Genomic DNA, 72,089 nt, shown 5'->3' with positions numbered 1-72,089 from the left:
TGAGAGCCTACACCAAGACTCTTGGCTATGGAATCCAAATCCAACCAAGAGCCATGCTTCAATGCTTAAGCTTGCCATCTTCTCCATCTTCATGACTGTGCTATTATGTCTGCTAGCAAGAAGAGTGATGATAAGTGAGGACCTTCGAAGGTGGAGAGAGCTAGCAAGGAATGAGGGTAGGGAAGAGGAAGAAGAAACATTTCATAGGAGAAAGAATTAGTTGTTTGAGGTCTTGGGACTGAGGCTTGGGATTGTTAATGCTTTCCTCAAAGTTTATGTTATGCTCGTGATGCATGAAGATTTCCATCTTCATTGCATCACCTAGGTCACAAGGAACACAAAGATTGTATTGTAACAAGTCTCTCTTGATGAGAGAAATCATAATACAAATGCCTATTGGAGATCCGGTCCTCAACTGTTGTCATGTTCTCTAAATTCTCTCTCTTGCAAAAGTATTGTTCATGCCAAGTTAACTAAATGCTATGTGTATGTTGCTACCATTAATTATGTTCACCCACCATGCTTACAAAGTAATTTCACAAAAGTACTCTCTCTAATATCCGCTACTCTCAAGTTAATAGGCCAATTCCATTACATGTATAATGGCGTCCTCTCCATTGTGGATAGGGACCTAGAACCTATGATGGTCCTAAATCATCCTTCGGGGAGAGCTCTTGGAATCAAGGTCAAGTGGGCTGATTAGTTAATTACCATTATTCAACATCTATGGCCCCTGCATTGCTTAAATATTTCCCTGTTGAAGGGGAGTGGATCCTGATCGGAGATTTTAATACACCAGAGTCAGAAGAATAAAGACAGAACAGGTTCCTCTAGCATGTCAGCTGGCTTCAAAAAATCAAAATGGCTTAGTCTTTGTGAGAAGGGAGAATTGGTGGACCTGTGGGAGGATGGTCCATGGAGCAACATGCCAGGCTTCACTTACACTAGCCTTCAAATACGCGGGGACGGCTTCCGGATTGTCAGGTGCTACTACCGTCACCAAGCAGACTGGATTCCATCGCTCGTTGTGCGCTCCTTGCCGCACTGTCGAAGCAAGGGACTTGCCGATACACCGTATGCGAGCCACAAACGGCTCCAAGCACACAACAAGCCTAAACTAGCAAGCTCAAGAAAACAAAGGGTGTGTCACTCACCGCTCTACGCTCGCCTTCGTGGTGGATTCCTCGCCGCGATGAAGAAGAAGCTGCAGTCGTGCCGCGCTCAACCGCTTCGCCGCCGTCGTGCCTTCGCAATGCTCGATCGCACACACACTCTCCCTCTCTCTCTCTCTCACACACACACACACAAGGAGGTGAAGAAGAAGAAGAAGATGGAGATGGAGCAAGAGCACTCTTCAATTGCACAAATGAGAGAATGAGTAAAAATTAGGTTTAGTTGGCTTTTATAGGAGCTCACCCCATTCACACTTGGGCGCCCATGCTTAACCAACTAATCCCTTGAATGTCCAAGTTAAAGTGCGCCTCTCATCGGCGATCACTCTACCTTTCCCTATTGGTCCGACAAGCCCGGTACCTGACTCTACCAAATACATAATACGCGTCCATCGTAGGTGATCAGGTGTCCGTGTGCCGTGAGGGTTAACATGCCCCCCTTCCTGATGTAGATTCCGTCCTCGGAAGCTATTGAGTTGAAGCTGGGTCGTCGAGGTGGAAGAGCATTTGACATGAATGTCCTTAGCCTTCTTCAGCCACTGCAAAATCAAACAACATTGGCACAGTAATTGCATTCTCTTAAAAAGCATATGCAGTTTTAGGTAGAAAAATTGATTGGTAAAAGAATTTCAAACAATTTGTTAGCAATGAACATTAAATTGCAATGTAATCAAATGCATAAACAGATGTAAAGGGAAAAAATTAAACAAGTCTGGGGTCGCTAATTTGACGGTCGAAAAGCACTAGAGATCGAATATTAATACCATGGGTAAGCTTCTTAATTACTTGTGGTCAATTAAGTTGTTTAATCGCGAGAGCCAAGTATTCATGTTCAAGGGCTGACTAGAGGCTATATCTAGAAAACCTTGTAGTTAAGCTACCATAAAAGGAATTTCTCATGAAATCATCGCCTGACTGATTACTTTTTCTTTGACCCCCCAAGGTCTTTTCACACTGATTCAATTTTGAAGTGGGTGCTTATTTTGTATGCCTTGGGTTTTTTGCTTTTCAAGGAAAAGCGCCCACACTGGGAACCTCTAGGGCTCTAGTACCATAGGCGATACATGTGAGTGAAGTACCAAATCAAGCTGAGATTTCTCTTCCAGCTTAAAATTTTACATTGTGGCACTTTGACTTTTTTTGCTTGTTCATTTTCATCATTTTAATTTTGTAACTTTGGGGGGTCATATAACACTGTTACATTCCCCAGGCTCATCACATTAGTAAACTCCCTTTATAATACTTAAGCTAAAGGTCAATAGGGTCAAGCCCACTAGAAAGCCCTAGTACATTTCATACAATGCTGCCTAAATCGGATTAAGAACCTAAGTAACCATTGTTTATTAGGAAGGCATTCCCCATGGTATTAAGAGAAGATTTCTAATACCTAGCTTGGTCAAACTAGCTTAGTCGGACTGCTTGATTTTTACACCTAAACAAGTGATTATGACAAAAGATTGCATTGAATTAAATGTTGGATACTAAGCCAATGCGCTGAATAGTATGCTACCAATCACAATCAAAGCAGACAAACATGGATGCAAAAAAGATAAGGGCAATGCTAATGGACAAGAAACACCTGTTTGTGTTGATGGTCGCGCTTGATTTGAAGTGTGAACGAGAGAAAGGTTCCATGAAGGTCCAAATCCTATCAATAGCAACACGCTCCTGTACACACTAGGAAACAAAAGGAATACCTCCAGGAGGCACATCAGTGGGAAAAGAGAACTTTTCTAATCACTCAACTCTAAAACAGAAACACTCCTATCGTACTAATCTTACTTACCCTCCATCACTCAAGTGATGAGGATCAAAGGTGTTTTATGGCATAGGTTTCTGTTTCACTGTACCAGATGTGACATGTGTAGGTCTGAGTCAATGTTTTGACTTTTTAATGTGCATACTCGTTTGCTAATTGCTCTTGCTCCTTTTTTTTTTTTTTGTGAGTATAAAGCTTTATATATACATTCCCTAAGATCGGAGTTGAGAGGTCAGGGAAAAAGGTTGAGAGGGAAACAAGTGAATGATGGATGTCCACAAACACTCCCCCCTTCCTTGGGTAGATCATACCGTTTGAAATGAGCTTGTCACCCTGTGAAACCAATTGTTCCAGTTGGTAATAGGTGAGGATTTTTGCCAGTAGTTTGCTATTACCCTAGGTGCCTCGTCAAGTTGCAACGGTGGTAAGGTACTCTCCCAGGATCGAACTTGAAGTGGTTCATTAGGTGATTCTTGAACACTGGGAGGTGTGGATTCTTTTTTAGCTTCATGGAGGTCCACTACTATAGATGGAGGCTGTGTAGAAGCTTTTACCTCCATGGATGTATTACATGATGAGCTAGAATCTTCATGGGACTCCCCCCTTCCTGAGCTAGGTGGAACAAATCGTTCTTTCTTTGGTACCCAAACTAGCTCGGGAGCAGGTGTGTAGCATTCTGTGATTTTTTTCTTTCCATGATCATTGATTCGTTTTGGAACTAAGGGATTGGGTTTACATGGGTCAGGTGACAGGTAAGAGCACAATCTACGTTTTGGCACCCAGATTTGATCATTTCCTTGATAGTAGCCTTGGGCTTCCAATAGTCGTTTAGGGATCCATCGCAACATTTCTTTACATTTCTTGGAGCGAGTGGTACGTTTCTTACAAGAATTCTGTTTTTTAGCACTGGCTATGGTCACTAAAGAAGCTTTAGGGACCCACTTGTATGTTTTCTTCGTGACATTAGGTTGAGTCTTGTCGGAAGCGATATGCATTGCTTGTAGCATATTTAAGGGTATATGCATTTCATCCCCCTCAGGTGTTACCCAGGTCGTTCCTCTATTTCCCCAGGTATCTATGGTTGATGCTAGGTGGACCCAATCCACATTGTTTGATTCCGTCATACCCGGTAACACATCCATGTAAGGAGAATCTTGGCCAATGTCTGTATCCTTCTTACAAGTGTAACAATATTGTAGTGGGGCCGAGTGAACTGTGGTGTCAGAGCGATGATCAATAATGGTTTTACTCCCTAAGGGGTGTACCTTACCAGTCACCAAATCCACTCTAAGGACAGAGTCTTGGAATTGCAAATAGACATGATTTTTAGACCAATCGTGAACCATTTGTGCTTCCCTCATGAATGGTCGTCCTAAAATCATTTCATATGACATAAGGTGTTTAGAGAAATCCATTACAATGAACGTATGTCGTACCTTGTGTCCTAGAACTTTGATCTTAAGATCCTTGAGCATCCCCATAGGTTTGGCTATGGTACCATTTGCCATCTTTACCACAATGTTAGTAACACTGAGGCGGGGTTTTCCCATGGATTCCCAACAATCTTTTGTAACGATGCTAACTCCCGCACCACCATCAAGAATTCCCTTTATAGTTAATCCCTTGGTAGTGATGGGTAGGGTCGCATTAGACTCGTCGCCTTCAAAATACTGCCCTAATTCGTTAATGGGTACCTCGATCACAGACTCGTGTCCATCTAAGTCAAGTGATTGCACATGATTTTCCTCATCAATCATAATCGAGTCAGGCCTATTTGGTTGCGCAAACTGCGGTAATCCCGTTCGTAGCTCTCCGTTAAGGAATGCTCGAAGTGCAAGGAATAACTCAGGATCTCCATACAGCTTTGCTATGATCGTGGTTCGGACCTCAGAAGACATGAAGTCCACTAGTTTGGCAACATTCATTGGCGTTTTGCAGGGTGTAGGTCCTTGACTAGGAACTGGTGAGGATGGAATCTCATATTCCTCAATGGGATCAGGTATTCCTTCGTTAAACATCCTTTCCAACAAGAAGGGTGTATGCTCACTTTCTGATGTCCCGTCCTCACTCCCTTCTTGGATGATACTAGATATGGCTAACGGTCTATGGTTCATGTGGGGTGGATGAACTTGCGTGGGAAACACTGTGTCATGAATTTTGATATGCATGGGTTCTGGTTCTAGTTTCCTTTGAGTCTCCTCCACTAAACCTCTTAGATGTTTCACCTGCTCAATCTCGTCTACTGGGTTTGGGTACGTCCCAATCTTCTTTTTACGATTTTTCCCTTTTTGCCCCTGCGGTTTATCTTGGGGGTCTTGGATTGGATTTGGAAACACTTGTGGTGTTTTCAGAGGCTCTTTATGGTTTTCTCTCATTCGGTTTTCATTTGGTTCCATGTTACGGTTTTCTTTGTCGGTCTTTCCCTTTGTGGTATTGGTTCTAGTCTCCATTGTCTCGACTGAATCTGAATCATCCTCGAGGTCATTCATATACACGGGGTCATCTCCTGTTCCTATGTTTGTTTTGGAACTTGGCTTTGAATTTTCCGTATTCTGCGACTTCTTCCTTCGTGTCTTCCTTTTCTTTGCTTGGATAATTGACGCGGTATCTCTCTCTTCGAGGATATGTCCTGGCCCTTGAAGCATGGACCGTGTAATCGCATAAGCAGGTGCGACGGGTGGTATTGGTGACGTCACACTAGCAATTTCGACCAAATTTAGGGGTGTGATTTTAGGCGCATTTGGGTTATAGGGGCATTGGGCAATCAAGTGATCTATGCCACAACGATTACATGTGAGTATTGGCATTGCAGACGTGCTCCCTTGATTCATGCATCTGTGCAGCATTCTTTTGCAGCCTAATAGGGCACTCCGCTACTCGATGTGGTCCACCACACTCGTAGCATTGAAGAGGTGGCCTCCTAGCCTGGGTGTTGATATTTTGACCTCTGGATGCGAGAGCAGCAGCTTGATAAACCGGCTTGACTTGTCCCCAACAATCTTCCATGTAGTATATAGGACACTCTTCCAATGTATCAAATCCGTAGGCAATACTAGTGTCTATTTCCTCCTCACAACCATCTGCATAAGCATTTGATGGCTCGCAACCCACTTGGTTCATAGGGGCGACTCTTGGATGCGGGGGCTGCGGTCCTAGCACAGGAGGTGGTAATGGTGTAGCTTGTACAACATTTTGAGGTCTAGGGACCATGTGTTGCGGTAGTTGTTCAACAGGTGGAGTAGGCATCAATACAGGAGCTCGAGGCGCATCCGTCCAGGCTACAGGTGGTCTATTTGCCATCATACGTTTGATCATTAAACAATCCTTAGCTTGGTGACCATACCTACCACATGCGTTGCAAGTTCCATTAAATTTTACTCTAAACGTAGGGCACTCACTAGTGCTATGTGGACCTAAGCAAATGGAACACCATTGTTGCTCCCTTCTTGGATACATGTGACTATTTTGAGGGGGTCGATTATCCTTAAGAGACTCTTGGATTGCCTTGGTGAGGTCTGTCAAGAATGTCTCAAATACCTTTGGCTCATTGGCAATGGGCTTTGCAGTCATGGGTTCATACTCAATGGCTTGTGAGCTAGTGGATCTCGTGTCAGTAGACACCCTCATGCCTGCTATCATCAAGTTGTCCTCTAATTGGATTGCATTGGCAGTGACATCTTCCCAGGTTGTGATACCTCTAATCACTAGTCCATTATAGATTCCTTCATTCCTCAACCCTCGAATGAATCGATCAAGCAGTTGGTTATTGTTGAAGCGCTCATTTACAGGGCAACGAGAGTTTAAGTGCTTTAGACGACTAATGAAGTCCCTTACTGACTCTCCTTCCTTACGTTCGGCCTTCTGTAGCTGAGATGCTACACCCCAAAGCACACCTTCTCGTATGTACTCTTTTAGAAACAACCTTCGAAGGGTAGGGTAGATTGTTTTCTCGTCCACCCTTAGGGTCCTATACCAATCTCCAGCCTTCCCACTTAATGTCAAGCTTAAGGCATTGCACTTATGTAGTTCGTTGCGTTCCCCTAAGGAATCACATACTTGTTCAAACACTTCAATGTGTTTCCTAGCATCTTCGTCCCCATTGAATTTTTGCGTGAGTTTGGCAATTTGTACTGCCTTACTTCTAGGCTCTCTATCAGATGCATGACGCATATTTTCCGCGATAGATCGACCTATGGTTTGAGCAAACGCTGCCAAGTCACCTATGTGAGGAGGCAGGGTCGGTGGAGGTACTCTTGGAATCATATGTGGGAGAGGAACGGGTACCGGTCTTGGCATATGTGTGGATGATGCAGGATATGGAACATAACCGGGCATAGGTCCACTCGGATAAGAGCTAGGGAGCGGCACTCGAGGAGCATAAGCAAGTGGTACAATTGGAGGTGTGGGGGCCATGTGTGCATAAGGGGCTAGAGGCACATATGGTCGAGGCCCCATATTAGGTACTACAACACTAGGTAGTGGCACTGCGCTAACCGTAGATGTCATCGGTACATTCTCTGTCAGGCTTATCCCTGGAGTGAGCACTGTGTTTTCCTTAATAGAGGGTTGAGCCAAGTTAGGGAAGCTAAAGTTTTCGCTCGGAGGCTCAGATTGCATAGAGACCCCAGGTGAAATGACGTAAGATGGGTCCATGGGGCTCATTAGAGGAGTCTCCATTTGAGATAGAGTAGGCTGTTGAGCCTTGCTCGTATCCAGAAATCTCATGGGGCCAGTTGAGAGTATATTTACCCCTCGGTTTTGCCTTTCTGATTGAATAATGCCATGGATAACATTACAGATCATTTTCTGTTGATCTTCGATGCTCGTGGCACTAGAGGTGGATTGTACAATCTCTATCCATCCTACATGGTAGGCGTGGCCAGAGTGTAGATCCGTCAACACCTCAGTGTGGAGGTCGTATGTCCAATGATCATTAATGAACAATCCTTCTAGAGTCGACGTGTTAACGGTTTCTTGTGAGGTAGAAGCAATGTTGCTCCCCGTGGTTTTACTTGTCACCAACGGTACTTTAGAGGGAACTTCTGAAGGAGGCAGCTCAACAGGGCCTTCTTGGTAAGAAGTTGGTAGGATATCCACATGGACACTCTTTGGGGGTGTGGGGTCCACGTGCGATGTGAAAGGAGATTCCACTTCCCCACCCCCTTCGTGTGCTTCATTTGCATCAGGTTCCGAGCGAGTAGCTCTACCTAACGTTTCCATGAAACGGCTAAACATACTAGTACTAGGCTGTGGAGCTTCGGGAGGTGCATGGCCTTCTCTCTCAGTGTTTTGGGTAGGGTATGCTTCCATGATTTCTGAGTCGGAGGAGGAATCACTAGCGGCTATTTTAGGGTCTTGGGTGGTGCTACCTTGTGTCCCCGCTGAGGGTCTAGAGCTTATCGTGGATGGGTAATGGGTGTCCGTATGAACATAGGCACCCTCAATATGCTCGTGTTCTAGCACCCGCCCAGAGCGTAAGTGCATGTGCTTTTGATACCCTAAGGTGTCAAAAAGCTGCTCTAGGAGGCCTTGTGACTAGTTTTTAGCGTGTCTTTTGTTTGTTTTTTTGCTAGATTTTTTTGAGCGTGTCGTGGAATGGGCCGTGTGATAGCTCAAAACGAGCGTATCGGTCAGAGGGTCGTGCCGTGCTTTACAGCCCTCCGTTTGGTCACTCTATGCCCTCGGAATCCCTAAAACTGTCAATTTCCAGTAGGGAACTAGGCCCAAACTAGAAAGTCTAAGGGTGCAAGTGGGAAGAGAAAGGAGGAGAGTGGAGGACTTGTCCCACATGCTCTCATTCACTCTTGAGGGAGTAGGGTATATATATAAGAGTGAGTCTAGTATATATCATAGGACTGAGGCTTGGGCTTGGGCTTGGGCTTGGGCTTGGGCTTGGGCTTGGGAAAACGATCCCGATCTACCTTTTATACAAACCAACCCGTACGTTTTAAGAGTCGTGTTTTTTATTTTCGAAAAATTTCGCCACCCACTCGCTCGCGTTTTTTGATTTCCGATTTTTTTCCCTTTAGAAATTTTAAGAAATTTTTTTTTTTTTTTTTTTTTTTTGATGCAGAAACACGCAGCAATTAAAAAATGCAGAAAAACGCAAAAAAGCAGAAATTGCAGAAAACTGACAGAAAAACGCAGAAATTGCAGAAAAACCACAAAAAAAAATGCAGAAAATGCACAGAAATTGCTGAAAATGCAGAAAAAACGCAGAAAGTGCAGAAAAAACGCAGGAATTGCAGAACTTGACAGAAATGCGAAAAATTGCAGGAAGTGGAAACGCCGAACTTGAAAACGCAGAAATTGCAGAATTTGAAAAACGCAGACAATAACAGAAATTGAGACTTGACAGCAATTGCAGAAAACGCAAAAAACAGAAACCTTCCACACACTCCTTCCCTGCCTTTCCTATGATAGAAATTGCACCACAAGGAAGCGTAAAGTGCTAACCGAGCTTAGTGTAGGGCATATCCCCGGCAGCGGCGCCAAAAATGTGCGCTCCTTGCCGCACTGTCGAAGCAAGGGACTTGCCGATACACCGTATGCGAGCCACAAACGGCTCCAAGCACACAACAAGCCTAAACTAGCAAGCTCAAGAAAACAAAGGGTGTGTCACTCACCGCTCTACGCTCGCCTTCGTGGTGGATTCCTCGCCGCGATGAAGAAGAAGCTGCAGTCGTGCCGCGCTCAACCGCTTCGCCGCCGTCGTGCCTTCGCAATGCTCGATCGCACACACACTCTCCCTCTCTCTCTCTCTCACACACACACACACAAGGAGGTGAAGAAGAAGAAGAAGATGGAGATGGAGCAAGAGCACTCTTCAATTGCACAAATGAGAGAATGAGTAAAAATTAGGTTTAGTTGGCTTTTATAGGAGCTCACCCCATTCACACTTGGGCGCCCATGCTTAACCAACTAATCCCTTGAATGTCCAAGTTAAAGTGCGCCTCTCATCGGCGATCACTCTACCTTTCCCTATTGGTCCGACAAGCCCGGTACCTGACTCTACCAAATACATAATACGCGTCCATCGTAGGTGATCAGGTGTCCGTGTGCCGTGAGGGTTAACACTCGTAAACATGAAAGTGGTAACTTCTCAAAGTTTGTCAGATCACTTGCTAATCTCCATCAAACTTAGGAGAGCACGCGCGCGCGCACACATACAGAGTTCCGAATGAAGACAAAGAGATGGAGTATGCAACAACAACATTTTCTTATTGTGAACCCATCTATAATCAGTTGAGATTTTTTGCAATCAAGCCCACCCATGCTAATTACCAACCAAAATCAAATAGTCTTAAGCTTTGATCCTTCAAGCATGTTCAAAACAAGGAATCCCCCCCCCCCCCCCCCAAACTCACAATTGCAAGTTGGTGTACGTATGCATCCACTCACAATTTGTGAGTGGATAAGTTTTATACATATTGGACTGGATTGATGTAAGCCAACAATATGATTAAAATGAAAGTTGGTGTATGTATGCATCCACTCATAATTTGTGAGTGGATAAGTTTTATACATATTGGTTTGGATTGATGTAAGCCAACCTATATGATTAAAACGAAAGTCAAAGGTTGACGAGAAATATTATCTCCCTACCCTAGAGAGAATGTGACAATGCCAATGTATTCAACCCTTGCCGTGCCAAAATTGATACCTTTTTTAGTAGCCCTACAACCCCAAATTCCTTTCTTATGTTCAACCTGTAACTTGGAGAGAAAGATGAGAGACATAGACGAAAAACACTAACAAAGCCATCAACCAGCCACAATTGCTACCTCTCCTACTTTGATTTGTTCATACCCCACTTCTTTGCAAGGAGCTCAATGAGCTTCCGATAATTCTCCCCAAACTCCTGTTAGGAATATTGTAGTTGTGATAATAGTACCTCTCTCTCTCTCTCTCTCTCTCTCTCTCTCTCTCTCTCTCTCTCTCATGATCTCTATAGCTAGCAAGTACGAGAGTGGTAGTAGCAACACCGAGTGAGCATGGGAATGGGCAACGACAATATTGGCAAATGGTAGACCATGGGTTTCTCAGTAGTAGTGTGTGAGGAGCATAGAGACCTAGAAGCTTGGTGGGCTAACAATGATGCACACCACCAAGGATGCTATAGGCCGTGGGTGGTGCTAGCGGTGATGCACAACCAAGGAGGCATAACATAGTTGTAGCAAAGAGAGAGCCTCTTTCTGTTGTACATGCAAGTTGAGGGGCAATCCAAATGACTACGTGTGAATGAAAATTCTAATGTCGACAATCAGAGACTTCAAACACCTATCGCAAACGTCAAGTCGCTGGCTAGAAATCTCATCCGTGCATTCACTGGACCTTCTGCAATAGAATTCAGCTTGTCAACCCTTCGATGCATGCCACCTCAGTAGTCGAAATCTGAGGCTTGCTTGAATGAGCTAGTGAACAGCATGTGAGCAGTCATAATTTAATCAAGCATGCGACATATCAACATGGAGAATGCTATTCGTTGCCTGCAATGGTCAAGCGCCAACTCAACATAAGGAATCAATTGTGCAATCGTGCATGATCAGTCAAGACTCACTCCCACCAACACTTGACGGTCGAGAATGGTCATCCACTGACCATTCCCTTCAGAAAGTGCTCCCACCATGGCTCTCGACATCCGCCGGTTGCCATGTGGTTGCACTTTCTTTCAAGGAATGGTCATCCAACATTGCAAGAACTTATCCTCATGCGTATTGTAAAGCTCATGAATGAATCACGATACGAGAATGAGGCCCCTGTCACACATGGCCGACGGCCATGACTGAACTGGCAGCCTCTTGGCGGTAGTCCTTTCTCTTGCGTAGATGGGCAGTTCGAGATGCAAGTCACACACACGCGGCAACCATAGCCTGCACAACGAATGAGCAGTGATCTCATAAGCGATTCCAGCTTTGGGCGTGAGGAGGGCGGTGTGGGGGGGTCGCCCATCATTCTTGAGCAGCCATCATGAGTTGGCAAGCCAGCTCCGCTTTGCTGTGTGCATCCACCGGATGCATGTGACTGCAGTTCTACCATGGCGCCTATATTTATTGGTCCAACTCAGCTTTCGCATGTCCATCCGCCTATGTCTGACAGGGGCCTGATTTGGCTTCCGATGCACGATAATGAAGAGACTGCCACTTGGCACTAGATGATCATTCTTTGTGAACTTAGTCGTGTTTCTACCTAGTCTCCGACATTGGACCCAAAAATATTTTCTCCGACTATATTTTTAGTTGGACCAAAAGGGCAGCTTCGCCACCTAGGCGCAGGCAAAAGAGCGAAGATTAGCTTGCCAACGCGTTGCAGACTCAGCATAAGCAGTCTCTCTCTCTCTCTCTCTCTCTCTCTCTCTCTCTCACACACACACACACACACACACACACACACACACACACAGACAGACCATCGGCGATGTTCCGTGCTTTGGCAAGGCGTGGAGTTCGGAGTCTCTCATCGAATGTAAGTTTGTGTGTGTGTGTGTGTGTGTGTGTGTGTGAGAGAGAGAGAGAGAGAGAGAGAGAGAGAGAGAGAGTTCAGATTGGCTGGGCTTGGTAGGTACTGCAAATGAAGCCACAAATATATTTTGCTTCACTTGATGACAGCGAGCAAATGCTTGTTAGCCTTGACAGGGATCCCTTTAACAAAATATTAATGCTTTGGATGCTATTTTCATGTATTGTGGTCAGTGATGTTAATCAACATTTGTGATGCTAGTGATGGTGTCCATGATGTGGGTCTTCAGAGTGAGGATGAAGAGTGTATACATCGTGAGTGCTACGCTGTTTAGGGAATTGGTATGTAGTCCTCTGAGTGAGGAGGATATCGGTTGTGAGTGTTCAGCTGTTTCAGTAATTTGTATGCACTACCTTGTACTGATTGGAGCTTATACCCATTATGCCAACACAGACTAAACCTTGTTGTGAGTGTTTAGCTGTTTCAGTAATTTGTATGCACTACTTGTACTGATTGGAGCTTATACCCATTATGCACTACTTGTACTGATTGGAGCTTATACCCATTATGCCAACACAGACTAAAACTTGTAGGCTATCCATTTCATGAGTAATATTACTCTTACCAAATCCCTATGTAATGACCATCCCTGTATCATAGCGAGCTGTTAGTGGTCCTAGCCAATTTATCAAGAGTTTTTGTAAGAGTTTGGCCTCTTTTGTTGTAAAATCAGGGATGATCTATCGCTGAATCGATTTGTGGCCTCTTGTATAGTATGACACACAGAAAACACGCACATATATATAAATTGATCTTGCTTTGTCATTGTTGGGAACCAATGTCGGGAAGCGCTTTCTTAGAAGGAGTGATTCACCTGGCTTTGTGAATCCAATTGAATCATAAAACCTAGTAGTACCTACGAGATTAGTAAGGTTGAAATCCAAGCGACAGATTTTGACAATTGTATTTGCTTGTATATGTATTGGGTTGGTTGCGTTTCGTCTACTAGTTAGGTCAAAATGTAAAAGCGATAGTTATTTACCTTCGTTCGGTTGTGACACACGGTCAGCAAAGGACTTAACATGATTATTGAGACAAAGTGCGAAAGTCCTCTTTTAATGGTATAACGAAGGCAAAAAGTGTGATTGAGATCTTCTTGGAACTTGTAATGGGCTTGGACACTCCAAGCCAAAGATCTACAGCAACACTTGTGAGAGAAACTGGAAACAACTGAACTGAACTGAAAAATAGAGAGGGAGAGAGAAGAGGAGAGACAACACGGCACGGCGGAGTTCCTTACTCAGACACACTAACACACTGGCCCCAAAGACTGGCGCCCCTTCTCGGTATTTCTTTATTATTATGCTTCTCAAAGTACAACATCCAAGGGTCCTCCTTCTCTCAGCGCTCCTATGCAAAATTGAACAGAAGTGAGGCTTGGGCACGCTTATAAAGGCCCTTGGCCAAATTACATGAAAAGCTGCAGTTCCAAAAGCATCTGGAGCCCAAAAGCAAGCGCCCCATGGGCTGTCCGTAAAATGTGGAAATCCGTACGATGCCACGTCAGTAGTTAGCAAAAAACGTAGAGCATGGGTGATGCCACGTAAGCAGCTCTACCTAGTTTTGGTTCCTTGCTTGGTTTTAGGCCCCTTGGCCAAGTTCCATAAGTTGGGATAGGTTAGGTTTTTCCTAACCCCTTGTGGGCCACTTGGCCACCATAATCTGCAAGTTGGTAAACATGTTCTACCTCTTTCGCTAGGGATTTGGGCTCGGGCTCTGTCCTTTAGGCCATTCCACACCATCACTTTGTGACATACCCCCCCCTTGAAAGAATTGTAATCGCCCTTGATTACGCCTGCAAAACAGACAAGACAAAAACTAGTGTAGCAGACATTGACTCTTAAGTACCTGACATACTAGACCACATATATCAAGCACTTGCACAAAGATGATAGTCACTGAACATTCACATCACTATCCCCATTAAGATCTTAGATGAGGATCATGATCATTGTAACATATTTAGCAATCACATCCAAACCGCGCTGATCTTTTCACGGATGTCTTGATCTACTAAATCTTATCACTATCACATCCACATCACCCCTTAGGTGAACAAGACAAAATGCGGCAGTCATTTCACCTTTTAGACATGCACTCAAAACAATACACACATATAGAGACATGTAACAGATTTAGTTTAGGAATTCCCATTTAAAGTACTTCTTTACATAAAGTTATTCAACATAATACTGTTAGCCTATCAATATCCTTGAATTCTCGGAAGAAATCAGTGACTTTATTCCATCAAGGTAACGTGTGACAAAGGAGCCGAGTAACTCCTCTCTTGTGCAGTCTGCACCGCACCAGATTCAACTAGTTGATTCATCGGCAACTCTTGGAGTAATTGCTGCTAAACCAAAAGCTTCAAGGTAAAGCTCTGGTATTTGAGGAGTATTTGTTAAGTCCTCCTATTCCATCCGCTTGGCATCAAGAGTTGGATAATTCCTGAACTTGACCAAATACCGTCTGTCAGCTTACCTTTCACTTTCATTTCCTTGTGAGCCAGGGCGACCTGCTCGAGAATGGAATGAGGATTTCCTCGGTCTCTTCCACTTTGGGCTGCTCAATTGGCTCCCTGTCCATTGGCACTTCACCTTTGAAAGGTCTCAATAGCATAGTAACAGGGAATGGCCGTTTTTAGGTCTCCGTTCCGCGTTCCCATTCTAAGTTCCCGTTCCGAATCCCCGTTCCATGTTTCAAACATGAGTACTCGTAACAAGGAATGGCATTTTGTGACAGTTGTTGTTCCGCGTTCCCCGTTCCGGTTTCCCGTTCCTGGTAACTATGCTCAATAGACTCACACGAAATGCATTGTGTCACAAACTGCTGACGTGTCAAGCCACTGAAGACTGATTGGGTTAGGGCTCCTCGAGCCTAACCCTAGCCAACCTTCATATCTCAGCAAGTAGAAGAAGAAGGTCTTTACCGACTTACAGTTCCTTGCCGAGTGACCAAGCATTAATAGAAGGGTTAGGATTAAAATCTTAACCCCTAGCCAACTTATGGGACCGTGTCCGATGGGGCCTAAGAGTAAAGAGGACACACACCCCTACTCACACTATGGTGTAAAACTTGATGACGTGGCTGATGTACGGACATTTTGCAAATACCATGACATGTTGACGTGGCACTGTACGGATGTCCGTGTTTTATGGGCCTTTTGACGTGGCATGAAGTATGGATTCTCCGCGTGTTACGGACTGCTGACATGGCGTTGCTGTATGGACAACCCCTAAGGGCGCTAGCTTCTGGGAGACCAGATTCTTTTAGACCACATTCTTTTCATGTAAATTGCTTTTGAGGGCGAAGGGTCTTTAAATATGATAAGAGGGCTCACTCTCTGGCATCCTACTGCATGGAAGGTGTAGAGGAGTGCCGCTCGAGTTGTAACGTGCTGAAGCAATATAAAGAAATATGAAAGGGGCGCCAAGCTTTGGGGTGAGTGCTCTCTTGGGGTGGAACTCCGCCACTCCGTGCGTGCAGTGTTTCTCTTTTAGTTTAATTGTTTTGAAGCATCTAAAATCTGTTTAATCTGTTCGTTTTCGTCGGGACGTGGTGCCCTCCCTTTTCACATTGTGAAATCTTGCAAGTATTTGGTAACTTTAGTCTGAAGGATACATCATTTATCTTTTGTTGTATCTGGAAAGGTCCATAGTATCGGATACGTAACTTTGGAAAAAGCCTCTCCTTACCCTTCCGTTTTCATAAACGTGCCTTCTCAAATGGGAGTAGCGCCCAATCATCTTCCTTCAGCTGCAAGTCATGTTGATGCTTGTCTGTTGCTGTGAAGAAGCGTATATTACTTCATATGTGTTTCTTATATTTCTGCACAAGACTAGAACTAGAAAGATAACTCTGAGAAGAGACTCGCACCCATAGAGCGAAGGGGTGTGACCAGTCGTCGAAGGAGTGTGGCTTTTGGCGAAGAGGCATGTCTTTTGGGCGAAGGGTCGTGACCATCCTCCTCCTTGGCATGGCACTTCGCCTATCTGCATCCATGAGTGTATGTATATAATGTATATTAGTCACAATCGTGACAACTGCCTTCTTATGCGGTGCATATGATGTATATTAGTCACAATCGTGACAACTGCCTTCTTATGTGGTGCTTGAGACTTCTCCAAAGCCTTCCATACCTTGGCAAAATCAGTGTCCAGATCCTATGTGTACTGATCTGCTTCTCTTTGGTGGTGGAACCTTCCTATTAGGTGCAGCGGAATGAATGTTTGCGCTTTGCTCAAGATGAGTGCTCCGAACTGTGCTCAAGGTTCCTTTTAGTTCTTATGGAAGGGAGAGCCTTCTGTTCTTAATGGAAAGTGCTATGATCACAAACAAAGTGAATGGACACTGTGCGTGCAAGTGTATGAGACTGAGAGATAGAGAGAGAAGAGAGATACGACACCAGAGACGTTGTAAAACCCTCCTCCGAAGGCCCCACTCTCGTCGGCAAGAGTGGTCTACGTATGATTGCACAAAGTGGTACAATGACGATGCAATGGACTGATGTAATCTGGGACTATGCTGGTGATGACGACGACGACTTTAGGGCTGAAATCTGTGTTCTTCTATCTGCTGAATTTCGGGGCTGTTTCGGTGGCTGAAAATGACTGTTTTGGCTGCGTTTTTATGGCTGAAAATGGGGGTTCTCTGCAACCAACTAGGGCTGAATTGTCTGCTGTCCAAGAAGGCTGAAAATGTTGCTGTTCTGCTGCATTCACGGCTGAAATAAAAAATGCTGCTACTTCTCTAGCGTTAGTAGAAAACGCTGCCCTGTTTGGTACTACTGGCGATCATGGGAAAAACGCCAGGGCTGAGTATGCGATGCCAAGCAGGAAACGCTAGGCTTGACTGCGGATGGTGAGGATGCAAGGGCTGAAAAACGCCAGGGATCTGGGGGTACTGCTGGGGAGGTCCAAAAACGCTAGGTTGATGGGTTCTTGCTGAGAAGGTGCCTGTTGAGCATGTGCTCCTGCTGCCTCTTCTGCCAGAAAGTGCTAACTTGGGTTTGCTTATATATTAACTTAGCAAAATTGCCCTACCTACTTTTGTTGGAAAGTCACTCAAAAATAATAAGTGAAAAATACCAAGGGAAAACAGGCTAAATGCACTGGAAAATTTCCCTAATTGAATCTGATGGATTCTGAAGGGAATACTGATGATCATGCTGTGTGCAACCAGAGGATATGCATCTATACCAAGTGATTGGGCATGCACGGTCTACGAATAGACTCACAAAAGTGCCAGATCACTTCTAATCTAGACTTGACTGGACTGACTGAACCCTTGCTATGCTGTAGCTTGTCCACGGACACATAGGGTTGGATGTGTCACGTGACACTTTCTGACACCCTCGATAATCTCAGATGGTGCTTTCGCCGTAGACGTATGAACTGTGTTATTGTAAGCAAACTCCATCAAGGGCAAAAACTTCTTCCATTGAGTCTTCTGATCAGAGATGTCTAACTTTAACAAGTCCAGGACCATTAAATTGGCTATCTCCGTTGGCTATCTCTGACTACCCATTTGTGTGGATGAAACGAGGTCGAGAATTAAAGCCATGTGCCTATATTCTCCCAGATTTCCCTCCAAAACAAACTCGTAAAGAGGAGATCTCTATTTGAACCATAGATTCGCCTTCGAAGCATCTGAGTATCCTGAAAAGTATCAAACTTGATCGAGTGGCCACCTTCCTTAAACTCTCGGACTTTCTTGCTTTTATCTTCGAGAAAGTCATACTGGTTGGCCTTGTAAAAAATTCTTCTTGTTCGCATAAATCTTTCCGTCATCGGAATCTGAGCTGTCTGTAGACGAGTCCTCAGTAGAACTGTCAGTCTCTGGGCGAGATGTAGCCTTCTTTGCCTTTTTCTTGCCCTTTCCGAAGCTTTGTGTCTTGCTTTGCTTTTTGCTTTTTCTGTCTTCTTCGCTCTAATCTGAGGAGCTAGAAGAACTATCAGAAGAAGAAGAAGAAGAACTGGGTACTCCTTCAAATCGAACACGCTTCTTCCGTTTCTTTGCCTTGTCAAATGTCAACCGATGACCCAAATATCCCGGGAAGTCAGTGCCTTTCTTCTGCTTTTTGCCGTGCTTTTTGTCTTTCTTTTGCACGTCGAAAAGCTGAGCAATCCATGCATCAACCACGTTCTCCAGTTCCTGCTCCGTATATTTACTTGGAGGCAGAAGGTTTCTTGAGAGCGGGTTTCGGGAGTGGTGTTGTGGTTCTCTGCCACTCCATCTGTACCTCTTCCAAAGAGGTCTGGTTCATATATTTTGCCATCTTCGGGTCCTTGGCAAAATTGAGCATCATCTTTGTTGCATCGCCGATCAACTGGCGACGCTCTATCTCTCGCCGCTCCGCCTAAGTAGGCCAAGGCGGGCCATACTCTCTGCCTGAATCTTCGTTGTGATCCCAACCCGCATCTCCAGATGCAGAGGGAGTCGACTGATCATTGCCTGAAGCCATAGGTGCCGCGGAAAAAAAATTCGGGGATCGGATTTCCCGTAGAAGAGAAATTGGCCGTGCTCTGATACCACTGTAACAGACTTGGACACTCCAAGTCAAGAATCAACCGCGACAGCACCAAATAACCACTTCAAAACAATTCACAGATCACAATAGATTTGCACTGGCCCGGCGGAGTTCCGTGCCTAGAGATATTGGCCCCAAAGACTGGCGCCCCTTTCGGTATTTCTTTTTATATTAATCAATCATCAAAGTACAAGAGAGCGGTTAGGGTTTCACTCTCAGACTCTGCGTCCAGATGCTCTGAGAAGTGAGGCCCTCACCACTAATTTAAAGGTTACAAGGGATGCCCAAAAGCAGAGCCCCAAAAGCTTCAAATCAAAAGCAATTGCTCTCTCTCTCACAGAGAGTCAAAACATGAAAGCAAAAGCATTCTCTCTCTCTTTCTCATTTAAGTAGAGAAAAAGCGAAATTTGCGTCGCTCATCATTTTCCAAAAAAAAATAATAATAATAAATTTCAGCCTCCGCGATTTCCGGAAATTAGGGTTTCTGGCAGAAATTAGGATTTGCAGGAATTTTAGGGTTTCTGCTGTCCGCCACGTCATCACTTTGTGACAGCGCCAGTCTTTGGGGTCTAAGGGATGTCGCTGTCTGCTTAGGAGCGCTCTAGCTACCAAGCAATGTTTTGATTTGAAGTGTTGAATTCCAGTCACAGGTTTATTCATGAAGTTCCTTTGTGTAGTAAAGTTAACATTGTAAAGATCGGGCGAAAGCTAAAGTCTATCGTCCTACAAACCGGTTTCAATGTCAGCACGTATTTCGGCCTACGTATAGCCCGCCCTCCTTTTTAATTTCCTAGTGTCCCTTGGGGCCCTATCGGCAGGTGCGCATAAGTTGGAACAACTTATAGCATTAGGTCATGCCACGTCATAATTTTGTGACATACCCCCTTCTTGAAAGAATTGTAATCACCCTCGATTATGCCTGCAAACACAAACATAAGCCATAAACCAGTTCAGTAGACACTTGACTCTAAGTACCAACGCAAGTACCAACGCACTAGACGATGCAAATCTAGCACTTGCACAAAGACGACTCAGTCAGTGCACATTCACATCATATCCAAATCAAATCACATAAAATTCCATCCAGATCTAAGACCATGATTCCTGGCAACGTATTTAGCAATCGCATCTAGATCCACACCGGACCTCACTAATGTCAAATTAATTCGTTCTTATTGTGATCATGTGTATAGAATCTAAAGACTGAAATGTTGTAGTCGTTTCGTCAATCATTCCATCTTTCAATCCTGCACTCAAACAAAATCAAATGAGAGAGTACATATCATCAATCAGATTCAATTTCGGGAATTCCCATTTCCAATTTCCTTATTCATAAAGTCATACAACAGAATACTGGTAACACATCAGTAAACTTGAAATCCAAAGGAAAATCAGTGACTTTATTCCACTACTCACACACACACACACTGTAGTCACTTATTAAGCCAAAAATCTGCCCCCTCTCTCAAAATGGGCGCCCCCTATTGGATGAGGCTTCCGGAGAGTGTGTGGCCTGCAGGTTGCTCTCCTACTGCCATGTGTTGAGTTTCTCTCTTTTAAGTTAATTTCCTAGTACTCACCGGGCCTAAATGACTTTGAACTAAGCCTAGACACCCTTTTACTGCTCCGATTCCAGTGCCGACTGGCCTGACCATCTTGTGCAAACCTGTCCTTCCCAATTGTAGGTGAAACCCTTGGCCGTCGACCGTTTCACGCTGGCCACACAATGTCTGGCCATTTGTGACTTCAAAAAGAGGGTCCTAAAAATCAAATACAAATGAAGGGAAAGAAACCAACAACTAAGGTTAGTGGTTGCCAGAGGTTCACACTCTCCCATCCACTTTGCATCCATAGGTTGATAGTTCCTGAACTTCACCAAATACCGTTGTGCAACCTTTCCCTTAACTTTTCTTTCCTTATGTGCCAAAACTTGCTCAGGTACCAATATCTCTTCAAGTTCCTCAACTTTTGTTGATCCTCATCTAGCACATTACCCACAAAGGTTCTTAGAACACTCACATGAAGTGCATTATGAATCTTCCAAGTATCAGCAATTTCAGCCTATAAGCAACATCGCTAATCTTCTCAAGTACTTGAAAAGGCCATAGTAACGCACGCTGAGCTTTGGAAACCACCTTTCCTTGCCCTTCATCCTTTTTAACCTTGCCTTTTCAAACCGTAAAAGTACCCAATCACCAGGTGAAAACAACAATTCACGACAGTGACGATCAGCAGCCCTTTTCTGCTTTGCCCAAGTCTTCTCCAAGGCAAGCTTGATCTTCTTATACGTTTTATCCATATTCTCAACATAACGACCTGCTTCGAAAATTTTGTCCTTTGTGTGCAAAATGGGAGGAACCTTTTTGCCACCCTCAACAATCTCAAAAGGTGCCTTGCCTGTTGACGAATGCACCGTATTGTTGTATGCATACTCAAGCATAGGTAGATACTGTTCCCACTTGCCCTTATTATCAGACACATAACATTTCAACAGATCTAAGACAGTAGATTTAGCCTCTTTTGACTGCCCATCAGTTTGTGGATGAAATGAGGATAAAAAATTGAGTGTGGTTCCCATGTTTTCAAACAAGCCTCTTCAAAACAGGCTTGTCATACGAGGATCACGATCACTGACAATAGTGTGGCATACCATGGTACTTGAACACATTGTACATAATCAACCGTGCCATCTGGTCAAATTTTATCTTCTTCTTGACAGGAATAAAATGGCCCTGCTTGCTGAACTTGCAAATAATGGTCCACATACAATCATTCCTTGTCGGCGTTCTTGGAAGATCAAAGATAAAATCCATAGCAATGCTTTCCCATGACTTATCTGGAATAGGCAATGGTTGTAATAACCGTGGTGCCTTTTGCCCGTCAAACTTGGCCTTTTGGCAAATCATGCATGCTCGCACAAAGGCATCCACATCTCTTCTCAAAGTAGGCCAATAAAAGAATGTCTCGACCGCATTTACTGTCGCATCTATACCACGATGCCCTGCATACGGTGGGACATGGCTTTCTACCATAACCTTATGTCGCATTGGCCTAGTGACACGTAATCTGCCATGCATCATGATAAAACCGTCCTTGAGGAGGTAGTGCTCATGGCGTTGTCCATCTTGCAACTGTTCAAAGATCCTTGCAAAATCTTCATCAATAGCATATTGTTCCTTCATGTCATCAAGCTCATGCAAAATCTCAAAGTGGAACATAGAGAGAATGTTTGCCCATCGCATGTGCTTTTCAGATAACTTTGACTGCGTCAAGAAGTATTGCAAGGTCTGATGATCTATCTAGACAACAAAATCAGCACCTAACAGATAAGTGCTTCCAACTAGAAAGCTCATGAATCACGGCCAGTAGATCTCTCTCATAGATTTGCATCATCTTTTCTGGTCCTTGCAAGATTCTGCTCTCGTAAGCTACTACCCGACCATCTTGCATTAACACTGACCCAATACTATTGCCACACGCATCACACTGGACCACAAGTGACTTCGTGAGATCTGGAAAGACAATTACTGGATCCGAAGTCATCTTTTCCTTTAAGAGATTAAAAGCTAAATTCTCTTTTTGTGTCCACTTGAACGTGACCTCTTTCTTTTGCAAAGCATGTAGGGATGAAGCAATCTCGGCAAAGTTCCTCATAAACCTTCTGTAGTAAAAGCATAAGCCCAAGAAGCTACGCACATCATGAACAGTCTTCAAATCTGGCCATGTCCTGATTGCTTCAACCTTGGCAAGATCCATTTGGGCACCATCCTTTGACACTATGTGGCCAAGAAAGTGAATCTCTTCCGAGAAGAACTCGCTTTTCTCAGGATTGACAAGCAACCTGGGACTGCGTAGCTCTTTGAACACAACGGTCAAGTGACGCCTATTCTCCTCTTCATTCTTTGAGTAGACTATCATGTCGTCATAGTATGTGCCGACAAACTTTTGATGTGGGCGGAAAATCAGATCCATCATCCTATTGAACGTAGCAGGAGCATTTGTAAGACCGAGCGGCATCACTAAGAACTCTATCAAATGTCGTCCTAAACGCAGTCTTCTGCCATCCTCTGGCCTGATACGAATCTAATTGTACCCACTCTTAAGGTCTATCCTGCTGAAAATTGCAGCACCCTCTAGTCGGTCAAGAATATCATCAATCCTTGGGATAGGAAACGTGTTCTTGATGGTATTCTTATTCAGCACACGGTAGTCAATACATATGCGCAAAGAGCCATCCTTCTTCTGCACTGCGGAACCAAAGGGTGAAGAACTAGGTTGAATCAGCCCTTTCTCTAGCAGCTCCTCTACTTGGCCATAATCTCTTTCTGCTGAGCTGCACTAACCCTATACGGAGGCCTATTTGGTGGGCTACAACCTGGCACCAAATCTATTTCATGAACCTCAGGCCTCTCCGGCAGCAACTGAGACGGTAATGAATCAGAAAAATTGTCACAAAACTCTTGCAAAAATGCTGAATTTTCTTTATCTAACACAGATAAATTTGACTGACAATTATTTGAGACATCACGCGCAAAAATCAAGTACGCAGAAAGATGATTCTTAATTACAGAAGTGATAGCCGAAGCAGATACAGTAGGGACAGACTCCCCTTTAAGCTTTACATCAAGGATGTGACTTTTGTCCCTATGTTGAAGGGTGATCTTTTTGTTGAAGACATCCATCACTCCATGTATACAGAACATCTACAGGATTCCCAACAGCGCATCGCACCCTTCCAGTGGCATGATGTAAAATTCTTCTGTGTCCACATATGACTAAATATGCAGACGCAACTTTCCAATGATAGGCGTAACAGACTCTGAGTGGCCAGGACATGTCAATCCTGCCTCTGTTGTGTACCCCATCTCTTCAGCTTTGATGCCCAGCTTGATGGCCAACTCAAGTGAGATAAAGTTTGCTTTAGCCATAGTTACATGGGACGGGGACGGGACGGCAAAAGTCAGGAAATGGGGACGGGGGTCCGGACGGCAAAAAAAAATTTAGAGTTTTTTTGCCATTTTTTGACCTATACACATGCCACACACATAGAGCATCACTTTGACCACAAATTTACACTAAATAGACCAAAGAACATGAGTCATATAGACGCAAATGTGCTAATAAAACATCGAGAAATGAGGACCCAAAGGGTGGCTTTTATAGCCATTGGGGTGCTTCAAAGTTCAAACATATGTCTATTAGAGAGAAACTAGCCTCTAGAAATGATCAGGTTTTCAAATTTAAAAAAAAGTCCCCTCCCATCCCCTGCCGTCCCCGGGACGTTTTGCCTGCGTTCCCACTTGGCAGCCATTTTTCCGTCCGTCCCCACCTGTCCCCGTCCCGGAAATGGGCGTCCCCCGTCCCTAGGGTCCGTCCCCTGTAACTATGGCTTTAGCACCTGGATCAAAGAAGATAAGTGCTGTCAGGTCTCTGACTTTACCCCACGCTCTCCATAGCTCACTGGCATCTGAACTTGGCTTGTCGGCATGTCATATCTGGCACTAGACTTGCCGTGGATTTAGGCTTCTTGCCTTTCCTGTCCTCTTTGTCCTCTGAGACAGCTGGCCTCCTCCTCTAGGGACGATCTGCAGAAAAATGGTGAGGTTGCTTGCATATAAAGCATTAGTTCTCAACCATAACGATCTTGTGGGAGCTCCTATAAATTGTGTATGAATGCCATTGATCTTCAGTGCACACAAACTACAGAAATCAATATTTACCAGGTATTAGCAAAATAGCTTCACTATCTCTGGCCTCTTTGAGGGTTAGGCTAGAGGGTAGGTAGAGGTACCGCTGATTCTTCCTCGGTTTGTCATGAGTCGGTGAATAATTATATCTCTATCACATTTAATTAGCGACTGTTGATTTCCTTGACCTGTTCACTTTCTGATTTTTTTCTTTGAGTCCTTTTTATCAGGTTATTTCCAATGGAAAATTATGTTTATGTACAAAATCTGCTCGGTTCTCAACCAGCCTTCTTCCTGATGAAACTTTACGACAGGTACTCTCATGTTTTCTGGTTTTTAAGTTACTGATTAGCAAAATAATAGCGCCCACTCGATTTGGGACTTCCACGATTTGTTCTTTTGGGATTTATTTGATAGCAATTATTGCAGAATATTTTGGTATTCTATTATTTGGCTCTTTTCATAATATTGATGACTCAGGAAAGGTCCTCCTGAGAGGGAAAAATCATATGACTTTGTTCAGTAATCTCGCACTCCTTTTTGGTGTTTTCCAGTTCAAGGAGAGTGTGCGCCAATTTGCTCAAGAAAAAATAGCACCACATGCAGCAACAATTGACACAACAAACTCTTTCCCAAAGGTTTATTGCACTACCCTGTATTCATTTCTGTCCATGTTTAGAAAGCTACTGGGAGTGTGATGCGTTTGGCTGAGCTTCTGCTTGAAACAGTTTTGAGTACTTTTCTAACTGAATGAAGCTTGATCTCCTTACAGACTGTAAATTTATGGAAGCTCATGGGAGAGTTTAATCTACATGGCATCACAGCTCCTGGTAAATTGCTGCTAACCAGAGCGTCAAAAGTTTTGACACGTCTTCTTTAGCTTGAAACCCTTGGTTGTTGAAGAGATTGGACACTTGTAGTGATCTTTTTTTTGAGTTTGTAAATTATTTATCATTATGCTCTGCTTGAAAATGTGAAAGTCAACTGAGTGTAAAATTCGCTTTACCAGAGGAGTTTGGTGGAATGGGCCTTGGTTACCTTCACCATTGTGTTGCCATGGAGGAGATCAGTTGTGCATCAGGCTCTGTTGGCTTGTCATATGGCGCCCACTCTAATCTTTGCATCAACCAGCTGGTAGTACCGTAACTTATAGCTAGCTCATGCATGTTTTGTTGTGGGCACTAATTGTGCTATTGTTCAGGTCAGAAATGGTAATGCAGTCCAAAAGGAGAAGTATTTACCAAAGCTTATCAGCGGAGAGCATGTTGGAGCACTGGCAATGAGCGAACCAAACTGTAAGCTATTATCAACATTTTTGTGTATCCTACTAAGTTTATAAACGTAGCCAGCATTCTTTTAGGCATTGGCAAAGGGACTTAGGGGCCTTTGGTTAACGTCTCTTCTTTGGGCAAGCCATCCTGTCTTAATGAAGGCTTCTCAAATTCTGTTCTCTTGTAGTCCTTTGATGAGTCTTGAATGCCCAGAGTGCTTACAGCTTGAAATTTTGATTGGAACAGCTGGCTCAGATGTGGTGAGCATGAAATGTAAGGCCGATCGTGTGAATGGTGGTTATGTTCTAAATGGAAACAAAATGTGGTGCACAAATGGGCCCACTGCAAACACACTGGTAAGCTTCTTATTATGTACATTAAGACATGGGAATTTTTAGCAGATGTCAAATTTTTAGACAAGCATCATAAAGCTGTCAGTACTATAATTATATGAAGGTGGCATGTTTTGCTTGCAGATTGTTTATGCCAAATCTGATTTGAATGCTGGATCAAAGGGAATCACTGCATTTATTGTTGAAAAGGGCATGAAAGGGTGAGGCCTTATCTTTAGATGAAATCTCTGTAAGGATTTTTTTTTGCAACCAAACGAAGTTTAATCTTCACACCAATATCTAATCATTTATTTTTGTGTTCCTTTCACAGTTTTGATACAGCACAAAAGCTGGACAAACTTGGCATGCGAGGGAGTGACACGTAAAATCAACAAACCCTAACCCCCCCCTCCCTTTTCCCCTTTCTCCCTTGGTTGCATTTTCATTTCTCCTTCTCCCTTTTTTCCACCTCTTTTCTCACCTTTTGTGAAAGGTGCCTATACATCAATGTTTATCTCCTCTTGCTCTTTAGTGGGTTGCAGAGATGCAGTAGGCTCTGGTTCCATCAGCACAGCTCCATGGAAGCTTGCTGGCCTGTAAGCACTGATCCCCACTGACTCCCTCTTTCCCAAAGGAAGTGAGCCAACATGTAGTGGTCAGTGGCTTGCAGACTCAAGCTCACTGGCAGCCACCCTGGCCATCCAGATCTATTCTAAAGGCATCGGCTTGCAGACGTGAGCAAGATAGATAGGATGACAATCTTATTTTTTTGGGCTGTCTTTGAGTTAGATGGCCTGTTATGTTCTGGTACGAAAACCTCTTGACATTCCAGGATGGTAGATTGCATTCTAGTATTTCACCTTATCCTATAAAAGGTGTAAAGGCTTACCCTTTTTACTCTGTGTGCTGGACCTTCCCTACCATGAATCCGTACTCTATCTGGAGGTGGTCTTAAACCTTGTCCTCAATGCTCATTACATTCAGCCTCCATGGTGGCAAAGGCAGCATGTTTTCAAAGGACATCCAGCTGCTGACATTGGAGGGTGCATAGCATTGGAAGTCAGGAGCCACTAGGAATCCTCTGAGTAGTGCTGCTCTGTGGCTAGCGCAAGACTCATAGAAATACAAGGCATTGCAACTATCTCAACTTTTATTTAGATTCAAGGTCCTTTGGGATTCATGTGCTGAGACAGGCTTTTGAGTATGTGCTAATATCCTGCTTGCTGCTCTCTGGTGTCAGCATGTAGGGGAGCAGGATTTCTTTACCTGTGAGAAAAGCCCCTTGATTCCCCGCTTTTATCGTGAACCTTTCTATAACCGCTGTTTATAATTCTGCATTGAAAACGGACCTTTATGTTTTGTTCGATTGCATTTCTGTTCATGCAGACAGTGGCGCATAGTAATCATTCAGTAAAGCTTTAGTTAGATTGATTAGTGTTTGTGTTTCTGCAGTTGTGAGCTGGTATTTGAGAACTGTTTTATACCTGAAGAGAATGTTCTTGGTGAAGAAGGAAAAGGTAATCTGACTTTATTAGTTTGGAAATGATAGACAGTTGCTATCTGTTGGACAATAAAGGCTTTGTTGTTTCGGTTAGATATTTCTCATTTATAGCCAAAATGTTTCAACATGTTAAAATGCTTGGAGAAGGTAGAGCATCTTTGTCACATGAAGTAAGCTTGTTTATCACTTTATTTTGCAAACAGGAGTCTATGTAATGATGTCCGGGTTAGACCTTGAGAGGCTTGTTCTGGCAGCTGGTCCTGTTGGTTTGATGCAGACGGCAATGGATGTAGTACTTCCCTACGTTCGACAAAGAGAGCAGTTTGGCACTCCAATCGGTGAATTTCAGCTGATACAGGTTTTCCTTTATGAGATCTCACATGTGCTCTCACAAATGCGCACATGCGGGTGCACATATGCATTTCAGATGTGTGTCTTTGGTGTTACCCCATGGTATTGCTTTCTATATTCTTACTTACTGAAGCATGTTTACTCAGGGAAAGCTAGCTGATATGTATGCTGCCCTTCAGTCTTCCAGGTGCTGGGATTACAAGTATTGTAAGCTCTTGCTGTTTCTTGATGACAGCATTTTAACCGTGCCTTTTGTACAGGTCTCTTGTTTATGCTGTAGCAAGTCAATGTGATGTGGGTCACATCGACAAGAAGGTGATCCTACATACCTTGCTGTTGTTGGGGTTATCATTCCTGTGTAGAAGTTTCCAGCAATAATCTTTTAGTCAATACTAAACTTTTGGCCTGCTCTTTTGAGAGAGTGTTTTGAGTTTTTAAGTTGGGGTCCAGTTGAGTTCATGTCACCATGTTTTTATTAAGGTGTCTCTGCAGGGTGGGAATTGATTCTCTGCCCAAAATGCCATGTAAATGGGTGGCAACCCTCGCATATAAACTAGCCATATAATGCGAAGCATCAGGATGTGACACTGGTGGCAAGCCTTAAGTTTTAACTTTAAAGCTAGGAGTGTTAAGCCAAGCCTCTATTATGGCAGTCTTAGTTGATTAACTTAGGGGTCATTCGTTTGTTTTTAATGGATTTTTGACATCAATTCTGACTCATCAGCATGATGAAGCTGTTATTGTGTTTGTCTTGGAACCTATAGTGTGGTAGCATGGGAGGCTCCTCCTGTCCGGGCCAGCCTTAGCCCACCTCCTCCCCTCCCTTTGTACTCAGCCTTCAGCCCCTCTCCCCTCCATCCAGCATACCCTGCCCTCCCTTTCCCGCCACCCTCTGCCTTCCATGTTAAACCCCCCCCCCCCCCCCCCCCCCCCCCCCCCCCCTTCTCTCTCTGTTAAATTTTTTAAAAGGGAGCAGAAAAGCACATGCCTGAAGCTCTGATACCACTGTAATCACTTCCGGTGACGCATCGGACGAAAACACAGAGATAACTGCAAACTACACACTTTTAGTACTTCAAAACACTTGAATAAAAGAGAGAAAATACGACCCGGCGCGGCGGAATTCCGACCCTAGACGCTTGGTCCTAAAGGTTGGTGCCCCTTTCAGTATTTCTTTATTATTGATCTGCAAGAGTACAACTCCTGTTGGGTCTAGATCTTCCAACTTTGCGTCCAAATGCCTGAAAGAATGGCCATAGGGACACTTATAAAGAGTACAAGGGATGCCAAAAGCGGAGCCCCAAAAGCTGCTAACTTAAAAGCTTGCACACCCAAAAGCACTTGGCCTCAAAAAGCTCACGCAAATCTGCCAAAAAGCCAGCCAGCAGAACTCACGGAAATCCGTATAGTCCTGCCATGTGTCAGCACGAATCGTGAAAGCTATCCGTACAGTCAACGTAATCATTGAAAGTCTGCCACATCAGCTCTTCATTCCTACGGGGCCTTTTTAATGAGTTAGGCCCCTCGGCAAAGCTTTATAAGTTGGTAAGATTTTAGTCTCTTAGGCTTCATGGCAGGCACTAATAAGTTGGGATTTCTTCTGATTCTCATATCCTAGGTTTTAGGCCTCTCGGCTGGTTACTGCAAAACTCAATCAAGTCAGTTTAGACCCGAAGGCCTCACAGTCGTCCTAGCATCATGGAGATGATTTTAGATGCAAATACTTCACAAAGAATTCCAGCTTTGACCAAGTGATTGGCATGGACCACCTTCCTAGGGATGACCGATGCGTCTATGGCCTCGGCATAGAAACTCTAACCCTAAAACCCATCACACGCTGTATGTTTTTATGTCTTGTAACATGCATTTGTAATCATCAGTGTTGAATCATGATGTGTCAACCATTGAATATATATTCCAAAGTGGGTGAGATTTCCTGGTATGTAATATTCGTGCATCAAGACACCCCTTAAAGATCAGCGCGGTGTGGGTGTGATGGCTAACGTTGCTACGACAAAATATCAAGAGATCCAATATCGAATGAGAAAATTGAATAACTCTCGGGATTGACCCACTGATATTTTGAGCTAACTTGATTGAGTTTTGCAAATATTATCATGAACGATTACGCTTCTTTCAAGAGGGGGTATGTCACAAACTGTTGACGTGTCAACCACAAAAGACGAAGGGAGTTAGGACTCCTTGATCCTAACCCTAGCCAACCTCCAAATCCTAGCCGAGGGGCCTAGTAGAAGAAGAAGTAGAAGAAGCTTTACCAACTCACTAAAGCCGTCCGAGAGGTCTAAAAGACAGAATGGGTTAGAATTGAAAATCCTAACCCAACCAACTTGTAGAACCTTGGCGGAGGGGCCTAAACATAAAATAACGTAGGGCTCAGACACACACTCACAAAATTGCATGGAGCATGATGACGTGGCAGCAACAATTCACGAGAGTAGCAGATGACATAGGGTGCTTGCTTTTGGGACCAAATGCTTTTCATGTACTGCTTTTGGGTAAGGCCAAGGGCGTTAATGATTGTGTTGGGCTCTCTCTGGAAGTCTACCAGCTGGAGAAGTAGAGCAGAGCCATAGAGTTGTACCTTGTTGAAGCACTATAAAGAAGTACACAAAGAGGTGCCACGGTTTGGGGCAAGGCCCTGTGGGAGTGGAACTCCGCCACTCCGTGTCTCGTGTGGATTCTCTCTCTTTCAGTTCAGTTGTTTTGAAGTGCTAAACATCTGTTCCAATTTATTCGTTTCAGTTGGCACATGGTGCCCTCCTATCTCAAACTCAATTTGATAAAATACCTGGCTAAAGTATCTGCACATTGATGATCTTACCAACCTCTATAACGAAGGCCTATACCAATCCCAAGCGTCCCCTCTGTAGGGTGTGTACCAACACTCGTGCAAAATGCTGAGGTTGCCTGTAGCCGGCTGACCTCGGCTACGAGGCTCCCTTTCTCTCCAATGGAAAGAGCCAAATGGGAGACTCAATGCTAAGAGGTTATCAGAGTCTCTATGAGACGGAGATGTAGTCCTTCAACCCGTACTGCTATTGTTGCTACTATGATGAGGAACATGAGAAGGTGCTTGGAGGAAGTGGAGAAGTGTGAGTATGTAATTGCTTGAAACTGTCACAAGTTTGAACTGTGAGGGGACACACACACACACACACAGACACACGTTCGCACATACATGGAAACTTGAGAGAGAGAGAGAGAGAGAGAGAGAGAGAGAGAGAGAGAGAGAGAGAGAGAGAGAGAGAGAGAGAGAGAGAGATGAAATGAAATGAAATGTTATATTAACGTCTTCAAAAGGCCAAAGTGACCTATGGGACCAAAAACTTACAATGTGGTGGATCTGATACAAAGTCAGAGTCACAAGATGACAAAATGACAAAATAAAGTACTCTGGAATCCTAAACTACTAGGTGTGGACTAAGCAGCTAAACAGCTAGCTGGGATAGCTAGATCACAGGAGATCCAACATCGGTCGCTGGCGGATCTCATCAATCTCCTCCATGGTTAGTAGTCTGACCGGGCGTCGTGCATGTTGAGCCAAAGTGACCCGAATCCTCTGATGCAGCCTCCTTCGATGCTGTGTAGTCGTCCGCAGTCGTGGGCATCTGGATCTGCCCAGCTCAGTTGCTCGGTCGATAGTATGCCTTTGGTGTAAAGCGACGAGCTCTGCAGTGGTAGTAACTCCTCCGGGTGTCCAGTGGCAGCTCTAAAGAAGTTTGTGATCTGTCTCTGAGACTGGCTAGCCTCTCCTCTCATCAGGCTCTCTCTATGTCTGCACAGCTCGAGCAAAAACAAACCGAGGCATCTCTGATCCTCGTACCGCATGACTCTAGAGAATGGTCCAAAGCCCTCTCTGAACAAGCAATGGAAGCGGCCTCGTATCTCGTAGTAGACGGGGCAGTGGCATGTGTAGTGCAACTCTGTCTCAGGCTCGATGTCACACAGGGGGCATGTCCTGGCCTCTGTTGCTACTCCGCTGTATCTCCCAGTCTCGATCCGCAACTGGTGTGAAGATGTGCGTATCTGGCCAATAGCACATCGTATCCCATGAGACAAGTGGGTGTCCATGTATCTGGGCCTCGTCACAAAACCATCCTCTGTAAGTTGGAGGAGATGCTCTCTGTAGAAAGCCATCTTCGTGCCCAGCTCCTGTGTTGGCTGTATCCATGTCCTCTTGATGTCTAGCTGAGTCAAGTCCTGGCGAATGAGCCTGGTGATCTCGGACTGTGTAAGAGTCAGAGAGGGCGCATCCAGTGAGTACTGGAAGGGAGGCAGTCTGTCTATGCTGAACCCATGCGCCTGAAACCATGATGTCATCTCCCCATACCAGCATGCTGTATCTCCCTGCATGGCTAACTGTCGAGAGGACTCAAGTGCAAGGCGTGCATATCTGTCTCTGGGAAGTTCCCACATGCGGTGTATGAAGGAGACAGGTCTGGTGAGCGCCTCAACCACCAGTGGGGGGGCAGCTCATAGTCACAAGGGACGCATTCCGGGACGGGGAACGGGGGATGCGAGACGGGGCTCAAATGGATTTTTAGTGTAAAAAAGAGGGCGGGACGGCAAGTGGGGACGAGAAAGTGGGGACGGGTAGCCCGAAAAAGGGCGTCCCTTGTGACTATGGGGCAGCTAGCTCTGCTCGTACAATAGCATGTGGTATTGAAGCCTTGGGTCTAATGAGCCGCGAGATCATAGAGACCAGAGGCTTCTCCATGTCTCCCCATCCATTACTGCGGCTTGTCCTCCCGTGATGATCCAGTGAAGGTCCCTAAATCTCAGCTCCATAAAGCAATGCAGAAGCCACCAAAGTGTCAAAGAGCCAGAGCTTCGTCCGAGGCTCCTGAAACTGAACCTGTGAACACATCCTTTCCAATCTACCCAATGCTGCATGGGCTCTGGTCAATCTAGTCTCTGCTGCCCTCCTCAATGAAAATGCTGGCCCACTGTAGCAGGGCTACAGTGTCCTTCACGGTACAGTGTCCTTCACAGGACAGACAGTTCGAGAGTTGTTACAGTTGGTCTGGTTCACACTGACGGATCCTCTGGCTGGGGAGTGACACGTGGCAGGGTACCGACGGTGGTCTAGTGGACATCGTGAACAGGTCACCACCACCACTCAGTTTGGAGATAGACTTAGCTGACTGGACATTTATGAGCCATTGGTGGCTCTTTATGATGGTACATGTGAGTAGTAGCGGTAGGGTCAGGATCATCATCTTCTTGACCTCTGGAGCTTGTACGTAGTCATCTGGAGTGAGTGAGTCTATACACAGAGCACGTCTTCACCATCCCTGCACATTTGAGCCTCGACACCCCCATTGTACTTGTGAGTCCTGGGCTGGAGCTGAGTGTGCTGCCACGCCAGAGTCTGTATCAGTCTTTGAGATAGTCGAGTCATATGTTCCGGTCTGCTGTTGTGTCTTTGTGAGCTCTGTTGACATCTATTGTTTCCTTTCTGTTCAGTTTGTTTGAGTGAGATTGTCACGCACATTGCACTGAGGACCACCCACTGTAGAGAGCACGACACATTATCCGCGCTACACCCACTAAAAACCACTCCAAGGTAAGTGTAAGCATCTGTACACTCCACCTTCTTCCTGGCCGTATGTGAAGGCGGGCGCTGACCTCTTGATCCACTGTGGGTGGTATTAAATACCATGACCTTGGTTTTACCAAGGTTGACGGACAAACCACTTTCCTGGGCAAACCTATGCTAAGCATCCAAGTGACGTTACATCCCCTCCGGAGAGTCGGAGATCAACACAATATCATCAGCATATAACAATAGTGGAATCCATGTCCCTGCCAGCTGTGCACCTCTATCACCATCTCTCTCAATGTAGTCAGAAACCTCATCTACATACATATCAAATAGAGTAGGAGAGAGCGGGCAGCCCTGCTTCACCCCAATAGTGGAGTAAACCGGTGTGGATAGACCCTCTGGGGTGCCTACATGCCCCACTACTGACCTGTATAATGCCATGACCCCCCAAATGAGCTCTGTGGGTACTCCCATCTGCTGTAATTTGCGCATCAATCTAGCTTTGGGCACTGTATCAAATGCTTTGCGGAAATCCACAAAGCTACAATAGATCTGTCTCCCACGCGATCTGCCCTCCTCAATGATGACTCTGAGTGTCAAGATATGGTCAAGAGTAGAAAAAACCCTCCTGAAACCTGCCTGCTCGGCTACGCATATCCCCTCTGTCCATCTACTCAGCTGCTGCTCAAGAATAGATGCGTACAACCATGCCAATGTGTGTCCAATCATGATAGTGCGATAGTTGCCAAGCTCCATAGGGTCTCCCGACTTGAAGATAGGTACAATAGTAGATAGGCTCCAAGTATCAAGCAAGCCCTCACACATGGCACGGTTAAACATAACTGCTAGAAGCTCTGCTAGTAAAATCTCTGGCATGCGTGAAATGCTCAGCCACTAAGCCATCATGATCATATGCTCTCCCAGCCCTCATCCTGTCAATGGCCTGCCTTACCATTTCAACGGTGAAAAAAGCACGTGTGTGGACATGGACCGGGGGGGGGGGGGGAAAAGGGGGGGCTGCTCAGGAATTGTGTACAAAGATGATGCATACTGTAAGGTCTCTGACCCCAACCAAAAAGAGCACCCTTGTACCATGAAATGATCATAATGGAAAAAAGTTACTATTTTTAGCAGTTTTCCGAATTCTGTCAGTGCCATGATGTTTAAAATGTCATAAAGCTTCGAAATGTGAATTAAAATAATTTTTGTGAAAATCTTCCAAATATAGTAAGTTTTTGGTCACTCGATCCGTCTACTTTTGACCGTCTCGAAAATCTGCACTAGTACCCCGAATTCAGAAAAAATGCATTTTCGGACCCCAAGGGGCTGCTAAATATGGCAGGTACTCGGGCCAGTACGCCTTAGTTAGAGCTTGCTATAGCAATTTTTGGCATCAAAATCCGACTCATATGACCCGTTTTAGCCTAGAACCAATTTTCCTAAAAATTGTCCGGGGAGGTATCGGGGGCCCGGGACTGTGTGGGAACAGGTCCCAGGCCACTCCAGATCAGCTTTAGCAGCTAGGGGGCGCCCTCTTGCTTTGTGGGAGTCTTGGGAAAGCTGCCAAGCCTGCAACTCAGTCTCAGAACGAGTTAACCAAGCCAACCTGACACTTGGTGGGCAGGGAACTGGACTTGCCATGCTTAACTGGAGAAGCTCCCAGATGCATTTAGCAACCCAGATCGATTTTCAGCCTGTAGGAGCCTATTTAAAGACCTGCACACACACACACACACACACACACACACACACACACACACACACACATATGCTCACACACACACATTGCATACTTACATACCCACACACTGGGAAGGTGCTGCCGGCACACACACAGCTTTTGAAGGAGAAGCAAGGAGGGAGGTGCTACCGAAATTCCCATCTTGAGGATTCATTGCATCAGAAATTTAAGAGGATTCTCAGCCCCTAATCACGGTAATTATGGTTTAATTACTGCTCTTCTTAATATCATCATTACCCACTCATAATTCTTGTCTACTATGCCTACTTTTAGCTATAATTCTCTATAGCTGGTCTCTAAGTTTTCATAGCTATACTTCATTACATAATTATCATTCATTTAGTTAATTTATTCAGCCATTCATCATCCTTAATCAAGGATTAATACATGATTAGGAAAGATTCTCTCTCTAGGCGGTATAGTCAATAAATTGTCAGCTAGTAATAGTGTACATTTGTCAGAATTCAATCTTTCACTACTCAATAGAGTTGTAATTAAATTATACTTAATCTTCTCCCACATTTAGATGCGATTAAGGCTGAAAATTAATCCGTCATTAGTTCAATAAGAAGAAGGTTTTTTCATCACACATGCCTGCGGTCACTTTGCACCTTCACATTGCTTTAGGAAAATGAATGAGCTTGCTTACTTCATATCTTTCGTGAATCAATTAGAAAAACTCTGAATTTCTTAATCATTTAAGCCAAGTAATTAACCTTAGAGTCGTTTCCCCTAGGGTGGATACAGAATTACCCTTAAATTGTTAGGGCACAAAGGGGAAAATCTAACCTCGTGCATAAGGAGGAGTCTTTAATAAATCTAATCTGCCGATTGGTTCGTCGTGTTAATCTCGGACCTTAGCTCTTTTTTTTCAAGTCTATCATTTAAGTAGTGAGAAAAATGGCCCCGGTTAAGAGAACTCGCTTCGGTGGAGCCCACGATCGCGAGGCGGGAACAAGCAATGTCAACGGAAAAGAAAAGATTGCCATGGACGAGCAAATACCGGCCATCTCACGGGCTATTGACGAAGAAATGGAAAAGGTAGGTCCCAATTTCTATTCAAGTTGTTTAATTAACATTGCATACGATTAGTTAGGAATGAACATATCCCCGAACATGTTGGAGAAATCCGACAGAACCTCGGCATTGAAAGCATAGTACATTTAAGTAAAAAGTAGGAAAGAAATGATTGATGGGTATGCTGTTTGCAATAGGAAAGAATGTCTGCTAGGGAAAATTTAGCTCGGCATGTTCATTCTATTTCCAATGTTGAATTAGTCATGAATCCCCTCTTGATCACAGGGGCAGAGTTCTTGGTTAAGGGCTCTTGAATCCACGGCTGCTGGTTAAGCGGTGGATATCCACGTGTGCTGGTTAAGCGGTGGGAATGTCCATGTCGTGCTTTCTATGCGGTGGACATACCTAGTTGTATGGGCAGCTAGGCGACAACGGGAGGAGTAAACTCTCGCTGGAGGGGGGATGTTGTACCTCCAGAACATTGGAACTTTTATGAATAAGTTTGAGTAGAATTTTTACTAGAATTCTGTCTTGGTGTTGTTTGCAATACTGGTTGAAGGGCTGTATTAACGAACAATGTGATTCGGAATTAAACAAGGAATCTTTATGTCGAACAACCTTTGTGGTAGTAATTAGGTCACACAAGGAAGTGTGAGTGTGGGGGTGGAAAGTGGGGGCTTGGCTCAGGTTGCCAATGCCTACGAGATGGGTGGTCCCGATTGGTCGGGAACTCTCTGTCCCCATTGTGCTGACTTCGATATTAGTAATACTCATTGCCCCTAGAGCGGTGAAATCTCGAGTGTATGTGCCTCTGAAACATGGGGAAAAAGGCGCTAGGGGTTTCTCTCCTCTTGGAAGGTGGGTCTTAGGATCGCTAGATAGTTAAGTACGCTTCCCCTGCGAGGTGGAGCTAGATCTCGTTGCTAGTAGGCTCGAACTCGACTCACTTTGTGATGAGATATCGTCCGCTAGTTGAACCCTGAACCATTTTGTTTGCTTCCGCTATAGATCTAGTGGCCACCAGGTTTACCATCAGATCCGTTGTTTGATACGACGGGGTGGGGACCTCACACCTGGTATCAGAGCTATAGGTTTACGAATTGGAAAATGATGTTGTTTGAAATTTTAAAAACTAAGGGATTGTAGGATAGCTCATACTCAAAGCTTGAGCATGATGTTTCGCAGAATAATGACATTGGATTTGTCTAGTGGATTGTCTCCTGAGTGATGTTGAAGAGTTTTACTCGTTGAGCTTGTCGGGATTCAGTGGGTTCCACATGATGTTTTTTTTTTGAGAAGTCCTTGGTGCGACTAGTGCTGCGGGCAGGTAGCGTATTGATGCACATAAAGTTTTAAGTATGGATCAAAGCTCTCGAGTAAAGTTTTTACCATTATTTATCGGACAATTTTGGATGTATTCAATGGAATTTAAATGGTGGAATGGTTGAAATCCTTTGTGATAGATGTACAGATTAAGTAGGCTGGTTAAGCCCAAAAGTTAAATTTCTTCTTGAGTATGGAAAAGCTTAGGTTCATTTGAGAAGAGTGCTATAGTAATGAGTTTTATACCATTGGATAGGCATCGCCTGCTGCTCTCTACTCGGCAGCGCAAGAGAAGAAGCTCCTCCTTAAACAAGCTTAGCCTCCAACCTTTAAAGGCGAAGGGGAAAATGTGGAAAGAGATGCAGAAGTATGGATGGAGGCTATGGATGACTATTTCGAAGCTGCGAGAACTCAACCCGAGAACCAAACCATGCTTGCAATGTTCCGCTTGTCTGGTGATGCCAAGATCTGGTGGAAACAACATTGCAGGGACTTGGATATCAAGGGATCTTCCCAATCTTGGGAAGACATCAAAGCTGCGATAATGGGGCGTTATTTACCACCCGCCTATAAAACCTTGAAGATGAACGAGTTCTTTTCCCTTCGGCAGCTGACTTCATCTGTGGAAGAATATTATTCAAAGTTTGTCACTCTTCGGAGATACGCTCCTAAGACGACATTGGAACAACAGGTAGCATGGTTCTGCCAAGGACTCGTCGACCCCCTGAACAGCCGACTAGAAGCTCTTAGGCCAGTAACTTTGCAAGATGCCTTGCTAAGGGCCAAACCGTTAGCTAAAGAGATTCAGAGGACTACCCAAGATAGTGAATACTATTTGTCAAAGAGGGCCAGGACAGACAACTGGAGTAACAGACCAATCAACCCTGCATACAACCATCGTCCGGTAGTAACTACCACGACAGCTACCGAGTTTCCCAATATAAGATGCTTTGAGTGTCAGGAGTATGGACATTACAAAAGTCGATGTCCAAAAAGGATTTCCCAAACATCCGGTGCTAATAATGTACCTCTGAACGCCAACGGGCGAGGTCAACCAAACGGAAGAGGAGGCCGAGGAAGAGGAAACATAGGACAAGGAAGTAGAGCTTTCGCTAATGCCGCAGTGAGACAACCAACTGCGGGTGATGAAGCTGATGAGAGAGCAGCAATGTATGATGCAACTGCTAATCCTAGTGAGCAATAAATCAAGAACCAGAATCTCATCAAAGTTCAGCAGAATAAGACGCATAAAGCTAAAGACTACTCTATTATCAAAGGATATCTTTACTTTAGACAAAGGATATATGTACCCAAGTAGCTAGCATAGAGTTTATCCAGATGTATTCTTGAGATGAGGACATCTCAAATTTTCCACGTTGGGGAGGTTATAAAGTCTCTGACCCCAACCAAAAAGAGCACCCTTGTACCATGAAATGATCATAATGGAAAAAAGTTATTATTTTTAGCAGTTTTTCGAATTCTGTCAGTGCCATGATGTTTAAAATGTCATAAAACTTCGAAATGTGAATTAAAATAATTTTTGTGAAAATTTTTCAAATATAGTAAGTTTTTGGTCACCCGACCCGTCTAGTTTTGACCGTCTCGAAAATCTGCACCAGTACCCCGAATTTGAAAAAAATGCATTTTCGGACCCCGGGGGGCTACTAAATATGGCAGGTACTCGGGCCAGTACGCCTTCGTTAGAGCTTGCTATAGCAATTTTTGGCATCAAAATCCGACTCGTATGACCCGTTTTAGCCTACAAACCAATTTTTCTAAAAATTGTCCGGGGAGGTACCGGGGGCCCGGGACTGTGTGGGAACAGGTCTCAGGCCACTCCAGATCAGCTTTAGCAGCTAGGGGACGCCCTCTTGCTTTGTGGGAGTCTTGGGAAAGCTGCCAAGCCTGCAACTCAGTCTCAGAACCAGTTAACCAAGCCAACCTGACACTTGGTGGGCAGGGAACTGGACTTGCCATGCTTAACTGGAGAAGCTCCCAGATGCATTTAGCAACCCAGATCGATTTTCAGCCTGTAGGAGCCTATTTAAAGACCTGCACACACACACACACACACACACACACACACACACACACATATGCTCACACACACACATTGCATACTTACACACCCACACATTGGGAAGGTGCTGCCGGCACACACACAGCTTTTGAAGGAGAAGCAAGGAGGGAGGTGCTACCGAAATTCCCATCTTGAGGATTCATTGCATCAGAAATTTAAGAGGATTCTCAGCCCCTAATCACGGTAATTATGGTTTAATTACTGCTCTTCTTAATATCATCATTACCCACTCATAATTATTGTCTACTATGCCTACTTTTAGCTATAATTCTCTATAGCTGGTCTCTAAGTTTTTATAGCTATACTTCATTACATAATTATCATTCATTTAGTTAATTTATTCAGCCATTCATCATCCTTAATCAAGGATTAATACATGATTAGGAAAGATTCTCTCTTTAGGCGGTATAGTCAATAAATTGTCAGCTAGTAATAGTGTAGATTTGTCAGAATTCAATCTTTCACTACTCAATAGAGTTGTAACTAAATTATACTTAATCTTCTCCCACATTTAGATGCGATTAAGGCTGAAAATTAATCCGTCATTAGTCCAATAAGAAGAAGGTTTTTTCATCACACATGCCTGCGGTCACTTTGCACCTTCACATTGCTTTAGGAAAATGAATGAGCTTGCTTACTTCATATCTTTCGTGAATCAATTAGAAAAACTCTGAATTTCTTAATCATCTAAGCCAAGTAATTAACCTTAGAGTCGTTTCCCCTAGGGTGGATACAGAATTACCCTTAAATTGCTAGGGCAAAAAGGGAAAAATCTAACCTCGTGCATAAGGAGGAGTCTTTAATAAATCTAATCTGCCGATTGGTTCGTCGTGTTAATCTCGGACCTTAGCTCTTTTTTTTCAAGTCTATCATTTAAGTAGTGAGAAAAATGGCCCCGGTTAAGAGAACTCGCTTCGGTGGAGCCCACGATCGCGAGGCGGGAACAAGCAATGTCAATGGAAAAGGAAAGATTCCCATGGACGAGCAAATACCGGCCATCTCACGGGCTATTGACGAAGAAATGGAAAAGGTAGGTCCCAATTTCTATTCAAGTTGTTTAATTAACATTGCATACGATTAGTTAGGAATGAACATATCCCCGAACATGTTGGAGAAATCCGACAGAACCTCGGCACTGAAAGCATAGTACATTTAAGTAAAAAGTAGGAAAGAAATGATTGATGGGTATGCTGTTTGCAATAGGAAAGAATGTCTGCTAGGGAAAATTTAGCTCGGCATGTTCATTCTATTTCCAATGTTGAATTAGTCATGAACCCCCTCTTGATCACAGGGGCAGAGTTCCTGGTTAAGGGCTCTTGAATCCACGACTGCTGGTTAAGCGGTGGATATCCACGTCTGCTGGTTAAGCGGTGGGAATGTCCATGTCGTGCTTTCTATGCGGTGGACATACCTAGTTGTATGGGCAGCTAGGCGACAACAGGAGGAGTAAACTCTCGCTGGAGGGGGGATGTTGTACCTCCAGAACATTGGAACTTTTATGAATAAGTTTGAGTAGAATTTTTACTAGAATTCTGTCTTGGTGTTGTTTGCAATACTGGTTGAAGGGCTGTATTAACGAACAATGTGATTCGGAATTAAACAAGGAATCTTTATGTTGAACAACCTTTGTGGTAGTAATTAGGTCACACAAGGAAGTGTGAGTGTGGGGGTGGAAAGTGGGGGCTTGGCTCAGGTTGCCAATGCCTACGAGATGGGTGGTCCCGATTGGTCGGGAACTCTCTGTCCCCATTGTGCTTACTTCGATATTAGTAATACTCATTGCCCCTAGAGCTGTGAAATCTCGAGTGTACGTGCCTCTGAAACATGGGGAAAAAGGCGCTAGGGGTTTCTCTCCTCTTGGAAGGTGGGTCTTAGGATCGCTAGATAGTTAAGTACGCTTCCCCTGCGAGGTGGAGCTAGATCTCGTTGCTAGTAGGCTCGAACTCGACTCACTTTGTGATAAGATATCGTCCGCTAGTTGAACCCTGAACCATTTTGTTTGCTTCCGCTATAGATCTAGTGGCCACCAGGTTTACCATCAGATCCGTTGTTTGATACGACGGGGTGGGGACCTCACACTTGGTATCAGAGCTATAGGTTTACGAATTGGAAAATGATGTTGTTTGAAATTTTAAAAACTAAGGGATTGTAGGATAGCTCATACTCAAAGCTTGAGCATGATGTTTCGCAGAATAATGACATTGGATTTGTCTAGTGGATTGTCTCCTGAGTGATGTTGAAGAGTTTTACTCGTTGAGCTTGTCGGGATTCAGTGGGTTCCACATGATGTTTTTTTTTTGAGAAGTCCTTGGTGCGACTAGTACTGCGGGCAGTTAGCGTGTTGATGCACATAAAGTTTTAAGTATGGATCAAAGCTCTCGAGTAAAGTTTTTACCATTATTTATCGGACAATTTTGGATGTATTCAATGGAATTTAAATGGTGGAATGGTTGAAATCCTTTGTGATAGATGTACAGATTAAGTAGGCTGGTTAAGCCCAAAAGTTAAATTTCTTCTTGAGTATGGAAAAGCTTAGGTTCATTTGAGAAGAGTGCTATAGTAATGAGTTTTATACCATTGGATAGGCATCGCCTGCTGCTCTCTACTCGGCAGCGCAAGAGAAGAAGCTCCTCCTTAAACAAGCTCAGCCTCCAACCTTTAAAGGCGAAGGGGAAAATGTGGAAAGAGATGCAGAAGTATGGATGGAGGCTATGGATGACTATTTCGAAGCTGCGAGAACTCAACCCGAGAACCAAACCATGCTTGCAATGTTCCGCTTGTCTGGTGATGCCAAGATCTGGTGGAAACAACATTGCAGGGACTTGGATATCAAGGGATCTTCCCAATCTTGGGAAGACATCAAAGCTGCGATAATGGGGCGTTATTTACCACCCGCCTATAAAACCTTGAAGATGAACGAGTTCTTTTCCCTTCGGCAGCTGACTTCATCTGTGGAAGAATATTATTCAAAGTTTGTCACTCTTCGGAGATACGCTCCTAAGATGACATTGGAACAACAGGTAGCACGGTTCTGCCAAGGACTCGTCGACCCCCTGAACAGCCGACTAGAAGCTCTTAGGCCAGTAACTTTGCAAGATGCTTTGCTAAGGGCCAAACCGTTAGCTAAAGAGATTCAGAGGACTACCCAAGATAGTGAATACTATTTGTCAAAGAGGGCCAGGACAGACAACTGGAGTAACAGACCAATCAACCCTGCATACAACCATCGTCCGGTAGTAACTACCACGACAGCTACCGAGTTTCCCAATATAAGATGCTTTGAGTGTCAGGAGTATGGACATTACAAAAGTCGATGTCCAAAAAGGATTTCCCAAACATCCGGTGCTAATAATGTACCTCTGAACGCCAACGGGCGAGGTCAACCAAACGGAAGAGGAGGCCGAGGAAGAGGAAACATAGGACAAGGAAGTAGAGCTTTCGCTAATGCCGCAGTGAGACAACCAACTGCGGGTGATGAAGCTGATGAGAGAGCAGCAATGTATGATGCAACTGCTAATCCTAGTGAGCAATAAATCAAGCACCAGAATCTCATCAAAGTTCAGCAGAATAAGACGCATAAAGCTAAAGACTACTCTATTATCAAAGGATATCTTTACTTTAGACAAAGGATATATGTACCCAAGTAGTTAGCATAGAGTTTATCCAGATGTATTCTTGAGATGAGGACATCTCAAATTTTCCACGTTGGGGAGGTTATAAGGTCTCTGACCCCAACCAAAAAGAGCACCCTTGTACCATGAAATGATCATAATGGAAAAAAGTTACTATTTTTGGCAGTTTTTCGAATTCTGTCAGTGCCATGATGTTTAAAATGTCATAAAACTTCGAAATGTGAATTAAAATAATTTTTGTGAAAATTTTTCAAATATAGTAAGTTTTTGGTCACCCGACCCGTCTAGTTTTGACCGTCTCGAAAATCTGCACCAGTACCCCGAATTTGAAAAAAATGCATTTTCGGACCCCGGGGGGCTACTAAATATGGCAGGTACTCGGGCCAGTACGCCTTCGTTAGAGCTTGCTATAGCAATTTTTGGCATCAAAATCCGAGTCGTATGACCCGTTTTAGCCTACAAACCAATTTTCCTAAAAATTGTCCGGGGAGGTACCGGGGGCCCGGGACTGTGTGGGAACAGGTCCCAGGCCACTCCAGATCAGCTTTAGCAGCTAGGGGACGCCCTCTTGCTTTGTGGGAGTCTTGGGAAAGCTGCCAAGCCTGCAACTCAGTCTCAGAACCAGTTAACCAAGCCAACCTGACACTTGGTGGGCAGGGAACTGGACTTGCCATGCTTAACTGGAGAAGCTCCCAGATGCATTTAGCAACCCAGATCGATTTTCAGCCTGTAGGAGCCTATTTAAAGACCTGCACACACACACACACACACACACACACACACATATGCTCACACACACACATTGCATACTTACACACCCACACACTGGAAGGGTGCTGCCGGCACACACACAGCTTTTGAAGGAGAAGCAAGGAGGGAGGTGCTACCGAAATTCCCATCTTGAGGATTCATTGCATCAGAAATTTAAGAGGATTCTCAGCCCCTAATCACGGTAATTATGGTTTAATTACTGCTCTTCTTAATATCATCATTACCCACTCATAATTCTTGTCTACTATGCCTACTTTTAGCTATAATTCTCTATAGCTACTCTCTAAGTTTTCATAGCTATACTTCATTACATAATTATCATTCATTTAGTTAATTTATTCAGCCATTCATCATCCTTAATCAAGGATTAATACATGATTAGGAAAGATTCTCTCTCTAGGCGGTATAGTCAATAAATTGTCAGCTAGTAATAGTGTAGATTTGTCAGAATTCAATCTTTCACTACTCAATAGAGTTGTAATTAAATTATACTTAATCTTCTCCCACATTTAGATGCGATTAAGGCTGAAAATTAATCCGTCATTAGTCCAATAAGAAGAAGGTTTTTTCATCACACATGCCTGCGGTCACTTTGCACCTTCACATTGCTTTAGGAAAATGAATGAGCTTGCTTACTTCATATCTTTCGTGAATCAATTAGAAAAACTCTGAATTTCTTAATCATCTAAGCCAAGTAATTAACCTTAGAGTCGTTTCCCCTAGGGTGGATACAGAATTACCCTTAAATTGTTAGGGCAAAAAGGGGAAAATCTAACCTCGTGCATAAGGAGGAGTCTTTAATAAATCTAATCTGCCGATTGGTTCGTCGTGTTAATCTCGGACCTTAGCTCTTTTTTTTCAAGTCTATCATTTAAGTAGTGAGAAAAATGGCCCCGGTTAAGAGAACTCGCTTCGGTGGAGCCCACGATCGCGAGGCGGGAACAAGCAATGTCAATGGAAAAGGAAAGATTCCCATGGACGAGCAAATACCGGCCATCTCACGGGCTATTGACGAAGAAATGGAAGAGGTAGGTCCCAATTTCTATTCAAGTTATTTAATTAACATTGCATACGATTAGTTAGGAATGAACATATCCCCGAACATGTTGGAGAAATCCGACAGAACCTCGGCACTGAAAGCATAGTACATTTAAGTAAAAAGTAGGAAAGAAATGATTGATGGGTATGCTGTTTGCAATAGGAAAGAATGTCTGCTAGGGAAAATTTAGCTCGGCATGTTCATTCTATTTCCAATGTTGAATTAGTCATGAACCCCCTCTTGATCACAGGGGCAGAGTTCCTGGTTAAGGGCTCTTGAATCCTCGACTGCTGGTTAAGCGGTGGATATCCACGTGTGCTGGTTAAGCGGTGGGAATGTCCATGTCGTGCTTTCTATGCGGTGGACATACCTAGTTGTATGGGCAGCTAGGCGACAACGGGAGGAGTAAACTCTCGCTGGAGGGGGGATGTTGTACCTCCAGAACATTGGAACTTTTATGAATAAGTTTGAGTAGAATTTTTACTAGAATTCTGTCTTGGTGTTGTTTGCAATACTGGTTGAAGGGCTGTATTAACGAACAATGTGATTCGGAATTAAACAAGGAATCTTTATGTTGAACAACCTTTGTGGTAGTAATTAGGTCACACAAGGAAGTGTGAGTGTGGGGGTGGAAAGTGGGGGCTTGGCTCAGGTTGCCAATGCCTACGAGATGGGTGGTCCCGATTGGTCGGGAACTCTCTGTCCCCATTGTGCTTACTTCGATATTAGTAATACTCATTGCCCCTAGAGCGGTGAAATCTCGAGTGTACGTGCCTCTGAAACATGGGGAAAAAGGCGCTAGGGGTTTCTCTCCTCTTGGAAGGTGGGTCTTAGGATCGCTAGATAGTTAAGTACGCTTCCCCTGCGAGGTGGAGCTAGATCTCGTTGCTAGTAGGCTCGAACTCGACTCACTTTGTGATGAGATATCGTCCGCTAGTTGAACCCTGAACCATTTTGTTTGCTTCCGCTATAGATCTAGTGGCCACCAGGTTTACCATCAGATCCGTTGTTTGATACGACGGGGTGGGGACCTCACACTTGGTATCAGAGCTATAGGTTTACGAATTGGAAAATGATGTTGTTTGAAATTTTAAAAACTAAGGGATTGTAGGATAGCTCATACTCAAAGCTTGAGCATGATGTTTCGCAGAATAATGACATTGGATTTGTCTAGTGGATTGTCTCCTGAGTGATGTTGAAGAGTTTTACTCGTTGAGCTTGTCGGGATTCAGTGGGTTCCACATGATGTTTTTTTTTTGAGAAGTCCTTGGTGCGACTAGTGCTGCGGGCAGGTAGCGTGTTGATGCACATAAAGTTTTAAGTATGGATCAAAGCTCTCGAGTAAAGTTTTTACCATTATTTATCGGACAATTTTGGATGTATTCAATGGAATTTAAATGGTGGAATGGTTGAAATCCTTTGTGATAGATGTACAGATTAAGTAGGCTGGTTAAGCCCAAAAGTTAAATTTCTTCTTGAGTATGGAAAAGCTTAGGTTCATTTGAGAAGAGTGCTATAGTAATGAGTTTTATACCATTGGATAGGCATCGCCTGCTGCTCTCTACTCGGCAGCGCAAGAGAAGAAGCTCCTCCTTAAACAAGCTCAGCCTCCAACCTTTAAAGGCGAAGGGGAAAATGTGGTAAGAGATGCAGAAGTATGGATGGAGGCTATGGATGACTATTTCGAAGCTGCGAGAACTCAACCCGAGAACCAAACCATGCTTGCAATGTTCCGCTTGTCTGGTGATGCCAAGATCTGGTGGAAACAACATTGCAGGGACTTGGATATCAAGGGATCTTCCCAATCTTGGGAAGACATCAAAGCTGCGATAATGGGGCGTTATTTACCACCCGCCTATAAAACCTTGAAGATGAACGAGTTCTTTTCCCTTCGGCAGCTGACTTCATCTGTGGAAGAATATTATTCAAAGTTTGTCACTCTTCGGAGATACGCTCCTAAGATGACATTGGAACAACAGGTAGCACGGTTCTGCCAAGGACTCGTCGACCCCCTGAACAGCCGACTAGAAGCTCTTAGGCCAGTAACTTTGCAAGATGCCTTGCTAAGGGCCAAACCGTTAGCTAAGGAGATTCAGAGGACTACCCAAGATAGTGAATACTATTTGTCAAAGAGGGCCAGGACAGACAACTGGAGTAACAGACCAATCAACCCTGCATACAACCATCGTCCGGTAGTAACTACCACGACAGCTACCGAGTTTCCCAATATAAGATGCTTTGAGTGTCAGGAGTATGGACATTACAAAAGTCGATGTCCAAAAAGGATTTCCCAAACATCCGGTGCTAATAATGTACCTCTGAACGCCAACGGGCGAGGTCAACCAAACGGAAGAGGAGGCCGAGGAAGAGGAAACATAGGACAAGGAAGTAGAGCTTTCGCTAATGCCGCAGTGAGACAACCAACTGCGGGTGATGAAGCTGATGAGAGAGCAGCAATGTATGATGCAACTGCTAATCCTAGTGAGCAATAAATCAAGCACCAGAATCTCATCAAAGTTCAGCAGAATAAGACGCATAAAGCTAAAGACTACTCTATTATCAAAGGATATCTTTACTTTAGACAAAGGATATATGTACCCAAGTAGTTAGCATAGGGTTTATCCAGATGTATTCTTGAGATGAGGACATCTCAAATTTTCCACGTTGGGGAGGTTATAAGGTCTCTGACCCCAACCAAAAAGAGGACCCTTGTACCATGAAATGATCATAATGGAAAAAAGTTACTATTTTTAGCAGTTTTCCGAATTCTGTCAGTGCCATGATGTTTAAAATGTCATAAAACTTCGAAATGTGAATTAAAATAATTTTTGTGAAAATTTTTCAAATATAGTAAGTTTTTGGTCACCCGACCCGTCTAGTTTTGACCGTCTCGAAAATCTGCACCAGTACCCCGAATTTGAAAAAAATGCATTTTCGGACCCCGGTGGGCTACTAAATATGGCAGGTACTCGGGCCAGTACGCCTTCGTTAGAGCTTGCTATAGCAATTTTTGGCATCAAAATCCGATTCGTATGACCCGTTTTAGCCTAGAACCAATTTTCCTAAAAATTGTCCGGGGAGGTACCGTGGGCCCGGGACTGTGTGGGAACAGGTCCCAGGCCACTCCAGATCAGCTTTAGCAGCTAGGGGACGCCCTCTTGCTTTGTGGGAGTCTTGGGAAAGCTGCCAAGCCTGCAACTCAGTCTCAGAACCAGTTAACCAAGCCAACCTGACACTTGGTGGGCAGGGAACTGGACTTGCCATGCTTAACTGGAGAAGCTCCCAAATGCATTTAGCAACCCAGAGCGATTTTCAGCCTGTAGGAGCCTATTTAAAGACCTGCACACACACACACACACACATTGCATACTTACACACCCACACACTGGGAAGGTGCTGCTGGCACACACAGCTTTTGAAGGAGAAGCAAGGAGGGAAGTGTTGCCGAAATTCCCATCTTGAGGATTCATTGCATCAAAAATTTAAGAGGATTCTCAACCCCTAATCACGGTAATTATGGTTTAATTACTGCTCTTCTTAATATCATCATTACCCACTCGTAATTCTTGTCTACTATGCCTACTTTTAGCTATAATTCTCTATAGCTGCTCTCTAAGTTTTCATAGCTATACTTCATTACATAATTATCATTCATTTAGTTAATTTATTCAGCCATTCATCATCCTTAATCAAGGATTAATACATGATTAGGAAAGATTCTCTCTCTAGCGGTATAGTCAATATATTGGCAGCTAGTAATAGTGTAGATTTGTCAGAATTCAATCTTTCACTACTCAATAGAGTTGTAACTAAATTATACTTAATCTTCTCCCACATTTAGATGCGATTAAGGCTGAAAATTAATCCATCATTAGTCCAATAAGAAGAAGGTTTTTTCATCACACATGCCTGCGGTCACTCTGCACCTTCACATTGCTTTAGGAAAATGAATGAGCTTGCTTACTTCATATCTTTCGTGAATCAATTAGAAAAACTCTGAATTTCTTAATCATCTAAGCCAAGTAATTAACCTTAGAGTCGTTTCCCCTAGGGTGGATACAGAATTACCCTTAAATTGCTAGGGCAAAAAGGGAAAAATCTAACCTCGTGCATAAGGAGGAGTCTTTAATAAATCTAATCTGCCGATTGGTTCGTCGTGTTAATCTCGGACCTTAGCTCTTTTTTTTCAAGTCTATCATTTAAGTAGTGAGAAAAATGGCCCCGGTTAAGAGAACTCGCTTCGGTGGAGCCCACGATCGCGAGGCGGGAACAAGCAATGTCAACGGAAAAGAAAAGATTCCCATGGACGAGCAAATACCGGCCATCTCACGGGCTATTGACGAAGAAATGGAAGAGGTAGGTCCCAATTTCTATTCAAGTTGTTTAATTAACATTGCATACGATTAGTTAGGAATGAACATATCCCCGAACATGTTGGAGAAATCCGACAGAACCTCGGCATTGAAAGCATAGTACATTTAAGTAAAAAGTAGGAAAGAAATGATTGATGGGTATGCTGTTTGCAATAGGAAAGAATGTCTGCTAGGGAAAATTTAGCTTGGCATGTTCATTCTATTTCCAATGTTGAATTAGTCATGAACCCCCCTCTGATCACAGGGGCAGAGTTCCTGGTTAAGGGCTCTTGAATCCACGACTACTGGTTAAGCGATGGATACCCACGTCTGTTGGTTAAGCGGTGGGAATGTCCATGTCGTGCTTTCTATGCGGTGGACATACCTAGTTGTATGGGCAGCTAGGCGACAACGGGAGGAGTAAACTCTCGCTGGAGGGGGGATGTTGTACCTCCAGAACATTGGAACTTATATGAATAAGTTTGAGTAGAATTTTTATTAGAATTCTGTCTTGGTGTTGTTTGCAATACTGGTTGAAGGGCTGTATTAACGAACAATGGGATTCAGAATTAAACAAGGAATCTTTATGTTGAACAACCTTTGTGGTAGTAATTAGGTCACACAAGGAAGTGTGAGTGTGGGGGTGGAAAGTGGGGGCTTGGCTCAGGTTGCCAATGCCTACGAGATGGGTGGTCCCGATTGGTCGGGAACTCTCTGTCCCCATTGTGCTTACTTCGATATTAGTAATACTCATTGCCCCTAGAGCGGTGAAATCTCGAGTGTACGTGCCTCTGAAACATGGGGAAAAAGGCGCTCGGGGTTTCTCTCGTCTTGGAAGGTGGGTCTTAGGATCGCTAGATAGTTAAGTACGCTTCCCCTGCGAAGTGGAGCTAGATCTCGTTACTAGTAGGCTCGAACTCGACTCACTTTGTGATGAGATATCGTTCGCTAGTTGAACCCTGAACCATTTTGTTTGCTTCCGCTATAGATCTAGTGGCCACCAGGTTTACCATCAGATCCGTTGTTTGATACAACGGGGTGGGGACCTTACACATACTGGCCCCAGGCCTCTGTAGAAGTGATGGCAGGGGGGGAGGGAGTGCTCATGAAAGAGCCTCCATGCCTCACGTGAGTTTTGAAGAGAGAGAGAGAGAGAGAGAGAGAGAGAGAGAGAGAGAGAGAGAGATGAAATGAAATGTTGTACTAAACGTCTTCAAAAGGCCTAAATGACCTATGAGACCAAATTGATACAATCCTTGTGGCTCTAATCCAATGTCTGGGTATATAAATAAAATGAAGTAAAGTGAAAGACTAAACTAAAAGATTAAAATCGTCAGATTGAAATCATCATCATCATCATCCATGCCCGAGGATGCCCGGCATTGGGCGTTGCCCGAGAAAGTATTGCATTGGTCGCTGAAGAGCTTCGTCAATGTCCGCCTATGTAAATAGTCGTACTGGGCGTCTCGCATGTCGTGCTAGAATAGTCCTGATTCTTTGATGGAGCCTCCATCAATTTCGTGGTCGCTCCCGTAGACGTGGGCATCTAGCTCTCTCGAGCTCAGTGGCTCTGTCCACTAATATACCTCTGGTAGAAATGGGCTTTGAAATCTTCTGTGAAGCATGCTCATCTGACTGCTGAGTCCCTGCCCTAAAGAAGTCAGTGATCTCCCTCTGTGAACGTCTCCCATTGCCTAGTCTCCTCAAGAGACTCTCCCTGTGTCTACGCAGCTCTAGCTAAAACAACTCGAGGCATCTTTGATCCTAATATCTCATGACTCTAGCCAACGGTCCAAAGCCTTCTCTGAATAGACAATGAAAGCGACCTCGTATCTCATAGTATATCGGACAATGACAAATGTGATGTAGCTTTGTCTCTGGCTCTATATGACATAACTGGCATATCCTGGCTTCTGTTGGTACTCTCCTAAATCTACCAATTTCAATCTTTAGCTGATGCGATGATGTGCGCATCTGACCAATAGCACATCGTAACCCATAGGATAACTGAGTGTCCATATAGGCCGGTCTGATCACATATCCATCCTCTGTTAGTTGGAGGAGACGCTCTCTATAGAAATCCATCTTCGTGCCCAACTCTTGTACCGGCTGTATCCATGTGCTTTAGTTGAATCAAATCCTGACGTATAAATCTAGTGATCTCGTTCCGTGTGAGAGAAAGGGAAGGTGCATCCAAGGATTACTGGAATGGAGGCAGTCTATCCATGCTAAAGCCATGTGACTGAAACCATGATGTCATTTGCCCATACCAACATGCTGTGTCCCCTTGTAGCGCTAGCTGTCGGGATGACTCAAGGGCTAACCGAGCATATCTGTCTCTAGGGAGGTCCCATAAATTATGCATGAAGGAAGTTGATCTAGTAAGGGCCTCAACTACCAGAGGGGGGCCAACTAGCTCAGCTCGAATAATCTCATGTGGCACTAAAGCCTTAGCCCGAATCATCCGAGAGATCATAGAGACTAGAGGCCTCTCCATACATCTCCATCCATCGATGCTACCGGATCTGCCCTGGTGGTCTACTGAGGGCCCCCAAATCTGAACCCCATAGAGCATAGCTGAAGCCACTAGAGTGTCAAAAAGCCACAGCTATGTTCGAGGTTCCTAAAACTGAACCTGTGAACACATCTTCTCCAGTTCTCCGAAGGCTGCATAAGCTCTCATCATTCTAGTCTATGCTGCTTTCCTTAATGAAAACGCCGGTCCACTGAAGACTACCCAACCTCTCTTGGCCATATGTAAAAGTGGGTGCTGACCTCCTGACCCATTGTGGTGTGGCGTTAAACACCATAACCTTGGGTTTCCCCAGGTTAACATACGATCCACTATCGTGGGCAAATGTGGACAAAGCATCTAAATGATGTTGCATCCCCTTTGGGAGTCGGAAATCAACACCATATTATCAACATATAACAATATTGGGATCCATGTCCCTGCCAACTGTGATCCTCTATCACCATCCCTCTCAATGTAGTCAGCAACCTCATCCACATGCCAAATAGTGTAGGAGATAGCGGGCAACCCTGTTTCACCCCAATAGTGGAGCGAACCAAATCAGAAATCCCCTCTAGAGTGCGTTCCCAGATCAACTCATTCAGTAGCCCCATCTCCTGCAGTCTGCGCATCAATCTAACTCTGGGAACTGTATCGAGGGCTTTGCGGAAGTCCACAAAGCAACAATAGAGCCGTCTCCCACGTGATCTCCCCTCCTCAATAATGTCTCTGAGTGTTAGAATATGATCAAGAGTAGAGAACCCTCTCCTGAAACCCGCCTGTCCTGCTGCCCGTAGATCCTCTCTCTCTCTGCCCATCTACTCAGTTGTTGCTCAAGGATGGATGCATACAACCATGCCAATGTGTGTCCAATCATGATAGTGCAGTAGTTCCCAGGCTCCATAGGGTCCCCTGGCTTGAAGATAGGTACGATCATGGACAAACTCCAAGTATCAGGTAGACCCTCACACATGCAAGAGTTGATGCTAGAGATCAAGGCGGCGAGGGAGAGAGGGAAAATTGCTTTCTCCAGGGAAGGAAGAGTAGTGGTGTTATAAAAATCCACCACATGACGGTGTGAGACCTATGGAACCAACCTTAAAATGGCAGCATGGAGATGGAATGGATCAATGAAGCTAGATGTAGGCGCATTTGAGGATAGCTTTAAGGGAAGAGACATTATTTTTTACTGAGAAACGCATGGTGGCACATTAGCTAGAGTTATGGGATACCATTGGGAGACTACTTGTAGGCAGGAAGTGAGATCAACTCATAGAGGACGAGGGTCAGGAGGTGTGGTAGTCCTATTTAAGGAGGAGCTGCAACCCCTCATTCGTGTTGTTTGGAGGGCAGGCCAGATATATGTGGGTCAGAGTGAGAGCGGAGACAGGGAGGCCACTCTACATTGCAATATGCTAATTTGCTCCCAGCACATCTCATTATGCATCACCCAAGGGGGAGTCACGACATATGATATTGGATGAGGACTTATGGGAGTTCTCTAGGGATGGAGATGTCATTCTTTTGGGAGACTTCAATGCCAAGACGGGCCAATCTCAGACAGCTTTTTATGATACCTCATGGGAAATTTTGAGAGAATTGGATGTTAGTGATATGGGATAGGCCAGGTGTTTTGCAGAATGAAGAGCACACTGGATATGGAGCATATCTGACAGATTTGGGGATTGTACACGGACTCGCCATCTTGAATGGCCTCCAAAGATTTCCAGGGTCGAGTGGGTTCACTTGTTTTCCTCATAGACATGGGGCCAGAACAGTGGATTATGTTTTGGCTCAACCCAGTTTCATACCCTCTATTCAGAACTTTACAATTGGGCCCAAGCCTATTGGGGTAGCAGTAGATCATGCTCTCCTCACGTTTACCGTCTCATTCTAGTACAACACAGCTCGATTGGCACAGACACCTATGCATACCCGATACACTTTTACTTCAGATACTGATTCTGTCTACATAGATGGTATTTACAGAAGCTTATGCACTAAGGATCCGGTTAGACCTTTAAGGGAGCTCACTTATATATTGACAGAGACACTACAGGATGCAGCAACAAAGGCATACCCACACACTGAGCTTGGGCAGTGACGACGTTCTAGGAGCACACCCCAAAATAGCTGATATGATGAGCATTGAGTGTAGAGAGACTAGAGCCCGACTTCAGAGGGAGGAGCAAATCTCTGGCATGTATAATATGCTCTGCTACCAGGCCGTCATGATCATATGCTCTCCTAGTCTTCATCCTATCAATGGATTTCTTTACCATCTTGGCGGTTAAGAAAGCACACGTATGTGGGCATGGCTCAGGTGGATCTGGAAGAGGTGGTTGCCTCGGGATTGTGTAGAGAGATGATGCATACTGACCCCATACCTCCGTAGAGGTGATGACCAGTGGGGGGGAGTGCTCATGGAAGTGTCTCCATGCATTGCTTGAATCCTGGCTCAAAAACAACTGATATAAATCGTGCTCTAGCTGAGCTAGAAGCACCCTCTTCTTCTGTCGTACCAAGATTGAGGTCATCACCGAACAATACCCAGTTTGCTTGTGTTTGTCTCTTCTTTAGGAATTCCTTCCTAGCTTCCAGTGTAGGGAAACGTATAATGAGTGCTCTTTCCTTGGGCCTTCCTTTCTCATCACTTCCCTTCTTGCAAACTCTCCAAGCACCTGTCTGTGTGGGTTCAGAAATACCCGTGCGCTTCAAGAGCTCTTGCACTTCTTCTTCTACTTTTCTAGTGTCTTTGGACCTGTAACACACACATGAAGGGCTCTAGTCTTTCTCTTTTTCTCCTCCTCAATTTTCTTATTGATGATAGTTGATAGTTGATGTCGGTGTCGCTTCAGGCATCTTATCTTTCCTTTCTTTGCGTCCTCGATCCACTTTTCAGCTTTATCAACCTTCTCTTGTGTTTTGAATAGGTGCTCCGTCCATGAAGAGGTTGTTTGTGCCTTGTGCTCTTCCTCTTCTCGTAGAGTTTTCACCTGCTCCTTGATCATTGAGGGTTGATTTTGTGCCTCCTTTGCAGGGGTATTTTTGCAAGCTGCAAGGTCTCCTTTAAGTGCTTCGATCAATGCATCCTTTTCATTCATGCGTTCTTCCATTTTTAATCTCCAAGATTCAAACATAGCAAGTGCATCCTCTAAACTTTTCTGCATCGTACATTCCATTACATTCACTTCTGCCCTCACAATCGTCTGCATTTCGGCCTTCAATGATGTCTACATCTTGTCACGCTTACTAAGCATTTCTCTGTCCAATTCTTCCCTCATATCTGCATACATAGCTTTTTTGTAAGTTTCCGCATTTGCATACATCTCTTTTTGAATGTCACCCCTCAAGAGGCTCAGCTCCGCCTTAATCATCACCTGCACCTTCTCATCTTTGACTATAGAAATTTTCTCTGCTCTCACAGAACCTAGCGATAACGTGCTCTCTCGAAACCTCCGCCTAAATGTCACTTTCGATTTAGGCGGGTTTTATAAATGTTGTCATCCCCTACATCGGCTGGTTGGTCCATCCTCAAACACACTTATTGTACCGAGTCACTGCCCATTGCTGAACAGAGTGAGAGAGGCGCAACCTGGCAAAACATAGCAATAGCGCGAACCCTAATGGCTATACTGCTGCGCGAGGGGAGGGGCTTGGGTGGGGTGGGGGGAGAGAGAGAGAGAGAGAGAGAGAGAGAGAGAGAGAGAGAGAGAGAGAGAGAGAGAAAATGAATGTTATATTAACGTCTTTAAGAGGCCAAGTGACTTATGAGACCAAAAGTTACAATTGGTGAATCTGATAGTGTTTGAGTACAAAAAGTACAAAAAACTGAAAACCTGAAAAGAAAGAAAGAGAGAGAGAGAGAGAGAGAGAGAGAGAGAGAGAGAGAGAGAGAGAGAGAGAGAGAGAGAGAGAGAGCTGCACGCAACAATGTCTTGTACACGGGGCATTCATAGATACCACCTTCAGGAGCTTTCATGAATTGCACAGGCTTAAGCCAAACAATAGGAAGCTCACTAGAGAGAGAGAGAGAGAGAGAGAGAGAGAGAGAGAGAGAGAGAGAGAGAGATGATGAAATGAAATGAAATGTTATATTAGCGTCTTCAAAAGGCCAAAATGACCTATGAGACCAGAGCGTTACAATGTGGTGGACCCTATACAAAGTCAGAGTAACAAAATGATAAAATATAAATACTATGAAAACTAAGTAGCTAGCCTGGATAGCTAAATCACAAGTCACAAGAGATCCAGCATTGATAGCTGGCGGATCTCATCAATCTCCTCCATGGTCAGCAGTCTGACCGGGCGTCGTGCATGTCAAGCCAAAGTGATCCGAATCCTCTGATGTAGCCTTCGTCGATGCTATGTAGTCCTCCGTAGTCGTGGGCATCTGGATCTTCCCAACTCAATCGCTCGGTCGATCAATGTGCCTCTAGTGAGAGGCGACAAGATCTGCTGTGGTAGTAGCTCCTCCGGGTGTCCAGTGTCTGCTCTAAAGAAGTCTGTGATGTGTCTCTGAGACTGCCTGGCCTCTCCTCTCATTAGGCTCTCTCTGTGTCTGTGCAGCTCGAGCAGAAACAAACCCAGGCATCTCTGATCCTCGTACCTCATGACTTTGGAGAGTGATCCAAAGCCCTCTCTGAACAAGTAGTGGAAGCAGCCTCGTATCTCGTAGTAGACGGGGCAGTGGCATGTGTAGTGTAACTCTGTCTCAGGCTCCATGTCACACAGGGGGCATGTCTTGGCCTCTGTTGATACTCCATTGTATCTCCCAGTCTCAATCTGCAGCTGGTGTGAAAATGTGCGTATCTGGCCAATAGCACACCGTATCCCATGATACAAGTGGGTGTCCATGTATTTGGGCCTCGTCACAAAACCGTCCGCCGTAAGCTCGAGAAGTTGCTCTCTGTAGACAGCCATCTTCGTGCCCAGCTCCTGTGCTGGCTGTATCCACGTCCTCCTGGTGTCTAGCTGGGTCAGGTCCTAGCGGATGAGCCTGGTGATCTCGGACTGTGTAAGAGTCAAGGAGGGTGCATCCAGTGAGTATTGGAAGGGGGGCAATCTGTCTATACTGAACCCATGCACCTGGAACCATGATATCATCTCCCCATACCAACATGCTGAATCTCCTTGTGGTGCAGGATCAAGCAGGCAGCAACATACTCCAGATAGCAGAGAATGTTGGACTTGTGGTGAAAGAGGTCACACGTCACGTGACTTTTGGTGAGCGCCTCAACCACTAGTGGGGGAGGCAACTAGCTCTGCTCGGATAATAGCACGTGGTACTGAGTACATAAAGTACAAAAAACTAAAAACCAGAAAAGAGAGAGAGAGAGAGAGAGAGAGAGAGAGAGAGAGAGAGAGAGAGAGAGAGAGAGAGAGAGAGAGAGAGAGAGAGAAATGAAATGAAATGTTATATTAAATGTCTTCAAAAGGCCAGAATGACCTATGAGACCAAACTGACACAAAAGTGGTGAATCTGTTACAATGTCTGGGTACCTTAGTACTAAAGTACTAAGTGTGAAAAGTGTGAAAGAGTGAAAATAAATGTGAAAAACTAAATACAAAGTAGTAAATAGACTTCTTAGGAGCATTCTAGGTGTCTGGCTAGAATGCTTCTAATCCTTTGTTGTAGTCTCCTCCGATGGAGTGTGCTTCTGCATCTTGGTTGTGGTCGTCTTGATTTCCTAAGCTCAGTCGCTCTGTCAATTAGGGTGCCTTTGGTATGAATATTGGTACTCCTTCATGTTGGCTGTTGGCCTCTTGTTTCTCCGTCCACTCCTGCTTCTCTCGATCCGAAGAAATCTGTGATCTGCCTCTAAGGCTGTAGTGCTCTTTGTCTTCTCATTAGATTATCCCTGTGCCGATGTAGTTCCATTAGGTACAAGCCTAAGCATCTTTGATCTTGGTATTGCATGATTCTATCTAGAGGTCCAAAGCCTTCTTTAAAAAGGCAATGAAAACGCCCCCGTATCTCATAGTATACTGTGCAATGGCATATATAGTGTAATTCTGTCTCCGGCTCCATCCCGCACAACTTGCAAATTCTGCTCTCAGGTGGGATTCCCCTAAATCTGCCAAATTCAATTTCCAACTGGTGTGAGGATGTGCGAATCTGACCAATAGCACATCTCAAACCATGAGACAGGTGGGTATCCATGTAACTCGGGCGAATCACAAATCCATCTTCAGATAGTTGTAGGAAGTTTTCTTTGTATTTGGCCATCTTCGTGCCTAGTTCTTGTGTAGGGTCTACCCATGTCCTCTTAGTATCCAACTGTATAAGATCCTGTCGAATGATTTTATTAATCTCTGTTCGTGTAATTGCCAGTGATGGAGCCTCAAGAGAGTATTGGAAGGGGGGTAATCTTTCCATACTGAACCCATGTCTCTGAAACCACGAGGACAATTGCGCATACCAGCATGATGTATCCCCTTTCATTGCTAATTGTCGAGAGGATTCAAGGGCCAGTTTAGTATATCGGCAATTATTTGTATCCTAGAAACCATGTAGAAAGGACACTAATCTGGTAAGAGCTTCAATTTCTAACGGAGGGGCCGCTAGTTCCGCTCAGTTTATCGCGTGTGGTACGGAGGCCTTGGCTCTAATCATTCGGGAAATCATAGATACCAGAGGTCTCTCCATTGACTTCCAATTATCCTGATCCACAGGTGGTCCCCAAATCTGGACCCCATAAAGCATAGCCGAAGCCACCACAGTATCAAAAAGCCAAAGTTTTGTTCGTGGTTCTTGAAACTGCACTTGTGAACACATCCTCTCCAACCCTCCCAAGGCCGCAGAGGCTCTGGATAATCTAGCATCGGCTGCTTTCTTAAGAGTAAACTTCGGTCCTGCAAATACCACCCCAAGGTATGTGTATGCATCTGTGTACTCTACTGTATCCTGGCCATATGTAAATGTAGGTGCCGATCTCCTAACCCACTGCAGTGTGGTGTTAAACACCATAACTTTGGTTTTACCCAAGTTTACCGACAGTCCACTGTCCTCCGCGAATTTATGTAATGCATTTAGTTGCCTCTGCATTCCATCTGGTGATTCTGCTATCAGTACAATATCATCTGCATACAACAACAAAGGGATCCATGACCTTGCAAGTTGAGCCCCTTTGTCACCCTCTCTATCGATGTAATCTGATACCTCATCTATGTACATACCAAATAAAGTAGGGGACAGTGGGCATCCCTGCTTTACTCCAACGGTGGAATGAACAATGTCGGAATCCCCTTCTGGAGTACGTACATACCCCATTACTGACCCGTATAAAGCCATGATCCCCCATATAATCTCTTTGGGGACTCCTAACTCTTGCATCCTGCGCATCAATCTGGCCCTTGGTACTGTATCAAAAGCTTTCTGAAAATCCACAAAGCAACAATACATCCTTCTCCCGTTTGCTCTTCCTTCCTCAATATTGGCTCTTAGCGTAAGAATATGATCTAAAGTGGAATAACCCCTTCTGAATCCAGCTTGTCCTGTTGCTCTTATGCCCTCATTCTCCGCCCATCTACTCAATTTTTGTTCAAGAATGGATGTGTACAATCGGGTCAAAGTGTGACCTACCATAATGGTACGGTAGTTCCCGGGTATCATAGGATCCCCTGACTTGAAAATAGGTACGATAGTAGATAATTTCCAAGATTAGGTAATCCTTCACACATGACCCGATTACACAGACGAGCAAGGACTTCTGAAAGTAGATCCCTGGCATGGATCAGATGTTCAGCTACTAAACCATCATGATCATATGCTCTTCTTGTCTTCATCTTATCAATGGCTTTTTCCACCATTTCCGTAGTAAAGAAAGTACTAGTAGTAGGGCATGGCTCTAGCGGATCTGGTAATGGAGGCTGTCCAGATACCATATATAATGATGTTACATATTGACCCCAGATCTCAGGAGAAGTAATCGTCGGAGGCGGTGAGTGCTCTCGAAATAAGCGCCATGCTTCATGTGAGTCCTGACTCAAGAAGAGCTGATATAAATCCTTCTCCAGTTTGGCTAAAAATGCCCTTTTCTTGTGATGTACTATACGCCGAAGAGCAATCCGAGACTTCTTATATGTGATGATCCCAAGTGTAAGCTCTTTCTGGACCTGGGTTCTCGTCTCTCTGCATTCCTCGTCATACCAGCTGTTTTGAGGCATGTTCCCAGCTCCTCTCTTCTGAGCAGGTTGAGTATGTGGGTTTTGTGCTGCTCCATGTAGTATCTCTGTTAACTGAGAAGTAATCTCCTCTACAGTATATACTGGCTCGGCTGCCCACATCCTATTATAGATCTTTTTCCACATAGACTGAGTCAGTTTCTGGCGTGAAAGTATATCTTGTGTGTGTCTTCTTCCTTTGTACTTGAGAGGCATTGTATTGGAAGGAGATTGATAAGGTCAAGAGAGCATGATCCACTGCAATCCCAACCGGTTTGGGTCACACCTTAAAGTCCTTGATACTAGAAATAAAGCTTGGTGAAGTCATGACATAGTCCACTGTACTGGCCCCATGCCTATGTGGGAAGCATGTGAATCCCCCAGACAACGGGAAATTCTCTAGACCATGAAGTATGGCCAAACCATGTATGGTTGCCATCTCCATGAGATGTCTCCCATATTCAGTGTGTTCTTTATCCTGTGAGTTTCTAGTAAGCCCCCTCCGTGATAAATCCACTTCTTTGAGCATTTCTTCAGAAGTATCATAGATACTGCTTGAGAGTTGGCCGTTCTGGCATTAAAGTCTCCTAAGAGAACGATGTCTCCATCTCTAGAGAACTCCCATATGTCATTATTCAATATGGAGAAAGGGGATTGTCCTTTAGGTGAGGAGTAGACTGAGGTACTTGGAGGGAAGTAGCATATAGCGATATATAGAAATCTACCTGTCTCGGCTCTCATTCTCACCCGCATATACCTTGCTTGCTCATCTTTCCAGATAATATGTAGTAGTGGCTTCAGCTCCTCTTTAAATAAGATTGCTACTCCTCCTGAACCCCGGCTACCCTGTAGAGATCTCTTGTCTGGTCGACTAGCTGTTTCCCATAAATAACCCTTCACATGTGGCATACGCTGTCCCGGTATCTGGTGTGTCTATGAGTAGAAAACTATGTCTTTGTCCCTAAAGCTGTCTTCAAAGGCACCTACATCTAGCCTATATGATCCATTACAATTCCACGCCGCTATCTGTAGCGTCGCCCCATAGGTCTCGCACCATCATGCTGAGCTCTTTTCCAGAACCACTACTTTCCCTCCTCTATAAAAGGCGATTTTTCCCTTTTCTCTTGCTGCCCTGATCTCTGGCATCAACACTTGTGCCAATGTAAGATCATCTCCCAAGAAGATACCGGTTTTCTTAAGAGTTGGCCTCTTCTTTAGGAATTCTTTCCTTATTTCTATATTCGGGAAGCGGAGAATAAGTGCCCTATCCTTTACGTTTCCCTTCTCATCGATTCCTTTCTTGCCCACTCTCCATGCACTTGTGTGAGTAGGCTCTGTGATGCCCATGCGTTGTAGCAGTTCCTTCACTTCTTCATCTACATTCTCTTTGTCTTTGAGTCCTGTTACCCGCACATGTAGAGCCCGATTCTTCCTTTTTTGCTCTTCCTCAATTGTCATATTAATAATGGTAGAAGTAGGTGTGGTCTCGAGCATCTGGGCCTTCCCTTTCTTCGCATCCTCAATCCATTTCTCTGCTTCATCAACCTTTTCTTGTGTCTTAAAAAGAAGTTCCGCCCATGAGGATGCCGTTTTCGATTTCTGTTCATCTTCTTCCCGTAGAGCTTTCATTTGATCCTTCATGTCCTCAAGCTCCTTGGGCACCGAAGGTTGGTCGTCTCCCTTCTCCTTAGTTGCAGATTTGCAGGCCGCAAGTTCTCCTTTTAGCTCCTCGATTATTGCATCTTTTTCCCTCATGTGCTTTTCCATATTTGTTCTCCATGCTTCGAAACTTGCTACTGCCTCATCAAGTTTCTTTTGCATAACGCATTCTGTTACATTTACTTCGGCCTTGATTAGGTTTCGTAGTTCTATTTTCAAGATCTGAACCTCCTCATTTTGTATCCCCCGGGTCTCTCCCCTTAGTTCTCTCATCATGTCTCCATACATGGAGTTCCTGTAGCTCTCCGCGCTCGCGTGCATTTCCTTCTTGATGTCATCTCTCATGTAGTTTAGCTCTGATTTGAGCATCATCTGGACCTTCTCCATCATTAGTTCATCATGTACCTTGGATGTTTTCCCCACTCGTAATGATCCTGGTGATAGTACTGTATCTCTGTTTCTCCGCTTAAATGTGGCTGTTGATTTTTTTGGGGTGGTGTAGCTATCTACACCCGGCCCTTCCCCTTTGGTAAGCGGATCCATCGAACCCGCCCCGCAAATGTGGGGTAGGGTACTAAGGTAAGGGACTGAGAATAAGGCAAACTTTAAAAGTTTATTTTAAAGCTTATAAGCCTTTAAACTTTAAAAGTTTATTTCAAGGCTTAGAAAACCTTTAAACTTTAACGTAGAAAATGGAAGACCTTCTACGCGTAGGTAAAGGAGGGGTGCCGAGGACCTTCTACGCGTAGGGAGTCACGGACTACACGCGCCCAGTGTCTGCGAGTACCGCGTCTCCTGCGTGAGCCCGTTGCCTCACTGCCTCACTGAGAGAGAGAGAGAGAGAGAGAGAGAGAGAGAGAGAGAGAGAGAGAGTCCTCGCGATGGGGCTGCAGCAGCTCCTCGCCATGGGGCTGCCTGCGTGGACGTCCTGCTGTACTGCTCCCTCCCCAAACCGCGCGCGCTGCCTGCTGTGACTCTACACCAGTGTGCGCTGAAAATCCATCCCGAGTGTTGAGAAACTCCCGAGAGAGAGAGAGAGAGAGAGAGAGAGAGAGAGAGAGGAAGAAGAAGAAGAGAGTTTTAACGTTGTAGAAAACTCCCAAGAGAGACAGATCACACAAGCTTTTGAGTTAACAGCTTTTGGGACTCTGCTTTTGGCATCCCTTGTACTCTTTCTAAGTGCCCCTAGGGCCATTCTTTCAAGCATTTGGACGCAGAGCTAAAAGATCTGGACCCAACGAGAATTGTACTCTTGCATATCAATAATAAAGAAATACTGAAAGGGGCGCCAATCTTTGGGGCCAACGCGTATAGGCTCGGAACTCCACCGCACCGGGACGAGTTCTCTCTCTTTTATTCAAGTGTTTTGAAGTACAAAGTGTTACCGAGTGTGTAAATTGCAGTTCTCTCCGTGTTTCCGTCCGATCCGTTGCCAAAAGTGATTACACAGTGTCGAAAAACACTCCCCCCTTAACTAACTAAAATGTATGGCCATGAGATATTCAATGACTCCCTCATCACTTCTCCTGAAAAAGGGGAAAAAACTTCTGAAGATTTTGAAAGCGCCATCTTACGTTGTCTGCTCTTGAGGGACCGGTATGCTTAGAAAAGCACACGCATGAAGCTTTGATACCAATGTAGGGTGAAAGCATGTTAACCTGTCATGCTTTTTCATGTCCCGGACAATGCTAACTAGCACAATTTTGACATATGCTAACTAGTACAATAACTTGAGCTACATCTCCAAGATCTATGACATATGATATATCAATAGAAAGCACTTGAAACAAGGAATCCAAATGTACAACCTCCGACAAATTTTGATATTATTTGTAAAAAATTTACCGGACGCCCAACTTTTTGAAGATGTGCTAACTTGAAACTGCTAACTAGCACAAAAAGCGCGACAGGTTAACATGCTTTCACCTTGTAACAAGAGGGCACCACATGCTAACTGAAAAGAAGAGACTGGAACAGACATTTAGCACCTCAAAACAACTGAACTGAAAGAGAGAGATTAGAGACATGGAGTGGCGAAGTTCCACTCCCAGACGGTACTGGCCCCAAACAAGGCACAACCTTGTGGCTCTGCTCTGCTTCTGCCACGGGTAGAATGCCAAAGAGAGCCCAACACACTTATTTGAGGGCCCTTGGTCTCACTTAAAAGCAGAACATAAAAAGCAACCGATTCAAAAGAATCTGGTCCCAAAAGCAAGCCTAAGAGCTGGTCTGTACAATAGGCCACATCGTTTGCTACTTCAGCGAATTGCGGGCTGGCTGCCACATCATCACGCTCCACGCAATTTACTGAGAGTGTGTGTGGGTCCTACTTTGTTTTATGTCTAGGCCCCTCGGCCAAGGTTTTGCAAGTTGGTTGGGTTAGGATTTTTAATTCTAACCCATTTTGTCTTTTAGGCCTCTCGGCCAGCTTTAGCAAGTTGGTAAAACTTCTTTTGCTTCTTCTTCTGCTAGGGTTTAGCTCCCTCGGCTAGGATCTACAGGTTGGCTTGGGTTGGGATCAGGGAGTCCTAACCCCCTTTGTCTTCAGTGGTTGACACATCAGCAGTTTGTGGCAGATCCAATATGGTGGCCAGAGTGCTTCAGACGAGTCTAGTGGCCTTACCCTCTTGATGGGGAAGATGTAGCCCACTGGGCAGATTAAAAATAGAAGGATCTTTTTTGTGAGAAAGAAAACAATTGACTAGTGTGTCTCATGGAAGAAGTTTCTAACATGTTAAAGATGGTATCAGGCCGGTAGCATTAGACATATTGCATACAAAAGAGGGCGGTGTTTGTCTTGACTTCATAGTGCGTGAAAAAGAGAGAGAAAATTTTCGGGCGTACTTTCTCATCACTTTCATTAAAAAACTTATTTATGTCTCCCAAAAAGGGGCCATTTTAATTTCTGATCATACAATCCATCATTTCAAAGCAAAAATAACCGCTAATGTTGTCTCATGGCTAATCTCTGTCAGGGTTTTAGACGTCGGTGTTTTTGCTTGACGGCATGGGAAAATAGGAAACGGGAATATAGGGCAGCAGAGACCAATAGGGCTCAGGGAAAAATAGTCCCATCCAGCAGGAGCCTAAATGGCCACAGATAGAGCCAAAACCCGGGCTACACATGACTAGAAATATCCTGACATGAGAAAAGTATCTCACTCCAGCCGGGCACAGCCACAAAATGGCCCCCACTCCCTATTACTTGTCCCTTGGGAGATACAGGGATGGACTGGACAAATCCAGAGAGATGCCCAACTCTAACAAACTATGATCTACCTTATCTTGTCTCCAATGTTCTTTTGATTTAGTATACACAGTTTTTAGCTCCATCAGCTGTCTTGTGCTCTCGGAGTGAACATCTAAGCAAGTCGCCCGACTATCACCACCATCTGGTGTAATAGAAGAACTGTCCAACAAGACAAGAACTTTCCCAACATGGAAGCATCATTTGCTGGAAATTCTGTGTAATATATTTTTTCCTACAAAGGTGTGTGCCCATTTAGTTTCTGATGTCTGATCTATAAGAAACAAATGTGGGTTCAAAGTGATATGAGTTGGGGCCAGAATGCTCGGTGTTATAAAGAGGAACAGAATTTAAAATCTGGCCAAGATGAAAGTAGTATTGTTTGCTGAAATTGTGTGTTCTGCTTTTACGATAAAATTTCCTGCAAGTCTGAAAGCTTTTGGTTGGTGGTGACCCAGGATTGTGCAGCAGCTATTCTTTTCACATCAGAGAATGCCACAAAAGTGGCTCTAGAGGTATGTGTAGAAAAGATATCGGTCTCAGGGTATGGGTTTGTGCTGTGCATGTGAAGGAAAAATTATTTCTCTTATGCATGGCAGTTGGAGAGTAAAGAGCCATTCATTTCCTTACCTAGAATTGGACTCTCGATTATATTTTTTTGAATGGGTTGCATCGACAACTTGGTGCTCTCATACCAGTGTGCCGCCCCTGACTCCTTGAGAGCAGGGTACCTTTGAAAGGTTTCCAATCTGGTAAGGATTAAGACGTTGCCTTAGTCCTTAGAGGATTGCACCTATCAAAGGTACCCTGCTCCTAAGGGGTCGGGGGCCTTGCACAAGATTCAATATATAAAATTAAAGTTAGAGTTGCATTCTCCATTACTGGTTTCCAATCTTGAAGGTCTAAGACATTGCCTTTGTCCTTGCATGATTGCACCTATCAAAGGTACCCTGCTCTTAAGGGGTTGGGGGCCTCTCACTAGATTTAATTAATAAAATTAAAGTTAGAATTGCATTCTCCATTACTCTTTTAGGAATGATTTCATCATTGATTTTTCTATTGAGTTAGCTACCACTATTTTTTGTCAATCAAGAAATTATTTAGTTATGATTAGTAGCGTTTGTCTTTCAAAAAGGTTTAAGAAAATTGCTTGTTCTCAAGTTTCCTCAACACTCGAGGAGGTGAAGTCCCTCCAGAGAAAGCTCAAAGATTCCATTCTTACCCTATGACTACAGTACGGCCTTTCTGTGAACTTTGCTTAATACATGTACAAGAATTGCGGAACATCCGAGAGGGCTTTTGAAGGAAAGAAGCACAAGGCAAATGAGGTGGAAAGGTAACAGAGGGGCTTAGCACTTTGCACATCATCATATCAATGTGATAGAACGACAAGTGTAGCTTAGGCACATATTAATGATAAAGAGACGGATTGTAAAATCAATTATGCAATCTTCTATTGTTTTGGCTTTGTTCTTTCTATATCACACACAACTATTAGTAAGAGAAATGTGACCAGTCTTATATTCAAGGCAAACGAGGAGGAAAGGAAACAGAGGGGCTTAGCACTTTGCACATCATCATATCAATGTGATAGAACGACGAGTGTAGCTTAGGCACATATTAATGACAAAGAGACGGATTATAAAATCAATTATGCAATCTTCTATTGTTTTGGCTTTGTTCTTTCTATATCACACACAACTATTAGTAAGAGAAATGTGACCACTCTTATATTCAAGGCAAACGAGGAGGAAAGGAAACAGAGGGGCTTAGCACTTTGCACATCATCATATCAATGTGATAGAACGACGAGTGTAGCTTAGGCACATATTAACGATAAAGAGACATATTATAACATCAATTATGTAATCTATTATTGTTTTTCCTTTGTTCTTTCTATATCACACACAACTATTGTTAAGAGAAATGTGACCACTCTTATATTATGACAAGTGCATGCATTATATAGAATAATGCGGTTGACGCATGCTTTTGCATGTGATACATCACACTTCTCTAAAATCTAGCTACCGGGAGTGAGGGGTAGTACGGTTCAAATGCGGGAGAGAGAAGGCTGCTATGGAGTTGTCATAGGGTCAATGCTCAGACCTTTTTTATCCCTGTATAGTGGATAACTGTTCTCTTTAGTAGATGCTATGCTGCCTACTCTATGTAGGGATTTCAAAATATTATCTCTTGTTCCATTATGCAGGCAATACAATGTCTTGGTGGCAATGGCTATATCAATGAATATCCAACAGGGAGACTTCTACGAGATGCAAAACTTTATGAAATCGGTGCTGGGACGTGCGAAATACGGAGGATGCTGATTGGCCGGGAACTCTATAAGAACGGTTAAAGTTGCAGCTTGTATCCAATTTTTTGGTCACAGTAGTAACTTGGCCATTGTAAAGCTTGAGAGAGGTGCGCAAATTAGATGCTCGCACTCATCATCAGGATTGTGTATATTTTGAGCAGAAACATGTATCATGCTTGTAAATAACTTCATGTTGAAAGGGATGATGCCTGTATTTATCAGGCAGCCATTTAAAGATGACATGGTCAAACACCATGTCTTTAATTGTAAACACCAAAAGAATTTTTTTCTGATGATTCATATAAAAATTGTAAAATTCAGAAAATGCTGATTCTTGAGTAGCAAGTCCTGAGCTCAAGCCCCGTCGGATAGATCTTTAGGGTCTCTTGGGACTGTTCCAACGATGCCAAAAACTTCTCATGTGTGGGTGTGGGAGTGTGAATGAATAAGTCGAGGAATCTCGAATAACCTTCCCAAGTGTGGTAGATTGGTTATCTCAATTCCCTCTTAACTAGCAGGTCCTCTGGTGCAATTGTGATATGATTGTATCCAGAGTACCCATCTAAAAAGCTATAAGCTTCCTTTCTTGCAACTCTTCTTCTTCTTTCAAAAGTGATATTAAATCTTATCAATAGATTGTTTAGCTTTTAAAACTTGTGAGATGCTCGTTGATCTTTAACTCGCATTTTATTGACATTTGTCAATATTTAAGCAGTGAATATCTCTCTAGATAACTCCATACACTCTTCTCTAAAAATCAGTTGAAAGAAATTGCTTCATTCCATACCAATCTCAACGTTGTTCAAGTCTTTTGGCCTCATTGAAATAGAAACTCATGGTCTTGATGGTGCTTTTTTGCAAGTCAAAATGTGCTTTAGAGGACAAGGAGAAAGGTGTACAAATTTTTGAATCCAATTTTTGGTCTGTGAATGAGGCCCCCATTGAAGAGCCCATGACTTCCATTTCAGCTTTTTGATTTTTTAAAAGAAAAATCTAGTTTGTAAATGGTTCCTTTGTGGAACTTTCTTTTCAATTTTTTGTTTTAAAATGCCAACGTGAGTCTTCATCTTGTTTTACAATATTAAGTGTTTGCTATGTTGAGAGTGTCCTAGTAATCTTTGAGTTTATAGAAGCAAGCTTGTGCAGTGAGACTTAGCGATATTCGAAGATCTCTTCTGTCCCTTTTTTTTTGCACCATAAAAGCTAAGTGTCTTTTGATATGTCGTGATGAATAAGAAACAATCGTTGATATTGTTAGCCCTTTGACTAAAAATGTAAGCAATAACTTTCCAATCATCCAAAAGCTTACTTTTGTTAGTTGAAGAGTTTGCATATACAAATGCATTGGTATATTTATTTATAAATATTTTCTAATTGTTGATTTTAGCACCGCTCTTGTGCCATTACAATACGCGATTTCCTTTTTGGTAGTTAGAAAATTCACTTAAATTTTGTTTATTGTATGTTCTTGGCTCTTATCATTTTTCATGAAACCGAACTTGAGAAAAATTTTCACTACCCCAAAAAGACTTTGGTTGTTGTACGGATCTCATAGGGAGTTATGTATCAAAGACATACGTATTTTAGTTATAAAATTAACACTAGTTTGTATGCTTCCAATACAGATTGTCACAAGTTCACTTTGGAAATTAATTGTCTTTTATGTCATGTTTTATGAGACCAAACTTGGATAAAAATTCAATACTTCCAAAGCATTTGGTCCAAATTTGGGTCACAGTGAATTTGAACATAAATTTTACTCAATGTGAACACTTCAAAACGAAATTAAGTGAAAAGTGTAATCGCAATCTCTATTGAATTTTAGAGCTTTCATCTCTTCAATTTGTGTAGTTAAAAGTGTGATTAACCAATTGTACTATTCAAAAGCTCTTCTGAATAAGAATTTTATTAATACAAAGTCCTTTTAGAAGGGGGTCAACTTCAAAAAGTTCGGCCCTCAACTGTGTCAAATTCTCTCTCTCTCTCTCTCTCTCTCTCTCTCTCTCTCTCTCTCTCTCTCTCTCGCGCGCGCGCGCAATTTCAACACATGTATTTTATGTGTCACTGAGTTTAAGTGAATGCTTGTTTTGCAATTGTCATGCTTGAATATGCTCTCTCTCTCTCTCTCTCTCTCTCTCTCTCTCTCTCTCTCTCACTCAATTTCAGCACATGTATGCTGTGTGTGATTGAGTTTAAGTTAATGCTTGCTTTGCAATTGTCATGCTCGAGTATGCTCAATTACACATATGATTGATTATTCTAGTCGATCAATAATTTTTGCCGCACTTTAATTCCAACTCTTTGACATTGGTATCGGAGGATATCTAAGTTATCTCTTTTTTTAAAAAGAAAGGATCATTTTAGGATTGAGTATGAAGGGTTGAACCTTTTAATTAACCATTGTAAGTGATCTATTGGGATCTATCAACCCGTTGAGTAACCTAAAAGTTTAAACACTTCGAGAGCTGTCATATTGATAGTGGACCCTTGCGATGGTTATCTTTGGTATAGAAAACTTGGAATGATTTCCTTAGCGTCAAGACAGAATGTTATGATCTTGCTCTCTACCTTGATTAGTTAAAAGCATGTAAACTAAGGCTGTGTAAGATCCGAAGAGCTTGTCTTGATACACAAAAAGGAATAGCTCTGATTGTTCACATGAAATAGTTCTCTCACAAGGAACTTCTGATTCACAAAGTACCACCACTATGTTTGAACAAAATCAAGAAGAGAAGAGAGTGATTAACTTCATCAGATTGAATTTGCACAATGATGTTTCCACTACTGATAGAATTTAGAGAATTAAATTTCTTGCCTACAGATTATAAGAAGCTATGGAAAATCTTGCTTTGCACGTTGTGGTCCAAACACACCTGTAAACAAGGAATCTTATTGCTCTTGCTCCCAAAGAGGATTCTTCTTAGAAATATCGTAAAAAAGATGAAATTCTATCAAGCAGCAAAAGCACTCATCTTCTACAAGAAGAGGAAGAAATCCTCAACTTGGGACGAAAGAAAAGAAGAAATGCAGAGATACAGGAGAGAAATCTCATGTGCATGACAAAGATAGTATTGTGTCACCTGATGCAGATGTACACCCTAAGAGACGTCGAAGAACTCGCTCACCACCACCTCCTTTTAGAAGGAGATCTTCAAGTTCTCGTTTTTCTCATCGCTCCTGAAGAGAGTGAGAAGACGCCTGAAAAGAAGCGAAGAAAGAAGAATCCATCTAGCTCTTCGTCGCCATCAATCTCATCTAGATCAAGGAGTTCCTTCTACTTAGAGAGCAATTCTATCAAAGCACGCAAGCGGAGATGCCATCGACACTCTTATGCTGCCAGGAAGAGAGCATCTTAGTAAAGAAAGTTCAAAGGAGGTAAAAGCATAACCTTCCTCTTCTTTGATGGAACTTTCGACAATGTGGAAAAAGTTCTACGCTTTATCTAGCAATTTGATACGGCATTTGGAGATGAATTTTTTTGGAGTCATCCAGACTTTGACATGTTGCTACATATCTCCAGAAATCAGTCCGTCAATGGTGCCAGTGGGGCTTTTGACCAAGTGCTTATGGCATGGCAAAGCTTAAAGCTTGATGATGGAGAGAACATGCAAAAATATGTAAAGAAGTTTTGAGATCTACATCTCAAAGCTATGGTGTACAAGCGTATCAACTTTTGTGTTGGGCTCCCTAAAGATTTGAGAGACTATATTAATGCACAAAGACCCGGGACCATTTTCAAAGGTTATCCACCACTCAATGGGAGCTTCCAACATCAAATTCCAAGATTTAGACAAGGGTTCAAATCCAAAGAATGGGAGAGACAGGCCATAGGAGAGAAGAAATTCAAATCAAAATGTTCCTACAAAATTTGGAATGGCCAAAGACAAATTTGGCTACCAAGGTAAGGATTGATTGTCTCCTGAAGATATAGAGTGTTATCGTAAGGATAATATGAAAGGGAGAGTTGTAGCTATGAAGGATCACACAACAAACCATTCATGTTGAAAATAAACATAGTGATTGCATTATACTTTGAGATAATACAAGTTTGGTGGCCTTATATAGACTCAAAAAAGAAAGGTGGCATTAAATGGTAAAAAGTGATATGCATCACATGTGGGAAAGAAGAGGCGAATAGCATGTGACTATACCAAATAGCATGTGATTTAAAAAAAACATATGTCAGGGAAATCTATGTAGTAGGATGCATGCATGCACATAAGGGTGCATGCTTGGTATGTTTGGCTTTTAGGGGTTGGTCATGTATCGACTGTAAGTTAAAGGCTTGTCAATAGCATGTGACTATACCAAATAGCATGTGATTTTAAAAAAACATATGTCAGGGAAACCTATGTAGTAGGATGCATGCATGCACATAAGGGTGCATGCTTGGTATGTTTGGCTTTTAGGGGTTGGTCATATATCGATTGTAAGTTAAAGGCTTACCCCAATAGACACCCTTGTAAGTTGAATCTTACACGAAGTGCATGGATTCTGATTGAGGAAGCTAATATGGGTTACATAGGGTAACTACATATGTCTCATA

General features: G+C 43.8%; 1 protein-coding gene across 1 annotated transcript; it reads left to right on the top strand.

The window, feature by feature from the left end:
• Window positions 1-12,164: 12,164 nt before the first annotated feature.
• Window positions 12,165-67,868, top strand: IVD (isovaleryl-CoA-dehydrogenase). The gene is made up of 15 exons (XM_086513007.1): window positions 12,165-12,396; window positions 24,897-24,980; window positions 25,221-25,304; window positions 25,439-25,496; window positions 25,676-25,800; window positions 25,868-25,961; window positions 26,184-26,293; window positions 26,414-26,490; window positions 26,601-26,651; window positions 27,722-27,786; window positions 27,974-28,128; window positions 28,268-28,308; window positions 28,382-28,436; window positions 65,685-65,741; window positions 67,439-67,868. The coding sequence occupies exons 1-15, from the start codon at window positions 12,349-12,351 to the stop codon at window positions 67,583-67,585; spliced, it is 1,251 nt and encodes a 416-aa protein (XP_086369133.1). The 5' UTR covers window positions 12,165-12,348; the 3' UTR covers window positions 67,586-67,868.
• Window positions 67,869-72,089: the final 4,221 nt, after the last annotated feature.

The sequence above is a fragment of the Adiantum capillus-veneris genome, chromosome 5 (genome assembly GCF_014529385.1).
Source record: "Adiantum capillus-veneris isolate H3 chromosome 5, ASM1452938v2, whole genome shotgun sequence".
NCBI lineage: Eukaryota > Viridiplantae > Streptophyta > Polypodiopsida > Polypodiales > Pteridaceae > Adiantum > Adiantum capillus-veneris.
This window is presented reverse-complemented; position numbering and strand designations above follow the sequence as displayed.

What these genes read in the sequence shown, in the direction of transcription:
- IVD (XM_086513007.1), top strand. Translation starts at nt 12,349, where the DNA reads ATGTTCCGTGCTTTGGCAAGGCGTGGAGTTCGGAGTCTCTCATCGAAT. An exon ending in TGGGTCACATCGACAAGAAG is followed by an intron (nt 28,437 to 65,684) that starts GTGATCCTACAT and finishes GTGGTGACCCAG; the next exon opens with GATTGTGCAGCAGCTATTCT. An exon ending in CCACAAAAGTGGCTCTAGAG is followed by an intron (nt 65,742 to 67,438) that starts GTATGTGTAGAA and finishes TCCATTATGCAG; the next exon opens with GCAATACAATGTCTTGGTGG.